The sequence below is a fragment of the Stegastes partitus genome, unplaced genomic scaffold (genome assembly GCF_000690725.1).
Source record: "Stegastes partitus isolate 25-593 unplaced genomic scaffold, Stegastes_partitus-1.0.2 Scaffold2031, whole genome shotgun sequence".
NCBI classification, from domain to species: Eukaryota; Metazoa; Chordata; class Actinopteri; family Pomacentridae; genus Stegastes; species Stegastes partitus.
In genome coordinates, this window is record NW_007579762.1 from 5,320 (window position 1) to 75,937 (window position 70,618).

The 70,618-nt window shown below is 40.3% G+C and overlaps 5 protein-coding genes across 5 annotated transcripts in view; 4 read left to right on the top strand and 1 right to left on the bottom strand.

Annotated features, from left to right (window-relative positions):
- LOC103373623 (BRCA1-associated protein-like) overlaps window positions 1-3,367 on the top strand; it is a gene marked incomplete at its 5' end in the record, with an annotated part of 7,104 nt that extends 3,737 nt beyond the window's left edge. Inside the window, one exon of the mRNA XM_008303546.1 lies at window positions 2,606-3,367. Within this exon, the coding sequence (XP_008301768.1) occupies window positions 2,606-2,835 (230 nt within the window). The remainder of the gene's footprint in view (window positions 1-2,605) is intronic.
- A 5,796-nt stretch (window positions 3,368-9,163) lies between these two features.
- tor4aa (torsin family 4, member Aa) lies at window positions 9,164-20,807 on the top strand. Its single transcript, XM_008303543.1, has 3 exons — window positions 9,164-9,290; window positions 13,041-13,472; window positions 16,085-20,807. The coding sequence occupies exons 2-3, from the start codon at window positions 13,041-13,043 to the stop codon at window positions 16,940-16,942; spliced, it is 1,290 nt and encodes a 429-aa protein (XP_008301765.1). The 5' UTR covers window positions 9,164-9,290; the 3' UTR covers window positions 16,943-20,807.
- A 1,781-nt stretch (window positions 20,808-22,588) lies between these two features.
- On the bottom strand, window positions 22,589-35,340 carry LOC103373621 (voltage-dependent anion-selective channel protein 2-like). Its single transcript, XM_008303544.1, has 9 exons — window positions 35,215-35,340; window positions 33,646-33,716; window positions 32,606-32,655; window positions 29,706-29,858; window positions 29,569-29,621; window positions 27,703-27,924; window positions 25,195-25,345; window positions 25,045-25,102; window positions 22,589-23,724 (listed from the first exon to the last, which is right to left on the bottom strand). Exons 2-9 carry the CDS (start codon window positions 33,710-33,712, stop codon window positions 23,633-23,635), a joined length of 846 nt encoding a protein of 281 aa, XP_008301766.1. The 5' UTR covers window positions 33,713-33,716; window positions 35,215-35,340; the 3' UTR covers window positions 22,589-23,632.
- Window positions 35,341-39,622: 4,282 nt separating this feature from the next.
- LOC103373622 (tricarboxylate transport protein, mitochondrial-like) lies at window positions 39,623-52,564 on the top strand. Its single transcript, XM_008303545.1, has 9 exons — window positions 39,623-39,972; window positions 46,706-46,813; window positions 46,956-47,055; window positions 48,525-48,663; window positions 49,075-49,159; window positions 49,273-49,377; window positions 49,472-49,587; window positions 49,669-49,742; window positions 51,064-52,564. Exons 1-9 carry the CDS (start codon window positions 39,861-39,863, stop codon window positions 51,176-51,178), a joined length of 954 nt encoding a protein of 317 aa, XP_008301767.1. The 5' UTR covers window positions 39,623-39,860; the 3' UTR covers window positions 51,179-52,564.
- A 2,390-nt stretch (window positions 52,565-54,954) lies between these two features.
- Window positions 54,955-70,618, top strand: part of LOC103373624 (phosphatidylinositol 4-kinase alpha-like) — a 34,863-nt gene continuing 19,199 nt past the window's right edge. The window contains exons 1-29 of the mRNA XM_008303547.1: window positions 54,955-55,053; window positions 58,422-58,538; window positions 58,644-58,737; window positions 58,854-58,942; window positions 59,097-59,169; window positions 59,260-59,522; window positions 59,622-59,688; window positions 59,870-60,018; window positions 60,113-60,178; window positions 60,268-60,364; window positions 60,449-60,640; window positions 60,725-60,825; window positions 61,426-61,555; window positions 61,647-61,776; window positions 63,132-63,227; window positions 63,308-63,491; window positions 64,881-64,981; window positions 66,075-66,243; window positions 67,081-67,131; window positions 67,372-67,480; window positions 68,206-68,342; window positions 68,429-68,562; window positions 68,656-68,738; window positions 68,836-68,906; window positions 69,112-69,236; window positions 69,343-69,424; window positions 69,529-69,612; window positions 69,715-69,804; window positions 69,920-70,039. Coding sequence (XP_008301769.1) covers window positions 54,955-55,053; window positions 58,422-58,538; window positions 58,644-58,737; window positions 58,854-58,942; window positions 59,097-59,169; window positions 59,260-59,522; window positions 59,622-59,688; window positions 59,870-60,018; window positions 60,113-60,178; window positions 60,268-60,364; window positions 60,449-60,640; window positions 60,725-60,825; window positions 61,426-61,555; window positions 61,647-61,776; window positions 63,132-63,227; window positions 63,308-63,491; window positions 64,881-64,981; window positions 66,075-66,243; window positions 67,081-67,131; window positions 67,372-67,480; window positions 68,206-68,342; window positions 68,429-68,562; window positions 68,656-68,738; window positions 68,836-68,906; window positions 69,112-69,236; window positions 69,343-69,424; window positions 69,529-69,612; window positions 69,715-69,804; window positions 69,920-70,039 — 3,303 coding nt within the window. The remainder of the gene's footprint in view (window positions 55,054-58,421; window positions 58,539-58,643; window positions 58,738-58,853; window positions 58,943-59,096; window positions 59,170-59,259; window positions 59,523-59,621; window positions 59,689-59,869; window positions 60,019-60,112; window positions 60,179-60,267; window positions 60,365-60,448; window positions 60,641-60,724; window positions 60,826-61,425; window positions 61,556-61,646; window positions 61,777-63,131; window positions 63,228-63,307; window positions 63,492-64,880; window positions 64,982-66,074; window positions 66,244-67,080; window positions 67,132-67,371; window positions 67,481-68,205; window positions 68,343-68,428; window positions 68,563-68,655; window positions 68,739-68,835; window positions 68,907-69,111; window positions 69,237-69,342; window positions 69,425-69,528; window positions 69,613-69,714; window positions 69,805-69,919; window positions 70,040-70,618) is intronic.

The following is a 70,618-nucleotide window of genomic DNA, read 5'->3' on the forward strand; positions in this document are numbered from 1 at the left end:
CACTGAGTTCACCGTTTGCCCTGTGTACAGAGTGACATTCAGCATAGGAAGGATTTCATCACTGCTTTACCTGAGGGCAACGTAAATGTCAGGTTAGAGGTTTGAATGGAAATTTTAGGACCACAGCTTAGACATACCTGTATTTTCACTTCCGCATTTAGCTCCGAGGATGAGGAATGTTCAAACAAATGTCCCACAGTCCTCTTTGTTTATGTGAAAGGAACACACACTTTGTGCCATTTCACTTGTTTTGATGAGTTTCAAACACAGTCTTCACGTTACATTTGCTATCCTGCTGGAGTCAAAAGGAATCCACATACAACAACCGCAGTTTTCCTGTTGATGTGTAGTAACATGACTGTAGTCAGAGTTTCGTAAGAGGATGTTAGGTGACACTCATACATTAGACTCTTGCTAGCTCCCTCATTACGTGACTCAGGCTAAACGAACACTTGTAAATGTATTCATGATGTTTCTGGTGTGTTGCACTGTAAACATAATATATATAATATAACCCATATATCTAAGATAAGCTACAGTTTACTAACAGCATCTGGACTGCAGTGACATGAATGGAAGTTGACATGACTGGTACAGGGCTATGGCTTGCTTTAGGAGCCTCCGTTTTTTTGTGCTATGATGCATTTCCCTCCAAGATCTGAAAATGTATACCACTTGTTGTCTCATCTTGAGTGTTGCTGATTAGCACAATGCACAATAAATAAGAACACAGCCTTCTTAAGCTGAATCACACACATATTACTTTGTTTTACTGCCTAGTTATACCAAGTGGCCCTCTGTAACTGGTACACTAGCTCATCTAGATCTATATATTATGTTTAGCTCTCTGTATTTAGGTTTCCACACTCTTTGAGCAGCTTTTCTAATGTTTGTGGGTTGAAATGTTTATCGGGAAGCTGACACAGCTGTGAGGCGACGTTGACCTTCAGGGCCAGCAGTGAGGGTTGTGTATATTACATACATATAAGTTTAAACGTGTGTCAGGTGAAGGATTTGTGCTAATATATTATGTTTACAACTTTACTGAACTCTACACTTATCAGTAGCTGAATAATTCTTCTTTACAATACTCTAAAGTGTCTATAATTAATGTTTTTATCATGACAATGTGTCAAATGAAATTGTTAAAACTGTCGCAATGTGAGATGTGTTGCAGTTGAACATGCAGCTCTCAGGTTTACAGAGCCTCACAGTGAGCTATTGTTAGTTCCCTGTGCAGCCCACAATTTTCCTGAGAAAATGAAAAATGACCCGCTAAGCAATGAACGACACACAGACGCTGTTAGCTGGTGAACAAAGTGGTGTATTTAGCAGCCTAAGAGAAAGATATACGTTTTGCACAAACTCCACTCCAAATGAATCACCATGCTGCTCTGGTACTGGTGGGTTAATAAGAAATGTCTAATCACATTTAATTATACGACTGGCATTTAAAACATCTGTGTGTTTCCATTACAAGAAGTAAACAGCACATTTTGCTTTTGGCTCTCTCACAGCTCATAGTTCATGGGTAATAAACAGTAGTGTTGTTCATATAAAAAAAAAAAAGCAGAGTGTTGGACAGAGAGCAGTGATGGGAACTTTTCTGATTAAATGCTCACCTTCAGAAGAGCTAAATGAGAGGAAATGCTGGACTCACATCTGACTTTAGATGAATGATTATGTGGCACTGTAAATGCCGGATGTGTTAATAAGTAACTGTTTGCTCACATATCAACTTAAGAGGTGGTAATATGTGATGCTGTGTTCAGAGCTGCTGCTCCTACAGGCCAGTTTGTTCTTACTGTTTGTACATGCTTTAGATCTACACTGCTCAAACACAAGAAATTCTCCAGAAATCCTGGTTCCACCCTCTGTTCTCTGCACACCTCACGAATAATGACATTGACAAGGTCTTATATCAATAAAAGGCAGAGGAAAGCCTGATTACTCTTTGCTGGGGATCACAAGGATTGGACTGTTGATGATTGGGCTAAGGTTCTCTTCAGTGATGAATCCAATTTTCAGTTGATGCTCACTCCAGCCAACTTACAGGTTAGAAGGAAGCCTTGAGAAGCCTACAAACCAGACTGTCTTGCCCCTACAGTAAAACATGGGGGTAGATCAGTGACCATCTGGGGTTGTTTCAGTATGGCTGGAACAGGGCAAATGCAATTGTGTGAAGGGCGAATGAACCAGATCATGTACGGGGCTACTCTTGAAAACAGTCTTCTTCCATCAGCTGGAAAAGTCTTTCCTGCCTCAAATGACTGGATTTTGCAGATTTTGGGTATCAAGAAAAACATACAAAATGGCTGGACATCAGCTCTTAAATTAAACTCTCATGAGCTATTTTTGTTGTTATCATTGTATTTGTCCAAACACATATACCTTTACTTGTACCAAGCATTAAAATGAAAAAGAAATTGAAGAAAACAAGGGCGACTAATTTTTTTTTCCATGACTGTAGGATGCAGAAACTATGAATTGCCTTCGATCTGAAAAATAAATTGTTATATCCTCTTTAACTTGTAGTAAACTGACTGTGCTTTTTCTTCTGCAATGTATTGAACATCTGTTTTATTGTCTGGTGTTTTTTCTGTAGGAGATCGTAAAGACGTGGCGATAACAGAGCTGCAGGAGCAGCTCAGAGACGTGATGTTTTACTTGGAGACCCAGCAGCAGATCGAACACCTGCCTCCCGAGGCTCGCAGTGAAATCCAGGAGGGACAGATCAACATCCCGGCTGGCCCGTCAGACGGTGCCCTGGGCTCGGCCGGGGCGGGCCCATCCTCCAGCAGGGGCAGGAGAGGCCGGGGCAGGAAGAGGAAGTAGGGCAGAAACTGTACAGCAGCCTCTCGGTGTGGACACGTTTCCGGCTGTACTTTTGTTAACGTGTCTGCATCGTTGTGGCTCCACAGAAAGCACTCAGAGAGGACGACTTCATGAAGAAAGAGTAAATAGTGATGATATTTACCTGCACAATTTCCCACTTATGTAGCTTCTGCAAGAAGAAGAGTGGAGCATGTGGGAGGATCGCTCAGTCAAGACATCAGTGATGTGATGTACATAACGTCTGCTGTTTTCAAATCCTAAGAGTATCTATTTTGGTCATAAGTAGTATTTATTTGATCAAAACTATGTTTCTTTGTGCCCAGTTTAGTACCATGTGTTCTTATCAAAGTCTGTCTGGCTTTTTTATATTTCTTTAAAATATAAAGGTGACAGCTGAGCAAAGAGAACCTCTAGATGAATGTTTGTTTTGTGCAAAGGAAAATAATGACCACATTTTGTCATTGTTAGACTTTTTTTTTTTTTTGTTCTGGACTAAGATTGAACAGTAGTTTATAAAGACAGACAGAAGAGAGAGAGATTCTGACCTGCTGCTGTGTCTTTTCTCAGCAGTTCATTGGTGTTGAAAAGTCCAGTGACAGCAGTCAGTGCATGTCCAGCTTTGTGTGAAGAGCACGAGGCCTGTTTTCACTGTGTAGGTCAGTGATTCCCAACCACAAGTGTGAGCACTGCAAGACCAGGAAGAAACAGAGGAGCTTAGGTAAAGTGAAAAATATACTATATCATTGTTATTTCTCATAGTATCCAGTAAACCCTGGGCTCTTACTGGCTGATTGCAAAGGAAGCACCTCCAACCAACCCCAGTACTGTACTTGTACAATTTTGAGATACTTGTACTTCTTTTTTTTTTTCTTCTACTCCATCACATTTCCAGTAGAAATATTGTACATGTCACTGCACAACAATAGTTTATTTTTACAGGTCTAATACTTCCCAGCTAATTTCATGGAAACTTTCTCAATAAATCAAAAACTTGCTGTATATTTCCAAGAAAGTCATGTGCACGTTGGTATTAATTAGAAACCTCACCTCACCTACCTTTATGGACTATAATGACTGGCTACTTAGGGTTTTTCTTGCAAAGAGCAATTGTTGGAGCTTTGCAAAGAGATTTTAGCCAGTGCCAAAATGATAAGAATTGTTTGTTTTGTCCAGTTTAATTAATTGGAGCTGCTTTACCCAAGCATAATGCACTTTTTTTTGTAATCAGATGTTCAGAAATACAGAAAGTTTGATAGATTTCTGTCACATAAGGTGACACAGACCTGTACTGATTGTGCTTGCTGCTGTGCATTGTTGCCTCTCAAAGGTGCATTCTGAGCAGAAAAACCCTGAATGCTGTACAAACACTGAGATCTTTCCCCTTATGTTTACTACAAAACCATTCCAAGCTGAACACCAGTTTTTACTGGGAAAATTTCCATGAAATAGTTGGGGGAAAAAAACCTGTGAAACTGAGAGTTACACACTCCACCACTTTTTTTTGGCAGCTGTAGTTTCTTTACATACGAAACATATCTTCATCTTCTCAAATATGATGGACTGCTGTAGCAGTTACCTAATTAATTGGTTAGTGGACTGAGAAAGGTTAAGCCTTTAGATTTCAAAACGCAAATACTATTGTTTAAGCTTCACCGAATGCATCTGGCTGCAGTAGTTTTAATTTACCTGCAGTTATATGTAATGAATGACATGCGCATTGGGAGCAGGCCTTTAGGTTTTAAGAACTTAAGATAAGCACTTCTCCCTGTGCAGCGTGGGCTCTCACCATGTTTGCCGGCTTCCGCCTGCAGTCCAAAAAAAATGCTGACATCAATTGGTGATTCTAAATTGTCCATAGGTGTGAATGTGAGTGTGCTTGGTTGTTTGTCGGTTGTTTGATGGACGGGCGACCTGTCCAGGGTGTCCCCTGTCTTCACCTTGAGTCAGCTTAAATAGACTCCTGTTCCCCTATGACCCTACAGAGAATAAAGTGGTGTATGTATAGATAATAAACGAATGGATGAAAAGCAGCTTTAATATGCCAAAGTATTAGCAAGCCCTCTGAACCTCCAACACTCCTGCTCCTGTGGGATCATTTTTCATGACACTATAAAGTCCTGCACCTTAATGGAAACAGCACAACCATGGCTAGAAGGAGAGAGATGAGGAACTCCAAAATGTGTATTGTTGATTATAAAAAACTGTTGTGCCGCTAATCACAAACAAGAAATGTTACGTTTCTTTGATTACTAATTTTACAATCATGATAAATCAGGAATCAACATATTCAACATTTTTAAGGCTCCACTGGTGCTGCCAACACTGGAACACCTCGATACACTCAGCATTTGTCACACAACTTTGCACATCAACTCCAGAAAGATGTTTCACCGTGCTTTATGTATCTTACAACAGCTTGCTCCTCTGTATACCTTTTTTGAGCCATGCTTCCTTTATTTTCCTTCTTTAAAAAAACAAAAAAAGATGACATGCCTTACAAACCTTGGAGGGTTAATCCAAGGAAAATCTACAGCTGAAACAGTTAAAAAACAACCATTAGTTGCAGTGTGATTATTGTGATTAACTCCACTTAACCAGCTGTGACATTAAAATGCTTCCTACATGCTAACATGTTAATTAAAATATACTATGATGACCTGGAGGGTGCCATTATGTCGTGCTAAAGTCCTTTTTTGTTCTCTCTGTTGTCACATTTGAGTAACATTTGCATACTTCTATCATCACTATTAGCGAGTCAGCTGAACGGTTGGGAACCACTGATCTGTCTTTTCTGACATGTGATGTTTAAGATGTGACTCTGTCCTGCTTACAAAGCTCTGATCAGAGCATATTCTGAAAACATTAGCGGGCTCTGTTTTCTTTAAGTTACGACCCTGAATAAGGTGTCTAAATAAAGCAAGAAATGAGGCGATAAAGTGGTTTATTTTTGTTAGATTCAGTGCTTCTTTTAAACAGTGTAGAATGTTCATGTTCAAGCTTTAGATTGATCCAAAAGGCCTTAATTAGGAACAGTGATGTAGAAAGCACACACTTGTGTTTTTCCTCATATATGTATACTTGTATTAACAGCATGAGATCATTTATACTCAAGTGGACAGAGATCATTTCTAATTAATAAATGATTTTCCCCCCAACATGAGAGCCTGTAAGGGAATAGTTCAGCATGAATAATACCACGCAAATATCTGGTAAATGCAAAATACGAGGTGCGATCAAAGAGTTCAGAGTCTCATGTGAATTTGAATTTGACTGCCATCCTTAACAAAGTTGAACAGTGATACTCTGCTCCCAGTGCTCCTGCAGCACTATTAACACTCCGGGGAAGTGCCATTATCTTAACATGGTCAGCACTATCTACAGTGAGAAGTGAATCTCCTAAATTGAGTCAAAACAGTGACCCTCTAACTTCAGTTTTCTTTTGGGAAAGAGGAAGAAGTCACAGGGAGACCACAAAGACCAATGGTTCATTTAGGAAGTAACTATTGTGAAATGTGTTGGTAGAACCCCTGATGTAATCACTCCTTCCAGTCTCTCCGGACATTACAGTAGAACTGTGGCTTTACAGTCCAGTGTACAAACATGTAAATGTTGAAGAAACCAACATTTGAGTGGATGTTCCTTCTTCTGACTTGAAAACTGCAATTTTTCCACTGTGAAAGCTTCTCTTTTTTTTAACTTGGTGTAGCCCCAGACCCTCTCTCTTGACCTGTGATGATCTACTACTGGCTCTAGCTTCATATTTACTATACAGACAGAAGGTTATTCATCTTCTCTGCTCACCCTCAGCAAGAAATTCATTCCCTAAGTTAATTCATGCAGATGGAAAACAGAGCTGGAGTTTATATATGTTTTCAGAGAGAAAGAACTGATTTGTGTTGGGTTTTTTGGGGTTTTTTTCTTGGTTTTTGTTATTTTTTAGCCTTGTCTGAGTTGTTAAACCAACTAAACAGGATGAGACTTTTGATAAACATCTTAACTTGTCAGCTTAGTTTCAGTTCAAGACAACTTTTCTCTGAATGCATCTTTTACCATAAAAAAAAAAACACATTTTCATTTTGTGGTTGTTGCCTCTGAAGTTGTGCACCGATGTTCAATAAAATGTTCTCAAAAGTTGCACTGAATCACTAATGGCTTCTCACTGCTTTGAGATAAGGCGGTGAAGTGAAACACATGCGTGTCAGATGGGAAGCAACACGAACACACGTGCTAAAAATAAACTTTGTCACTCATCTGCAGACGTAAAATCTGTAGCAGCAAACTGCAACATCTGCCCCGAGAAAAATGCTGTCGTGTATGACTAATCCCCCTCACGTCTTACTACAACATTAACAGTTTACTCACACCAGCTTGTAGAAAGTAAACTGTGTACAGAGCCTGGATGTAGCTGCGCACAGAAATACAGACTTCCTGAGATGGTAACTCCATCTTCACAGTAATTCTGAAAGTCTCTTTGTGAAGCATTCACCACTATCGCCTACCAACAGTCAGGTTTTATGAATGTGCCATCTACCTACTCACACAGTATGTTGGCAAGCTGGTTACACATCAGTTAAGTTTAGTGTTTGTGCAGCGCAGCATGTTGCAAAATGTATTTTTACACCTGTAGTCGTAGGCAAATGTTTCCGTATGCAAATAATCACCACATCTCCTGTTCTGTTTTTATCCAGGCCTACTGCCCCTGTATAACTACAGGCCTGCAACTACAAAACTGGCTTCTGAAGTTAGTGATTAATCTTTCGTTGACAAAATGCTGAACAGAGAAACTGTGACGGGCCAAAATGGTCCCCACAAATATTGAAGTTACTACCGTGTGAGCAGAAAAAATACATTTGAGGAGCGACAACCACAGAAAGTAAATTAAAAAAAAAAAAAAAAAGTTGACTGACTGATCTTCACTAAGTTTGTCACCGTAGTTTCACTGAACCATACAGCTGCTGGAGGGTCTATTTCAGCACCCGTGCAACTTTGTAAAAAGGCTTCATTTCATATAGCAGTAAGTGTAAGTAACACCCTTTGATATGTAGTAGAGCTGATTGTTTTCTGAAATAATTAGTTGTTCGGTCTTCACAATGTTGGTAAAATTTTGATCAGTGTTTCCTAAAGCCCAAGAAGACAAAGGTCTTTTGTCCACAACCCAGAGATTTTCAGGTTTCCATCATAGAGGACGAAACTAACCAGAAAACATTAACACTTAGGAGGCCACAGTCTCTGAATCTAGAATTTCTTGTCTTAAAGATGGCTTCACTTCACATATATGTCTCTGGAAGCAAGCCCACTTTCCACACAGTTCCTTTACGTTCGGTATGTGAGACATTTTCACATTTCCTTTGCAGCTCAATAGTGATGCTTGAGACACAACCACAACGAAAGCAAAACTGAACAAAAACATTCAATCAACACATTACAAGTGAAATTCCTTAAAGTTGGATCTGAGATAACGACAATATTCTTCTTTGCTAATGTCACTTCCACCTGTTAACCATGTGAAACCCAGCCTGTCTGTAGGTCTGAAAGACATGTTATCTTTTAAAAAATTGCCTAAACAACATGATTCAGCAGAACTAGAAACTGTAAAACCAGAAAGAATCATCAGATGTTCAACTTTCCGATGGTTCTTGAACTAATCACATATGGCACGCCGTTGCTTCAGGAAACTTAACCAATGCTAAGTTTAAATTCTTGAAACTTCATCAAAAAAACTTGCCAAAAGTAGACCTTTTGCAGTAACCAGATTATGTAAAAAACAGGAAATTCTACACTCCTTGCCACATCTGAGAAGCCCTTAGTAAGTCAGCTGTCACGAGCAGTTATGCAACAAAAATTCAGGTACTTTGCGACTGAACTGCAGGTTGTGTTTGCAAAGAACAGAAAGGAGACAAGTGTGGAAACAAATTAAAAATGTAACTCGTAAAATATCTATAACATGTAGTCACCATTTTTTCCTGTATTAGTAACACTTGTGAGCTCTTGAAAAAAACTATAAATGTGAATTCCTTTTTTTTCGTTTTGTTTTTGTAAAATAAGATTCCAAGAAATTCAATATATTATTCAAAGAAATTCAGTGGGACACAAGCGAAAACATCCAGATACTGCTTGGAGTGCAGAGGGTTAACATGACAGGAAAAAAAGGTGAGAAAGAAAGCACTGTGCTTAAGTGAAAGCTGATGGCTGTTGAATGAAGCCAGTTTGGTGTAATATTTCCAACCTCTTGAGAGAGAAAAAAATGATTCAGAGAATAAAAGAGGAAGAAAGGAAGAAAGAGGAGGAGCCAGCAGATGGTTGAGAGCAGGGTTTAGAGGTACGACAGGCACATAGGAGGGCTCTTCCTGAGTCGAGCTGTAGGCTGTGTGGAGGTTTTTCTCTGCCTTCTGTACTCTAACAAACTATGGACTAGCCTTTATTTCTCTTTTTACAGTTTGGAGCCGCATTATAAGGTAAAAAGAAACCTTTTTTTTTTTCATTCCTCTTCTTCATTGCAACATTTTTTCTCTCTTCTTTGCTTGCACACCTTTGCAGACTGAAGTTTGGTTAGTCTATTAACTGTTTTCAATGCAAAAACACACATTATCATAAAAGCTACTAGCACTCAACCTGTGCATTTGTGTACATGCTATCTCAGCTTTAGGTAATTGCGTGTTTTTGCAGGCAAAACTCACACAGCAGGCAACACAGAAAGTCTAATATTTTGACACAGGTAACTTTTTGTGCTGAAAAGCTTTGAAATCTCTGGTATGCAGTCTGGCCTTTCAGGTCTCTGCATGTGAAAAGACAAGAGAGGGGCAGATAGAGCAATGATATTGTCTTTCCTCTGGGCTTTGCTGAAATTCTTTTGTGCTGATGTCAAAAGAGTCTTGGATGCCTGACGTCGATCACTTTAGCAGAAACATTTCTGCTTCTGTGCCAATAATATCAGACTACTGATTACAGTCAGTGTGACTGTGGAACAAAAACTCAACTTCCCAAACGTCAAATGTATTTTATGATTGTGTGACTTCTAGCTGTTGACTTGACCTCCTCTGGGTGTAACTGATAGTTCCCCCCCTTCCTGTGAGGCTAAAAAAAATACAGAACTCATGCTATGTTATGTTAAACACCAAGATAACAGCGTCTTATAGCCCTGCAGACAGATTGCACCCTAAAGTGACGATTTTTGCAGGTTCAGATGAGGAATGTGAATTATTTGTGGGTTGTCTGCTTTGAATCATCAAAAACAAAGGCATTTTTGCTGCCACAACCTGCTTTAAAATGTCACGTACAGAAGCTTAGAACCCTATTTTAGGTGCATAATACATGTAAAACCTGTCACGCAGCTTAGATGTTTGCATTTTTATCCTGCAGGCCAGAAAGTTCCTGAATGGATTGCACTTCCTTCTTTGTGTGGGAGCATTTGCAAGCTGATTAAAAAAAACTAACAAAAAAAAAAACATGTTTGAAGACAAAAAAAAGATCATATAAAAGTACATATAAACAACTGAAAAAGCTGCGCAATGTGAAATCAGATAAAGGCATCGATTACTTCACCTGATGAACAGATAAATGCAGCCGTATAGACACTATCAAAAGATATCTAGTGGTTGTCTGTTTTGAAACTGGCTTCATCTGTGGTTATTTATCGATTCTGCCATTTTCACACGAGGAAATAAGTGAGGGCAGCACTGTAGTTATGACTACTTCACAAACTCACTGTCAGACATCCTGCCATCATCAGTAATCATTTTGAGACATTTTCTGCAGCTATGACCAGTAACTGATGTCAGTTTACTGTAATTTAGTTTGTACTATCAGTGTGTGGTTACAGATACCAGCCTTGTTGAGCAACACGCTTACGTTGGGTAATGGATGGGAGGGCTGACTAACTGTTTTTCAGAGCCAAACTCTACTTCTTAGTAATAAAGGTCTCATAGTGTGCCCTTTTTCACCAAATGAATGCAGGTGTCACAGATCCCCACACTCTGTCTTTCAGTTGTTCAGCTCAAAACATTGCAAAGCTGTTTCATTTCACCAAGACAGTACAACCTCTGGTTTTAGGGCTGTTTTGCTCTGAAAACCAATGAGCTCCTGCCCCCTTCAGGAACAACACACTGTCTGTGTCTGACAGCTTGAGCTGGACGACTATTGGCTCTTTAGATGTGAGGCAGCCCATGGGGCAAATACTTATGAAGCTTATAAAGCTGAGAGTCTTCTGCCTCGCTGTGGGGGGGCTTTAGGAATGGCAGAAGTAAAGGTCTTCATTTCTTACCAGCTTTTACGTTACACCTCCGAGTTTGTAACAACCACAAAACACAATAAACTATTAAATATCTGTATAAAAAACATACATATATGATTGATTTATAACAATATTTCGGAGAGTCATTTAACATTTTAGGATGGATGCTTTCTTTACAAGACTTATATCAAAAGATCAGTAACAGTCATTTCTGTACGCTACATGTGAAGCTAGATTCAGAAGACTAAAACAGAGAGTAAAACAAGTACAAAAGCATGCAAAACAACTAGAACAGCACACAAAACGACTACAACGACATTCAAAACATTTCTACAATCCTACAATTTCATTCAGCAGACGCTTTTATCCAAAGCGACGCACATCTGAGAGCAGATACAACACAAGGAAGGATCTAGTCAGGAGAAAACAATCTAGATAAGTGCCATGGAACAAATCCAAGTGTGATAGGGTGTTGATGCCAACAGCAGGCTGTGTGGGAGGCAGTAGGATTATTTAGTTCTGTTGTTTTTGCTCGTTTGTTTGTTTTCGGGCTATCAATTGAAAAGGTGTTCAGTAAAGAGCTGGGCCTTTAGTCTTTTCTTAAAGACTGAGAGGGAGTCAGCAGATTGAACAGAGTTTGATAACTCGTTCCACCAGCGCGGAACCACAGAGGAAAAGAGTCTAGCTATCGACCTCAGGCCCTGTTGCAGTGGTTGTATCAGGCGGTTTTGGTTGGTTGAGAGTGTAGATCTCAATGAGAGAGTTCAGGTAGGAGGGAGCTGTTCTCGTTGTGGTTTTGTTTGCAAGTGTCTGGGTTCTGAATTTGATGTGGGCAGCAACTGGAAGACAGTGAAGCGATCTGAACAGCGTGGTGACATGTGCTGTTTTTGACTGGTTGAAAACCAGACGTGCTCCTGCATTCTGGATCACCTGCAGAGGTTTGACTGTGAATGCGGGGAGACCTGCCAGTAAGGAGTTGCAGTAGTCAATGCATGATATTATTAGAGCTTGTGCTGCATGTTCAGACAGGAAAGGTCTGATCTTCCTGATGTTGTACAGGGTGAATCGACACGACCGAGCAACAGAGGCCACATGAACGTTGGAGGTTAGTTGGTCATCAATCATGACACCCAAGTTTCTGGCAGATTTTGTGGGTTTGAGTTGGGTTGAATCAAGCTGGATGATGATTTCTTGATGTAGAGAGGGACTGGCTGGGATGACAAGGAACTCAGTCTTGGAGAGGTTGAGTTGAAGGTGGCGTTTTTTCATCCATGCCGAGATGTCTGCAAGGCATGATGAGATCTGGCCAGAGACTGTGTGGTCGTTCGGGGGGAGAGACAGGAAGAGCTGGGTATCATCAGCATAGCAATGGCATGATAAACCATGGGCCTGGATTATTGCATCGAGTGAGGTTGTGTAAATTGAGAAGAGAAGGGGACCAAGCACTGACCCTTGAGGAACCCCTGTGGATAGGTTGTGGTGTTCAGACACTTCTCCCCTCCAGGATACTCTGAAATATCTTCCTGAGAGGTAGGACACAAACCAAAGGAGGGCAGATCCTGAGATGCCAAGCTCAGTGAGTGTGGAGAGGAGGATGTGGTGGTTAACCGTGTCAAAGGCAGCTGACAGATCTAGCAGCAACAGAGCTGAAGACTGTCCCGCAGCTCCAGCAGAATGCAGGGATTCTGTTACAGATAGGATTACAGTCTCGGTAGAGTGACCCTGTTTAAAACCAGACTGATAGGGTCATACAGATTGTCACAGAGGAAAGTAGAGACTTGGTTGAAGCCAGTTCGCTCAAGTATTTTAGACAGGAAGGGCAGTAGTGAAACCGGTTGTTGAAAATGATTACAAAAACATGCGCAAAGATACTGACATACTAAACAACAAGCAATATCTTTCACACACAGTTGTGCTGTCAGTTGTTTACATTAAAACGCTGATTGTAGATACTTTAAAACCTTCTTGTCTGCAGATGAGCGACCAGGACAGCAGCACCTCTGCCTCCCAGACGGAGGGAGAGTTTGATGAAGACCTGGAGGGCAAAGAGGAGAAACCGAGGAGCAGCCCGGTCCCCAGTCTGTCCAGCTTCTCCTCCTCTCTGCGGGCAGTCATACGCATAAAACTCAAGTATCAGGCCATGAAGAAGCGACGGCAAGAGATGGCCCTGGCCCTGGGAGGAGCCGGGGCCCTCACTGGAGCCCCATCACGCACCAGCCCCAAAATCTTCACCTTCGATGGACTCACCCCCAACTCACTCCCCACCTCTGTCCCTTCGAGGAAGAAGAGAAGGAGGAAGAAGCGGGTGTTGTTTCCCAGCAGAGGGCGTCCCAGGGCCCCACCGAGGCAGGAGCACAGCCGAGCCCAGTACTGCCTTTACTTGCTCTTTGGAATCGTCTTTGTCCAGGTACATTGATCACAACACCTATTGACACCAAGCTGCTTCTTCAAGTGGTGGTTCACTACAAATGTAGGCATTCTCCCAGGTAGATTTTGCTCATATGATGTTTTAAAATACTTGTGGGAAGACGAAGCACTGGGCCAAGGGCCTAACATATCTGTGGCAGCCTGAGCCAGAGCTTCTGTGTGAAGCGACTGTTAACATTTCATGTTGGACGTCAATCTAACAATTTCAAAGAGAAACTAAATGATGCAAACCAGATGCAAATTTACAACAAAAAGACTACAGATGTAGCCAAAACAAACACAAAGAGACAGAAAATGTCATCAAGAAATGCAAAATGACCACAAAGTGATAAAAAGACTACAAAATGACACAACATGACATCACGGCACTATTATTTATATCGCACATTTAAAACCACAACTGTTTCACCAAAGTGCCTCCTGGCATAAAGGAAAATAACTGATGTTACAAATGAACTGAGTCCTCTAGTCAAGACCCTGTAGTGTAATTTATGATGTGAAAGGAACACAAAGGACTACAAAGAAACACAAAACAACCACAGAGAGAGACAAAATGTTGCTTATCGACAGCAAAGACACAAAAGACAGAAAAATGATGCAAAATGACCATAAGGACTTAAACAAGACGACAGAGAGACACAAACGACTGCAAAGCAACCGATAACTTTATCCTCCTTTAAAACTCTTTTAAAAACACATTTATACAGATGTGCTTTTACAGGAGTTGTTTTATGAGTGGACTTTTACTCCGTTTGATGGCAGCATCAAGGGCAGTACATTTTATCTTCTAACTGTTTTATTCCTTCCTTTATTGTCTTTTAATTGTCTTCTTTTACTGGGTTTTATTATTCTTATATATTTTTATATTGTTTCATTGTCTTTCATGCTTTATGTGTTTCACCTTCACCATTTTTTATTTATGTATTTTTTGCTTTTTACTTCTTTTAATGTTGTTTAATGTTGTTTTCCATATGCTTCTCTTTGAATCTGTACAGCACTTTGTAACCCTGTTTTGAAAAGTGCTATATGAATAAAGTTTATTATTATTATTATAATTATCACAAAGACAGAAAGCAGCTAACAACATGATGACAAAGTGATGCAAAACGACCGCAGAAAGAAACAAAAGACTGCAACAAGACTGAAAATAACAAAACTAAACACTTTGTGCTTCGTGGTAACAGGAAAATGTTAGCATGCTGCGATGCTAAACCAAGACAAGTAAACATTACTTTCTAACTACAAGAGTGTTAGCATGCTAATGTTGGCATTTAGCTCAAAGAACCAACATGGCCGTCTTGTAAATATATACCCAGACCGCTCTGCATGGCTGCATTCTAAGTGAACGATAAATCTGATTATTGATTATCTTCGTATTTAAGTTCAGTATCATCGCTCTTCTCTGTTAGCCTGCCTCCTCTGTCTCCAGCTCCACTGTTGATAGTGAGAGTGAGGAATTATGTAGGATTAGCATCAGCTCCTGTGTTTGTACCTGAGGTTTAAATATAGACTCAACTTTTCTTGTTTGGACATGTCAGTATTTATTCAGCCTAGAATCAGTATGTTGTTATTCAGGCCTAGGGTGGGTCCTGCATCTATTAATAATCTTGAAGCAGAGTCCTGTAGCAGCATGTCCAAACTGGAAAATTAAGAAACCAGAAAGCACTTAATTGAGTTTACTGTCAATGTGCAGTTGGTCAGTAAATACCAATTAAAAATATGGAAAAATAATAACTAAAATATTTCTGATGGAATTTTTAGTATGCAATTATGCTGTTAGCTTGTGGTTTGTTTGAAGTCTAGTTAGCGTCTGATAGTTCATGTGAGCTCCTGTTAGCTATGTTAGCTAAATAAAGCTCCCTTTAGTCTAGTTAGTGCCGGTTGGCTCTGGTTAGCACCTGATAGTGCATTTTAGCTCTACATGACGCTTTTTTTAGCTCCTGCTAGGTCTAAATAACTTATTTTACTTTCAATTAATAAAAAAATAAATATACGTTCGGCTCTTGTTTATGTATATACAATGTAATTATATTACTACCATTTGGGTTATTGCACATTATCAAGAAGTCCAAAAGTCAAAGGTAAACCTATTCACTCAGAGTGAAGAGTTGTACAAGCTGATGGCCACAGGCAGGAATGACTTCCTGTGGCGCTCTGTGGTCCATTTTGGTGAAATCGGTCTTGTATTGAAAGTACTCCTGTAGCTGACCAGCACGTCGTGGAGTGGGTGTGACACATTGACAGATTCCGTCAGAGAGTCCAGCTTCACTCCCACAAAGTCACTGGCCTTGTGAATCAGTCTATTCAGTCTGTTGGTGTCAGCTACCCTCAGCCTGCTGCCCCAGCACACCACAGCGTACAGGATGTTAAAGGACCTCAGCTGCCTCAGAAAATAGAGGCGACTCTGGCCTTTCCTGTAGAGTGCGTCAGTGTTCTTTGCCCAGTCCAGTTTATTATCAATGTGGACCCCCAGATCTTGTAATAAGAAAACAATTTCTTCTAACAAACTCTGAACATACTGCTCATCTTACTGCTCATATCCAGTCAGTATGGAGTATGAAAACGCTTTTAAACTTTATGGTTTTTTTGCAGGTGTACAACGCCATAGAGAACCTGGACGACCATGTTCTCCGATACGACCTGGAGGGGCTGGAGAAAACGCTAAGGCGGGAGGTGTTTGGGCAGCAGGGGGCGGTGGAGGATCTTCTGTGTCACCTGAAGGACTACCTGTCCACTTACGTCCACAACAAGCCCCTGGTGGTGTCCTTGCATGGCCCCAGCGGCGTAGGCAAGAGCCACCTGGGGCGCCTGCTGGCTGGACACTTCCGCTCGGTGGTAGGCGAGCCACTGGTGCTGCAGTACTACGTCCTCCATCACTGCCCACAGGAGGCCGACGCCCTGCAGTGTGGCCGTGACCTCTCCACCCTCATCTCTGCAATGGTGGAGCGAGCCGAGGAGGAGGAGAAGATCCCGCTCTTGATCTTCGACGAGGCTGAGCACATGCACAACGAGATCCTGGACGCGCTGTGGCAGCTCGTCACCTCGAAGCGGTCCAACGAGCACCTGAATGCCATCTACCTGTTCCTGAGCAATCTGGGACACGCACACATCACCAAACACATGCTGCACAACTCCTCAAGTATCTCTATGGCAATGACAGCATCCGGTCGCCATAGCAACCTAATAAAAGAGCTGACTCCGATTTTACGCAGCACTCTGAAGAAGCTTCACCCGCTATGGGCAGAGGTAGACATCTTACCCCTGGGCCTTCTGGAGAAAGGTCACGTGATGGAGTGCTTCCTGGACGAGATGACCCGGGAGGGGTTCTACCCGGATCATACCAACATCGAGCGCCTCGCGGGTGAGATAGAGTATTACCCTGCAGTAGGGGGGCATGAATATTCCCAAACAGGCTGCAAGCAGGTGGTGGCGAAGGTGAACCTGCTCTGAATTGTTTCGGATGCTTTTTTTTTTACCATGAAGAAGACATGCATGAGAAGGGATGAAGGTGACGAAACTTGAATGACACAACTCGGAGCCGAAGCTTTTATAAGAGGGGAATAAAAGAAGTAGTTTATTCACAGAAAAATGACAGTGAGGACGTTGTAAGAAACCTGTGAAGAAGTTGGAAAATGCCACTAACACTCATCGAAGGGTCAGTTCACCCAGAAATGAAACCTTCTAACGAACCTTTAGTCGTATCTCTCCATGCAGAAGCTTTGTCCATGTATGTTCACCTGAAGTCATACCCCAATACCACTGAAAGGAATTTAATTTATAATGTTCACTAAAAGAAATCACTGTTTTTCTTAACTGGGCTATTGTTTCTTTAATGGTAAAGGTTAAACAGTCCACACTTCCATAGCATCTTTTCAGCTTGAGCGAGGTGCTTTACAACATGTCTCTCATTCACCCACTCACCGAAAGTGGCAGAGCTGCTGTGCAGGGTGCTGCCTACCACTGGTGGTAACTTCAGTTCAGTGTCTTGCCCAAAGGCACATGAAGGGGCAATGGATCGACTACCAGTTCTTCTGCCTGAGCCATAGTTGTAGATTTTGGAGGGGAAAGGAACACTGGGGATAGATTACCTTTGTCTCTCTTCTTTCTCAAAGAAGAGAGACAAAACAGTACAGATGAGTAAATCATGCTTCTATCTGTGTTCAGTCAGCTGGGATCAAATTAAAGTTGAACTGCAGGAAAAAAAACATGATTTTTTGTGTGTTTTCCTTTACACAAAGTCAATTTCAATATAAATTGATGCAGTCCCGTTTAATACGTGTCCCTAACAAAATCTGTGGGGTGTCACAATATATGTACACGATAGCTGTGATCTTAAAAAATGTATCTAGAAACAACATACAGCAGAGTTACGGTTACAAACTCTCTCTCTTTACCTCCTTACATTAATTAATTTGCCAACAAAGAGACAAAACATGTTATCTGAAGATATCTACTCAGTAGTCACCATAATGTCGTAATCGTGAATTCTTTTGGTCGTAACATTCATGTAGCAAAAATGTGACATCAGGAGGTTCAGACTGCAATACAGCAGCAACACTTGTAGTGAGTCTCCTCAAAGTTTGTACAGACAGTCCTGATCCTCAGAGGATGAATCTTGACTTTAGTGACCACCCGATTTCTTCATGTAGCAGCACCAGCAATCCAACTGAGCTATTGTCTAGTGAAACAAATCTACTAAAAAGTTGTACTCAGGAATTCCTGGTTACCACAGGATGACTGCTACACTGTTTCAGAGTACAAATAAAAGTAACTATTAGACTAATTGCAATAAGATTTGGTGCAAACATCCTCCGAGAATAACTCTTTTTCTTCTAGTGTCGGCATGAGGTTAACCTTTGTGAATCTGAGTGAAATACGTCAACAATGGTTGGACTGATTGCCATCAAACTGAGTAGACTATGAGAAAATAATGGTAGTGCTTTGATGTCTTTTTATCTGGCGCCATCGTCAAACACAATCTGTTTTATTTTCACTTTTGCTCAGAACAGGCCTTTGAGTGGTGACTGCACATGACAGTGAGCATAACTGGTCTGTGTACAGTAAATCCTGCCTTTTTATACAAACATCTACACACTGTCCTGCTACTTCTGACCATTTGATAAACAATTATGAAATATTTATTTAGCTTTATTCAATGAACCAGTGAGCTGTTCAGTTGTTCATTTATTCAACTGTTATGCCCGAATAGATGACACTCATTTAACAGTTTAACAGTTTAACAGAGTTTAGTGCTAAATATCAAATGCTAGCATGCTGACAACTTCAGTGTTAAACATAGAAAACTTTATTCCTGTTCAACATCATCATGTTTTAAAGGTCATTTTGATCATGCTAACATCCTGACCTCAGCATGTATTAACTCCCCACTGTACCTGCCTACAGTTCTGCCATGCTGCTAGCATAGCTTAGCCTTTGTTTTACAGTCGTTTGCTCTTTTTTTTTTTTGCTGCCACCGTAATAGAGTAGAGGTAAAGAAAATTTCCTGGACAAATAAAAAATCTGCATGATTAAAAACCACTTGAGATAAATGGCAATATGTTTTTTTTTTTCTGTGATTTGGGTGAACTGATCCTTTAACACCTCTCAAACAAAACATATTTTACAACAACTTTATGAGGCAGCTCAACCAGACATGAATACTGATGAGGAAGAAAGACTGAAGGATTTTTACTGTTCATTTTGTGGTGTCAGAGAGGAAAAGAAGAACCTCCTGGACAAGATAAGACACAGCAGACGAGTAAAACCAACATTTGTTCTATTATAAGGATAAGCTCACATATTTATAAAGCATCGGTTACTAACACCCCGTTGAGGATGTTCACCAGACATCCTTCTGAGTTATGACAGCATGACCTTTATTATCGCTGGTGCAAGTCAGAAGAAGTTAGTCACAGCAGTTAGCCTATTGTCTTTTTTCTCCTCCCTGACGAGTTTATTTATTACAAATATTTTTGATGAAGAGGTGATTCAAATCCTTTACTTAAGTAAAAACAGCAAAAACACTGAAAATACTCCATTACAGGTAAAAGTCTAGCAAAATCTGTGTTAAGTATCCAAAGTGAGAGTACTTATTCTGTAATCAACTTTTTCCTGTCTGTGTGAAGTTTTTGGATTATCTTTTACTGTCACATGTTGCATTCTACTGCCGTAGATGTTTAAGGTTGAGCCCATTTGACCTGCTTCATGTACTGTTGACAGTTGAATCTGTTTGTACACATGCACACATGCAAACAAGTTTTTACAAGCATAGAACTCAGTCCTGCTCTTAGCTTTGAGCATTTTCCAGCTATTCCAAGCTGGTTATAAAGATATATTTTTTTAATATGTTAGGAAGTAGGGGACTGTTCTTAACACTTTAAATCATGAAGTGTATCAGAAAAAAAATGACATTCAAAATCACCGCATTTGGAGAAACATGGTTTTCACTGGACAGGAACATTTAACAATCACTTACAGACAAATGAAGTGGAGTAAAAAGTACAATATTTGCCTCAGAGATGTTGGAGAGTGGACGTATAAAGTTATACAAAATAAGAAAAAAATCAAATACCTCACATATATACATAAGTACAGTACTTATGTTACATTCTACCACTGTTGTATAAAGATTCTGTCTTTTCACATCCACAGAAACAAACAGAGTCAGCACAGACTCAGCCAATAGCCATGAGGTTTAATTTCTTATCGATCTTAAGAGATTTGATGAGTCACTTACTCAGATTGTACGTAAAAGACAGGCGTAATCTCTGTGTCTGAAAAGTGAAGTCAATACTGAAGTGTCTCAAATCTGCATTCTGTCAAACAGCCAACAGGAGGCGCTCTGCTGGTTGCAAAAAAATATCTAAAGGAAAATGACCCTACTTCTCATTTGATCTGTTACCTCAAAAAACATTTCACTTATGAGGTTATGGTCTCAGTCGCTATTTTCAAGTCTCCTTCAATTCAGCATTGTGCTCATTTTGTAAATTATGGTCCCATTCCGAGAAAAATAGACAATACAGCATGGTTCTTTTTACAACAGTATGGGAATGCAAAATGTCCTCCAGTTCTGCGTCAGCTCCACCTCTCACTTGTCACGTCGAGTTTCAAAAGATGAAGATGGTGACGGCAAATTCCAGACTTGAGGCTTCAAATAGTAGTCCACTGACCAACGGGTGGCGTCACAGTGGCCACGTCCATCTTTTATATGCGAGTATGTTTATGTCTGGTGTTCAGATATCTTTCTGGCAAAACACTTCTCATTTAAACTTTACGTGTATTAACTTTCCAGAGATTAAAGATGCCATTTAAACATCGATGTTGTGAGATTCTTTGCATCGAGCTTCTTCCACCAAGTCTTTACATTGTTAAAGGAACTGTTCATTTTTTAAAGAATGTCTATACAGCTTCTTAGTCGTCCAGGTCATGGTGATACTGATGTTTGGGAAGCAGGTTCCCTTGCCTCTAGCCAAGAGTTAGATGAGAACATCGATGCTGCTCTGAGCTTGTGTGGTGAACATGAACGGCAGCTGATTACCCTAGCTTAGTATTAGGAGTGGAAACAGAGGAACGTGTAGCCCAGATCTGTGTAAAGGCAGCAGTTCTACATGTAATTACCCCGATTAAACCACAAATTATCCTTTGTACACTTCAGTTTGTGTACACATTAAAAACAAATCAACTCTGTACATCTTTTTCTTGAGGCAGGTGTGTGTTTGTCAGGATCCCCACCTCAGCCCCTGCCTGGCTCTCTCTCCCTCTCATTCAGCCTGGCTCTCCCTCTCCTGTCACTCTGGTCCTATGTGCCTGATTACAGGTATTGGAGACAGCTGCGGCACAGATCGGCACACCTGCTCATCCATCCATCCATTATCTATACACCGCTAAATCCTCACTGGAGTCGATCCCAGCTGACTCAGGGTGAAGGCAGGAAACACCCTGGACAGGTCACCAGTCTATCACAGGGCTACACTTAGAGACAGACAACCATTCATACTCACATTCACACCTACGGACAATTTAGAATCACCAATTAACCTCAACATGTTTTTGGACCTTTTGGGAGGAAGCTGGAGAACCCGGAGAGAACCCACGCTGCACAGGGAGAACATGCAAACTCCACGCAGAAAGATCCCGGGAGTCCTCACAAACCGGAGACCTTCTTGCTGCGATGCAATAGTGCTAACCACCAAGCCACCTGGCAGCCACCACACCTGCTCAATTCAATTCAACTTAATTCAGTTTGTACAGCGCAGTTTACAACATATGCCATCTCACGGCGCTTAACATAGCAAAGTACAGCCTTCTCCTGCCAGTGGTCCTCAACCTGTTTCCAGCCTGCATTCCCTGAACCAGCCTTCCCCTCTGGTTTGGTCCACGGCCCTGTGAGTATCCCTGTTTTGTTGATCTAGCTTTAGTTTATTCACATTACTTTCCTTAGGTTCCCCCCTTGGTGTTAATTTCGAGTTCTTGTTTTTTCTAATTTTGTCCATTTTCTGATTAAAGACTGGTTTCCCAATTCTGTTTCCCTCCCCTCAGTTTAGTTTCCATACTTCATATTGGTTTCTGTTTTATCCTATAATTAACAAATTGCCTTGAACACCTCACCTGCCTGTCTACCTGTGTCTGCACATGGAATCCCAGACCCACCATGACAGTATTAAAGGGCCATGCTGTGCAAAAGTTTCTGTCTCTTGCACACTATTTAACTTGTGTGATTACATTTACTCACAATGTTTTAGCAGTAGACCTTCATTAGTGAGCTTTACGAGTGTTAATAGGTGGATTTTACTATCTCTAGACAGAGCCAGGTTCCCTGTTTCTCTGATTCTAAGCTAACTAGCTGCTAGCTTCACATGTAGCACACAAGCGTGAGAATGGCATCTATCTTCTTTAATACTCTGCAAGAAAGCAAAGAAATCGACATTTCCTAAAACGTCACACAGAGGTTTCTTTGCAGATGGGAGTTTATTGCAGAAGTTCACGACAACCAAGCAAACTTCAGAGGAAGACCTTTGAGGGCGGCTAAAACGCCAGAAAGCTGTAAGTAACACTTCACACTAACATTCTGACACCACATTCACAGAGGAAAGACACTGTTTTTCCAAATTTTTTTTATTATATTAGAATTCCTTTAGTTTACATTGGAAAAAATGAGGTACTGTGTCTAAGTGACAGAAACATAAGCCTTATGATTATGATGACATAATCAGATTGGAAAACAAAACACATTTACCAAAGTCAGAGACAGGAGAGTCGCGGTGGGGAACACATCACCCTCGTATTATCCTATCTGTTGTTTGGACTGGAATCACTCAGATGACAAGTATTTTTATACGCAGATCTGATAGGTTGGTTTTTGAGAAGCTTTCGCTGACAGCAGACCTCAAACAACGTGAGGAAACAGCTGCTGAGATCCCTACGAGCAGATGTAGAATATCCTCTCGGTGACAGACAGATAGATGAAAACAACATTGTAGAAATGCAAACTAACTACATGACCTACCAGAAGATTCCACAACATTGATTTCACCTACCAAGTGAGACGTCACAAAGGATTCAAACATCATCTAGGAGCATCTGCGCTGACTTTTAATGTTCCCGTATCGCTAAAAGCTAAATGCACCAATCAGCCTGTGCCTCGCGACTTTAACCAGTAATTCAGTCATGAAATGTGTCGTGTCAAAACACTGACACAATTAAATAGTCCACGGATTGCAGCTAAACGTGTTTAGACTGACACAGAAAATGAGAAAACAGACACTCAGCGAATAAGCTTTAAGCTTTGCATCCACGTTTTTCATTCTTACATGCTTTTAGGAGCAACTGAAGCTGTAACGAGCTACACATTTACACCAACGACTAGTTCATCCTACAGGGAAATAAATAGTGTCACTTCAATAGCCAAAAAATGTATCCATGACGGCACACCTCCAGTTTCAAAATCATGACTCCTCTCGGGGGTGTTTGAGCTGAGGCTCTATTTCTGTCAGAAATGCTTGTTGGAGGTGTGAACAGGGGGGAGTGTGAGGGAGAGTCCAGAGAGGAGGAGCTACATGAAGGTGGTGGGAGTGATGGAGGGGTGGGGGCAGAAGAGTGAGTGCTGATTTGGGCTTTTTTCTTCGTTGGGGGCTCTCCTGTTTATGCCTCAAGCTCGAAGCCCATGCCCACTTTGTGTCCGCCAGCATTGAAGTTCTTCCCGTCGATGAGGGCTGAGAGGGTGACTTTAACACCTGCAGAGACACAAAGCATGTAGTGATGGTTATACTATTTACTATTTGTAATTCCAAGCAGTTTATGGGCGTTGTTTGTCCTGTCACATTTTTCCTCACTGTGGCTCATTTTTCACTGGAATATATAATCCTGCACCTCTATGGAAACAGAACAACCATGAATAGAAGGAGGAAGAAGTCAGAATTGTGTTTCACATATATATGAAGAGTTTGTTTGCAAAAACAGATAACTCCAGCTTCACAAACCTTCTGAAAAAACACTTTTCCATCGTCTAACTGAGACAACATCAATCAAACTTACGTTATATCAATTAGAATTATAAGATTGATTTCACCTAGACCAAATTAAAATCATTCATATATACATATAGTATTTGTACCAGCCTTGTGTGACTGTTAAACATGACAAAAGCTGTATCACACCTCTTCATATGTATTTGAATGAAAATGCTGGTGTGACTCTTTGATGGTTACAGCATTAAAGAATGTGAGGTTCACACCATGGTGAAGTGTGGAGATTATAACACCGTGCAATTAGCCACATCTCACACCATATAGTCATCACAGTCCAAATTCAAATTTGCCCAGGCAGGATTACAATCTCATTATGATATAAGAAGGATTTTAATTTGGTCTAGGTGAAATCAAAATTTAGTTCTGCCTAGCAGATTTAAAATCTGACTAGACCAAATCAATATTTGAATCTCGCCTAGGTGATATATATATAAAACTCAGGTGATTGGTTATCAAAATAGCTGGCGATTAACTTAATAGTTGACAACTAATTAATGCATTGTTGTATACATGTATTTGTCATCTTGGACTTGATAACTGATCATCAATTTTCACTACATTTTACTGACCAAACAACTTAAGGATTCAGAAAAATGATCCAACAGGTTCATCAACAAGAAGAATAACAGTTAGTGAACTACTTTTAAGATGGATGCGGTAATAAGAATCTAATTAGCTCACCAGTGAGCATGAGCTCCACTATGTGGACAGAAAGTGGAGCAGTTTGCAGAGCGAACTTTATATTTTATACCTGCTGATTAAACAATCACCAACGACAATGACAGAAAAAGCCGATTCTATGGCCACTTCTGGATAAAACAGGTTCTACATGTAGAATTATGTTAACAAAAGGGGGAAAAAATGTTGATGTGCTACGTTTAGACATTCTCTCAGCAGCTTTGTAAACATTCGGCCCAACCGGTAAGACAAGATATCTGCAGTTTTTAATTACCCAGATGTGGTTATGTGATTATAAACGAAATATTTGCGTGGGTGACAACAGTGCCACTTTGGATGAGAGCCTACCTGGCCGAAGGCTCTGGGTGTAGCCGACTCCAATCAGACTGGCATTGTTCACTTTGGCCTGTGGGGTGAAACAAGATAAGACGTGAAACACAACGACACAACAGTTTGTGAGAAGCTGCTTCGACAGCAGTGCTGCAAATGAGAACTCACAGACAGAGAGGCGTCTTTGTCCAGCTTGTATTTGGCGGCGATGCCGAAGCGAGTGTTGTTGCTGCCGGCGGTCCACGCCAGAGTGACCGCCGTCTCCAGCTCATCGTTCACCTTCTGGTAGATGGAGCCACCGAACTCTGTGCCGTCATTACTGAGACAGAAAAAACACTGGTTAACTTACACGCACAGAGTAGACATGCTTTCATCCTACAGACTCATCTCCTCTGGGGCCTCATTTATCATCAGTGAGTCTAAAAGGTTCTAAATTCTGTCGTACGAATGAAATTTAGAATGTGGGCAAGTCCAAAGAAATCTGTATTTATCAAATGTGCGTGCAGGGGTCGTACACACGTCAGTAAGTCATCAGTGTTGATAAATTCCACTTGTTCGTAACCTCCGTGCTCGTGCGCGTTGCCCTCATAAACGCCTCCAAATCACCTTATAGGGCAACAACACGCCTCTTTATAAAGCAAGTGAACATTTATTTTTTCCTCACCTGTCGTCATCATCGTGACAAAAAGGGTGAAAAAGAGGAACTTTTCTGAAACTGAAATCAAGGTATTTGTCAGCGAGGTTGAAGCAAACCAGAAACTAATGTTTGGTGTGTGAAATGTTGGAATAAGCAGCGAAAGAAATGGGACAAGATAACCACTGTAGTTATTTCTGTCGGGTCAGAGGAGAGATCGCCGGCAACATTTTTTTAAAAGTGGTTTGACGTTAAGCTCAGTGCCAAAAAACCTGTCACAGCTCATAAAAGAGAAATGGCTGCAACTGGAGGACGACGAATTAATACCGAACATCCACCCAGTGGATAACCCTGATCACTACAGATGCCATGTTGTAATAACCAAACAAAGTCCAGCAAAAATATTTACACATTTTGTAACACTCACTACTAAGCCAGCCGTCTTCAGCAGCTCTCGATTGGAGACGTACACCCACAGAGCTGTTCCGCTCAATAAATTAGTCGTGGGTTCTTCCAGGCCACGGGGCAACAATGTTTGATAGCCACAAATGTGCATCGCAAGTGATTTGTACATTGACTGAATGAAACCATTGTCTATTAACATCATTAAATTCATTTAGTGATGCTGCTTTGATTGCGATGTGGGTGCAGTCTATGGCTCCACTTATGTTTGGGAATCAAGTGATGCCGTGAAGTCGCTGTTTGATTTGGGCTGGTTGGTGATGGCTATAAGGGAACTGGGTGTAGGCTGGGACCAGGGGAGTTGTGGCATCCAGCACTGCCGACATGATCCTGCTCAGTGGCGGCTGGGAAACGCTGGAATGTGCCGGTGGTCAAAATCCCTTATGGCTTTCTATTTGTAGTTTCACTGTTCTACCGCTAGATCGTGTGCGTACGCATGGTCAGAGTTGTTCTTATATTTACGCACATTCCTAAGTATAAGTACAAGTTGATAAATTCCATACTTTGCGTAGGAATGTTCGTACGCACACTCTACGCACATATCTGTGCGTACGCACTGATGATAAATGAGGCCCCTGGACTGACAAGTTTGTGCTTAAAATACCACTTTATATTAGAAAATCATCCCTGTAAACTGCACCTGTGGCACAGAGTGATGTTTTAACTGAGCTGTGATATTTGGCCATAAATATAGAGATACGAGAATTCACTAAAGATAGAACGTTTGAAACGAAAAGATCTCAGAGCTAAAAAACTACTTCAGACTGTATGGACAGGCAATGGAACAACCAGAAGTTGCCTGAAAAATGATCAGGTTTTCATAATTTCTTCAGTATCAAAGTAAATCACTGATATTTTTCAGTATATCCAATCGGACACAACAAAAGGAACTGTCAAAAGATAAGTTGGCAGACTTCATTTTCTCAAAAGTAAACAAATACGGGCTAAAACGTTGGGCCCACATTGCAGCCAAAGTGTGATTCATTGTATTAATGGCAACATTGCACTTTGTGTTTCTTGTTTAAGTTTACATGTGTTCCCACTAGCAGACACATGTAAAACACATGTATTGATATTCAAGCTAGTTATGAGATAAGTCATAATATTGACATAAGATCTCTCAATTTTTTTTTACCTATAGTGAATGTGCAGGGTGTTTTTTTCTAATCATACTTATCATTTTTCTTGCTCTCTTGCAGTCCTTTTAAGAATTAATAAATGTTTTCGAAACCTCTAAATAAATATTGGACAAACGTCTGTCGTGGAGCCACAGGGGGGCTGAACAATCTCTTGATTTCAGATTGAAATCATGATTTGGAATAATGCAATTAGTAAATCAGAAAAGCTGGAACGTGCGACATAAACACTAAGTAGAATGTTTGACCCATGTTTGAAGCCACTTAACATTTTGTTTTCTGATTTGACATGTGATTCTGTATATTCAATTCAAATTACAGTTGTGGTTCTCTCCCCAGTCATTTAGAGCGGAGCCTAGACTTGTTAGCCTGAAATAACTGCTCAGGAGTGACTTGTCTAGACTACCAAGGCTCGTCTCTAAGGACTTTGGTAGAATCACTCACACGTTGGTGTGCAGCTGGAAGTCTCCGGCCCTGTATCCAAGGGCAAAGTTGTTCTGGGCCAGTTTGGACTTGGCTGTGTCGAAGGCCATCTGGTAGCCGGCCAGCCAGCCTTCGTAGCCCAACACAGCGGTAGCGTGGATGATGGGACCCTCGAAGTCCACGTCACAGCCCAGGTTCACGTAGTCACGCTTGTAGCCGGTCTTCAGCTTCCCGCTCTTCTTCCTGGAAAACAGGTTCGATTGGCTTTAATTCTGTGATGTTACAGGATGAGTGGTGATGCTTCGTATTTCTGTTATTTCCAACAAATCAATGAAAGGACCAAAACCAAACACGGGTGTATCCAGTGAACAAGTACAGTGAGTGTATATCTGATTTCTCTGTGGCCTAAAGATGAACTGCTGTTTATTGAACACACATGAATGAGGTGACACCGACTCGACCCCATAAACACCTTCCTGCTGCTGTAAATACTCACTAGACAACAACAAATGTGAATTAATGAGCTGCTGAAATCAGTCCCTTACAAATGTCCTCCTACATGTACTTGTGAGCAGCTGTTTTCAGAAATGATTGAGTTCCCTTTAAATGTTTTACACCTTCAGTAGAATCAACCGTCTGAGGCCACAGACAGAGCAGGTAAACACCGAGACACAGAACAAATGGTTTGCTGTGGAATTGGCAAGAAAAGTAGAGCAAGTTTAAAAGAAACGTATGATAGGGAGAGACTGGCTTGTTGCCTAAAACTCTGTACTGATAAATTTACAGTATATTGTATTGGATAAAAATGATTATTGCACATGAATACAGATATTGTACAATAAGGAAGAACAATAGCCACAATCTACAGTTATTTCCTGATTCTACAGAGTAAATAACACATGTGGCATGTAAAAACTGGATTTATTTTGGCAGCGGCAAGAAACTTATTAACTTATTACTCTTTTTTTCTTTTTAATTGTGTATATTTAATTGTGGGCAGCAAGGTAGCTCAGTGGTTAGCACAACTGCCTCGCAGCAAGAGGTTGCCAGTTCGCGTTTCAGTGAAGACACCTGGGCTCTTTCTGCGTGGAGGTTACATGTTCTCCCCATGCAGAGTGGGTTCTCTCCGGGTTCTCCGGCTTCCTCCCACACAGTCCAGAAACATGTTGAGGTTAATTGGTGGTTCTAAATTGTCCGTAGGTGTGAATGTGAGTGTGCTTGGTTGTCTGTCTCTAAGTGTAGCCCTGTGATAGACTGGTGACCTGTCCAGGGTGTCCCCTGCCTTCACCCTGAGTCAGCTGGGATAGACTCCAGCCCCCCACGACCCTAGTGAGGATTAAGTGGTGTATAGATAATGGATGGATGGATGGATAAACTAATCAGAAAAAAAAGCATATTTGGGACCGCCTAAACTGTATAACCTTTTTCTGGTACCTTTGTTAATTTTTTTATTCTGTGTCTTTTACAGTTTTTGTTGTACTACATCAAAAACAATTCCAAAAATTGAGAAACAAACCCACCTCTAGATGGTTTTGGTCTTTTCCAAGATATTTCACAGTAAGAAAAATGTAGTATATTGCCAGACTATTTTCTAAAATGGGTAGTGAAATACAGGGATAAGGTTCTGGTGCTAGCTAAAGGTTTACCATAGATTAATCCAGTGTATTTTTTTTAAAAAAAGAAATGTGATTAAAATGGAGAAAATTTAAGTTTAAACCTCCTCAGGCTGTAAGAGGAAGTGGCAGCGAATTATTAACTAAGAGAACAAAAAGACAGTGAAAACTCCATTCATCCAGGCCTGACCCAAAGTTTAACTTATTACATAACATTTCTTGTAACCCCACAGTTCACACTATCAGACATTAAAACAAATAACCGGAGTCTCACCCTGTGTTTGGTACAAAAGAGGTATCCAGAGCCACCTTCAGCCCTTGAGTCAGCTGGAAAGAGAGTAAAACTTAGTGAAACAGTTTCACAGACACACACACTGAAATGTGATCAGGTCTAAAAGCACGAACACACACCTGGTCCTCCACAGTGACTTCAGTGGCCAGCGTGTTGTCTGTGTTCCACTTCTGGTTGACGCTCAGGCCCAGCTCCTTCATCTTGTACTTGGTCTCCAGGCTCCCCGAGGCCTTCCCCGTGTCTGTGTTGCTGGAGCCAGATGTGTTGAACTCCTGGAAGCAGGTGAGAGAATCAGTGCAGAGCCCGGAACGCGCAAAAATAATGAATAAAAGCATAGAAAAATCATTAGTAATAAAGGACAGAGAAGAAAAGAAGAACTTGACAAGCGTTACGAGCGAACTTAGCTATCCATTACAAAAAGAAACGCATTACAGTTACATTGAAATAAGCAGACAGCCCCCAACAGGAACCCATGCAGGATACCAGCAGCACGAGACATCGACAAAATGGACAGAAAAATACAATGATAAACCGAAAAAATAAAGTTCAAAAAAATACACACACAAACACTGAGTATCTGAGAATTAAACTATGAATCTTCAATTTTCTAAACAGCAGCTGAAGTCCCATCACTGGCATTATTATATCCACAACAAAGTGACTGAAAACCTGACAGTACAAGGAACAGAACCCCATAAAATCATTTTGTGGGCCTTCCTTCCTTTATAATGTTTACCTTGTTTGCTATAGCAGTTTAGCATTAGCATGCTAATATTTGCTATTTAGCTCTAAAAGCAAAGTGCAGCTGAGCCTGATGGGAACGTCATTAGCTTTGTGGTTACTTGTTGCAACACAAAGTACTGGACAGATTTGACCTGATGATGCAGCTGGATGAAGAATAGTGGAAAAGGAGTGGGAGATGCAAGGTCTTACAATTCATCCTCTGGGGACAGAAAATGTGTTTTAAAAATTTCACAGCAACCCTTTCAATAGCTGCTGAAATATTTCAATAACATAAGTTAACAAATCTCATAGTGGCGTTGAAGAAAAAGTCAGAGGACCAAAGTCAATCGTAAATACAGTCAGGGCACCAGGTTCTGAGCCAATCCGTCAACAAAATTTTAAAGTATTTCCTGAATAATATTAGTCGGATTCATCCTCTGAACATGAATGTTTGTTCAAAATTTCATCCATCATCTATTTCCCATCTTGCAGGTACTGAGATATTTGTTGAAGGAGTATATAAATATCCCATCCATCCATCCACCGCTTAAGGCTGGAGTCTACCCCAGTTGACTTAGGGTGAAGGCAGGGGACACCCTGGACAGGTCACCAGTCTATCACAGGGCTACAATTTAGAATCACAAATTAACATGTTTTTGGACTGTGTGGGAGGAAGCCGGAGAACCCGGAGAGAACCCACGCTGCACGAGGAGAACATGCAAACTCCATGCAGAAAGATCCCAGGTGTCCTCACCGGGATGCAAACCAGCGACCTTCTTACTGTGAGGCAACGGTGCTAACCACCGAGCCACCTTGCAGCTCTACTATATGATGATGTCATCAATTTATCAATTTGAAGAGCTTTTTAAATGTGAATATTTTCTGGTTTCTTTTCTGTCATTTCTGTTCTTTATCTTTTATTCTTTCTTCAAAATATTCTGACATTTTATAGACCAATCATGTAACAGATTAATCAAGAAAGTACTAGACTGAGTCACTGATAATGAAAATAATTGTTTGCAGGCCTAATGTGAAGATAACAGAACCAGGGTTCGTGGCTTAAAATGAGGAACATTTATCATTTCTAAATTTTTTTTGGGGGGGGGGATGCATGAATTCAGGTAACTGTTATTGTCCACATGATGAAATAGTATTAATTGGAAAACAACAGACGCATTTAAAAATATCTAATTTCACATATTAGTAGTGATAAGTTGCTACTTAGAGAACTGTGTTTCTACGATATGAGGCTTAGTTTTTAGTTAATAACTAGTTTTGCCTGTAGATAAATTGCCCACACACCAGGTTTAAAATCTGAATTTTAGATATCTAAAGACATTGCTTTAGAATTTAAAAAACAGTGACAGGAATATTTCTCTATTTTCTAACATATTATCAAATGAATGATGAATTGATTAGTCAAACAAAAGGGTGGAATGATTGATTACAAAAATGTGACCGAAAGCCAATGAGTTAGACCAATTCAAAGACCACAAGGAAGTGAAAATCACAAGGAAACGTGAGAGGGAAGTGACTGCACAGATTTTCATGCTGTAAGAATGAATACCATGAAAATGAAAAAGGATTCAACTATAATAATAAACATGTGCAACTAAGTGGAGGATGAGGTGATTAAACAGGACAGAAACCCATGGAGTATCATCTCTTTGCTCTGACACTGATCTTACCATCTACATGAGAGCAGTCCAGGGCAGCAGCATGGAGACAGAGCAGGGTTAGGAAAGGCAGAAGAGACACTGACAGGCCACACAGACACCTGGAGGCCTGTCGCGTTTCTCCAAGCAGGTCGGCACCTAGAAACCTTCAAGCTCCGAGTTACAGCAGAAGCGTAACAAGTGTGATTATTCTGCTGCCTGTAGCCCTTTTCAGACATGGGATCTGTGACACTGTTGGCTTCATCAAACTGTTTGAGTGACAGCCTTCTGTCATTCAGACACAGACCTCTTCTACATCACTGTTTCCATTTATATCTGTTGAAAAAACTTTGAACAGTTTAGACTTGTTCCATGTTGAAAGTGAAACGCAACAAGGCCTGACCTAGAAAGACTGCCAGTGCAACGTGTACAGAGAAGTGAGCAGTGTGCTAATTCAGACGTGAAGCTGACACATTCAGGTAGCAACAGAACAAGGGAACGGAGCACATGTCTGAAAGGGGCTTTAGTTTGAGTGGGGTATCTGCAGTATGATTTGGGGGTTTAGAGAGTAGCAGGATAATGCAAGGCGGGATAGATGGACTTATAGGGGCAGCAGGTAAAAAAGAAAAGGGTGGTCTCACCACTCCGCTTTGTGACTTGGTCTTGAGATCCAGCTTCACAACACCAAAGCCTGCAGGATTTCAGAATGTAGGTTAAATGTTAAGAGTGGGGCTGCACAGTGAAACAAAAACTTAGCTTCTTACAATAAAGTTAACATGATCGACTGTAGTTTTGATGTTGAAAGTGCTAGGCTTCTCTGTGCACAGCTTGCTTCAGCTTGCATATGAGGCATTTAGGGAACATGGGTAAAATGTAGTTTCTATTGACAAGCACATGTCAGCAACTGAAGACTATTTTCAGTCTTGTTTTGAAGCAGATTCGTACATTTGCCTTCATGCTAAGCTAAGCTAGCTGGCTGAAGCTTTGCATGAGAGTGGGAACAATCACGAGCAATAAGTTAATTTTCTTTAATTCAAAAGATCTGCATCTCATCAGTTATTCATGACAAACAAAAAGAAGAGCCATAGACTCACACTATTTAGAAGATAGAACAAAGTAGTATTTTAGCATTAATGCTTAAACAAAAATCTTAATATTTTTATTATTTGATCAATATAGCTGCCAATTAATTGTTAAACAACCAATCATTTAGTCAACTAATCAATGTAGTTCTCCTGCAAATTAATGAGCAGAATGGACTGACAACATTATTTGATTTTTACATATTTTTTCCATCTATGTGTTGATGAAGTAACTTGATTCGTCTGATTTTTCCACTGATTTTTTCCCCCCAAAATTGTATATATCGCAATACATGTACTGTACATAGACATTGCATTATTTCATATATTCTGAATTGCTCACATATTGCATCTTCAAAACATCCCAAAAAGTAACACCTGCCTTTCTGGATGCCATTTCAGACATTACATACATACTTAAAAAACAAAAAAACAGCTAGCTCCTGAATGCCCTATTTGTTGAATTGTTCATCAGTCAATTTCTACCATTTGCACAGTGGATAACAGTCTCCCACTGAATCAGCAGATTTGAACAGGCTGTGAGTTTCAGGAATTCCTAACAGTTAATAATTTACTCATGAGGCTAAAATAGTACTCACCGTAGCCCTTGCTGAATATATCCTTGGCAGCCTTGCCCAGGTCTGAGTATGATGGAGGGACAGCCATTGTGCTGCGGAAGATAAAGATTAACTTCAATATTTGAGCCATAGATTTCCCGCGTAACACAACCTCACTTTTTTTTTTTTTTTTTTACTGTTCTACACAGGATTTAACAGTCATCCTCATAATGGGTGAAGAGTTTCCCATTTGCATCCTCCATGATGGTGCACCAGCAGCAGAATAAACTATGAATGAGCAGTTAACAAAAGTCACGGCGGTTTTGTCCAAACGATGCAAGCATCCTTCACAAGATTCAACTGCAACACACACTTTACTTTAACAAACAAAAACTCAAATAGATTCTTGAGTGTCCTGAGCAGCTCCATCACTGTGAGGTATGATACCTGCACACTTTTGTAGGCCTACCTGTGAAATATTCTGCAATCCAATACAACAGCTCTGCCATGAATTCTACATTTTCAGTAAGTAAAAATGTAATAGCAGTCAAAAAACACCCAGAAACTGCTTGACATAGAAGGTTAAAACCCATCAATTTGGAAACAACAGCTGTAGAAAAACACCTCTACAAAAAAGCCAGAACAATTCTAGTTACTGGATGTAACTCCAGCTCTATGTGTGTGGCCCTCTAACAGGCTGCATGAACGGTTGCGTGGGGGGCCACACTTTAGTCTGGGGAGGTCATGGCCACCCTGGGACCCCCCTTAGCTCCGTCCCTGTCAGTGAGGTCCAGCAGAAGAGAACAAGCTGTTCCTGAAGAGGATGCAGGGAAGCTAACAACAAATAAGCTCTGTATCATCACCAAATCTACAAAATCTAAAGTTCTAGTAAGAAGTGCCACTAATACAAATACATGTCACTGTGTATATTAGCACAAGTGATGCAGCAGCTAAGGTAGCAGGTGCACCAGCAGCAGAACAAAAGGCCCTCTTGCTTTGTGGGTAATAAATCTGAGCTCATGGCTGCAACGATAAAGGGGCTCCACGCATCGTCTTTGGGGATACTGCTGCTAAATCCGCATTCTTCACGTATGAAAAGCTGTTTTAGATAAATTCCCAAGAGAACAATGGTTAAACAATGCTAGTTTTTGCAGCTGTTAACAAAGGGCTGGTGCTGCATCTCCTCTCTGGGACAAAGGACAACAGATGGGCCACTGAAAGAGGTGTGGGGGGTTTGACAGCTAGCTGGCTAACTAGCAGCAAAACGATACGACTGAGAGACTAGTTAGTTAAAGCTTATAGATGTGAGACTGCCCCCAAACGTGCACACACCCCCCTCACACTCAGATACACTGAACCCTGCTCCGAAAGTTGCATTACAGCTCCGTAGCTCTGTCCTGTATCCCAGAAAACCTATCGTCCAGGGATTAAACTGTGCATTACAAGGCTAAACATCATTACATAACACACACCGTTAGCTCAATCGCTAAAACACGCTAGCAAGGAATCCAGCTAACCTTGGAGAGGAAAGTAACGTAGCTGGATAATTACACAGGTATTACACAGTTCAGCAGTAACATCTTAAAGAGGAACAAATAAAAGCCTCCTTACCAAAGCAGCTAAGGTGTTTGCAAAGGGAGTCTGCAAAGCCCGGAGCGTCCCTGGAGCGTGATGCTGGGGAGCAGATTGACAGTTAGCCTAGCTTAGAGCTGAATATAACGGGCACAGGGCACGATGAAGGAGACTACTACGGAGCATGCGCGGTGTCTCAGCGAGGAGCGCGAGCAGAGAGTCGATGTGAGAATAAGAGATTACTCCCACCTGGAATTACATCCGCAAAGGTTTCATGGAGAGCGTTCAGATACAGATGAGTCGACAACGTTTTAAGGGTTGTATTTACTCAAAAAAAATAAAAATAAAAATAAAAAAATAATCGCGTTTACACAACAGAAAAAGATTTTTGTCATTTTTATTCAGACTATGAACTCTGTGATTATTCATGTAAACACCTGAATAAACAATATATAGTAGTCAGGAGGGAAATTATGCAGGGAGCTGAAAAACAACCAAAATAAAACACAACAACATAGAAATAGTTTTAAAAAGTTGTGATTAACATGTCTAACATGATTTATTCTCATTATTTATCACTCGTTTGTGTAATTTTCATCTAGAACACACCTACTGGTCAAATAAAAGTTAATTAAAGCCCCTTTTCATCCACGTTGCTGCATCATCAGTCTATTAAAGTGATGTCATTCATTGACATCATGTGGCTTCATTCAGACAAACTCACTGCAGTGACTGACAGAGCTGCTCTACTCATGCAAAATGTATTGTTCATATGACATTAGATGACACACCAAGTGATGCATTACACATAATTGCATGAAAACACAAAAACAGACCCGTTTATTTCTAAACAGTCAAAACTGAGGATAGCCACGATGCAACAAAATATTTACCTGCAGCTGATAAACTGTGGCTCTGTGTGACAGCTCACCTGTGTGAGATGAAGAAAAGTACACAGTGTGACCTGCTGATAGATGGTCACTATAACTGATTAATGGAGTTACTGCTGTAGGTCCATCTCTCTCTCTCTCTCTCTTTGGAGACACTTGTGGAACCTGCTGCTGTTATTTCATAAACTCACAGGAAAAACTCTTTCAAGAAACTTCAGCTCATGTTAATATCTTGTGCAGGAAAACAAAAAATCTAAGGTGTTAGTGTTTGATTTTATTGCAGTCAAGTTTTTTTTTTTATTATAGACGTTTAATTTTGTAGCATATTAGATTTGAAATTGTAGAGCAAAGTGAATGAGAAAGGTGTGCTGTTATTTTGGCACACAAACTGTGTCTTTTGCTCTCTGGGATGTTTGTGGACCACTATTGGTGCTGTAATGTGGAAAACTTATTCAATTAATAAGTTAGTTATTTGTTCGCCCCTCTTAGTTCACATGATGTTACAGTTCAGACTCAGGCTGTGTTGAAAGTGAAATGTAACAAGGCTCAACTCAGGACAATGTTAAAGACCTGTTATGACACCGTGGTGGCATCTGCAATCTCCTCTGCATTGATCTGCTGTGGATGCAGAAGCACCAACAGGGAAAGAAGGAGGGAGACTAAACAAACTGATGAGCAGGGTCAGCTCTGTCCTGTACCACCCTCTGGACTCCATTACGGAGGAAGTTGGTCAAACTGACATCCATCATGGACAACACCTCTACATTAGATTGTGGGGACCTGAAGCGGCTCCTTGATTTACTGCATCCCAAAAAGCAAAACAGAACTTTACCACAGGTCCTTTGTTCCTTCTGCAGTCAGACTGTTTAGTGTGTATATTGTAGAGAAAATTTATCAAATGCTCAAACGGGGTTTCAATGCTCATGCAGAATTGTTACACAATCTAATTGATAATGCAGCATATGAAGCAGCTCAAAAATTGTGGTGGAAATTATTTAAATTGAAGGTTATTTATACAAGTTAGTGACTGAGATGTGAACAACAAAACAGTGGAGGCACTGAACTTATATATAGATACATTTATTACACTTCCAACACAATAAAAACTACTATGACATAACAATAACATATATTAAGACAAACAACAACACATAACAAACAACAAGATGAGTGACAGAATATGGAAGCGAGAGAACACAATATTATGTTGAAATGTGGTATTACGAGAGGAAGGGATGAATAGACAATATCTGAAAGCAACTGCTAACTTCCTCTCGTAATACCACATTTCAGCATAATATTGTGTTCTCTCGCTTCTCTATTCTGTCACTCATCTTGTTGTTTGTTATGTGTTGTTGTTTGTCTTAATGTATGTTATTGTTATGTCATAGTAGTTTTTATTGTGTTGGAAGTGTAATAAATGTATCTATATATAAGTTCAGTGCCTCCACTGTTTTGTTGTTCACATCTCAGTCACTAACTTGTATATATAACCTTCAATTTAAATAATTTCCACCACAAGAAGGAATTAGCAATTTGGAATAATTTGCTTTTGATAGTCAACGAGAATTTGACCTGGAGGGCTAATGTCCAGATGTCCTTCACAGAGTTACACTTTTCAAAAACCAGTCCAATATTGTGACCCATCATTTATATATTTGTACTCGTGGTAAACAGATGATAAAAACAGGAATGAACCCTCACATACTACATCCAACGTGTTATAGTTTGTCACGTGAGCTTACACATAAAGCAACAGATTTAGGTGTAATGGTGGTCATGATGAGGTTATTGAAATAAATGTCTGGCAGTTATTTTAAATAACTACACATAAAGAATGGTGAAATCCAGGATGGTGGGATAAATGTCTTTCTTTGTCTTAAGCTGACTCTGTTGTTCCCTGTGGCATTGTCAGTAAAGTGAAATGCTTTTGATGCCGTCACCAGATTCTGACCCCTACAAGTTGGTCGGTTTGTGTCTGGCAGCCATTTGGTCCCTCGTAGGTCCTCTGAAGCTCTGTTTTCCTGTGGCCTCATCTTGACAACACAAACGTCACACCATCCTGACAGATCTGGAAGGTGTCTTCCTTTAATGTTGAACATCTGGCGGAGTGAATTGGTGTCTCTGCTCAGTTGATTATAGTGGACCTGGTCTTCAGTCTCTGGTTGTAAATGGGGGAAACTTGTTCGTTCTCTGTCTTAATGTCGGTTAAGGCTGGTAGATCCCACACCATGAAATAACGCCTCTACTCATGTGCAGCTACATGTTATAACACTGCTTTTTATAGCTTCCAAAGTGTAATACCATAATGTAACAGTTTCCCCTTACAACTTTTTTGAGTGCAATAATATAATGTAACACTTTTTTTTTTCTTCACACCCCTTCAGATGCAGCAGTTTTCATCATGTTACCCTGTTCTTTTTTATAGCTCTTCCAGCACAACAACATCTTTTCACTCTGTTTGTCTCAACAAGTGCAACAAAATCCATGTTGTCTCCATACAGCTCTCCCAGTACAACAACAAAACACATAGAGACAACCAAGCACGCTCACATTCACACCTACAGGCAATTTAGAATCATCAATTAACCTCAGCATGTTTTTGGACTGTGTGGGAGGAAGCCAGAGAACCTGGAAAGAACCTACGCTGCTTGTTCAGTTTCGGAGTGTCTGACTGACATGTTGATGTTTTCCTCGCATTCTTCTCGGCCTCCACTGTTCTTGCCAGATTTTTCAGGGTGGAGCTTCTTGTACTTTTTTATGATGTTTTGCACTGTGGCTACTTGCACTTGAACACACTTGGACAAGATTTTATAGTCTATCCCCATCCTGTAAGCAGCCACAGTGTGCAACTCTCTCTCAGTAATAAACCCTAATAACAAGCTCTCACTGATCTCTGGTTCTGATCGTGACATGCAACTGACTACAGCATCAGCTGTTCCCAGTGTTATTTAAGAACATCTTAGAACATAGCAGAAATTACCAGGAACATGTAAAATAGTGCAGAAGCTGTCATTTTTAAGCATATGAATAATTTTGGACAGGACACTTTAAGTAAAAATGTAAAAATTTATCGCTACCACCTTTAAAAGAGTGTCTTGCTGTCTTTCCAATAAAGTCAAATAACCCTGTAAGGCTTGAACCATGAAACAATTGCTAGAAAATTTAATTTAAAAAAAATGTTGTGCTTATGGAACCTTCTGACAAATTAAAAAAAAAAAAAAGAAACATCAATTTTCATGTTTGAGTTTTAATTTGTATAATTTTTGCTACATTCATGGATGATTATCTGAGCACTAAATGTGAATCTAATATCTATGCATAATATCAAAAAATAGTGTATCAGACATGTTACACCTGGTGTTACAGGTATAAAAATCCACCATAAATAACGGTCTGATAAGTGACTGAGGGGCCGATCAGCGCCCTCTACCGGCGCAGCTCCGTCCTGCACACTCTCCGGTCCTCCTTAACTGTTGGTGACAAACATGGCGTTTTTCCGTGTAGGGGGGAGAGTGTCACGTCCTGCCCCGCCCTGGCTGAGCTCTGACTCGACGTTATCAGCCTGCGTGTTCCGCGGAGGGAACTTCACTGTCAAAAGTACACAGACATTATTATCAGCTCCGGGTCCGCACCAAAAGTCCAATGGTCAGCAGCGCCCGCCTGCCTCTGCGTGTTGGCCCCGCGGCTGCTGCACAAAGCGCCCAGACTGCATGACGAGCTGAAGGCGGACTCACTGCGGCAACCGAGAGCGACAGAAAAGAAAAAAAAAAGTTAGGCCAGGGCATCGCAGTCATGTCAGGGCAGAATAGATTTGTGAGTCCGTTTCACAGACCGCAGTTTGTGGCCGCTGCAGCTCCGGCGGGGAAAGCCAAACTCACGCACCCGGGGAAAGCCATCCTGGCAGGTAAGAAAGTTTGAGAGGGACCGTGCACAGGGGCTGCGAGTTGTTCACAAGTTTCTGGAGTGAACCTTTTATCTGCAGGGGGACCAGGTCAGGGCTGGAGCAAACTCCTGCAGGGTCAGGGGCCGAGTGGGGCCCCTTTTATCAAACACTAGAACTTGTTTTCTGGTGGAGTCAGCTTAACATTTGATGAAGTTTCTTTTTTTATTAAGTCACAGGCATATTTCTGACATTTCATACACAAAGCAATCAAAGAAAATATCTATTAACCTATGTATTTACTATGAAAGTAACTGTAGGCTGCAGTCTGAGGCCGGCACCAAAGACGCTTAATTGTTGTTATTGAATAATTTTGTAATCTGTAATAGTCTGCTTCAGTCCATAAATGAGCAGCTGGTAGTGTCCACGTGTTCCACACATACACACCGCTGCTGATCAGCATCGTCTGCAAGGCCACAAACTTTAGGTTACACATGAAGGGTGCTGGGAGTGATGATAAGTTTTACGTGGACTGTAGTGGATCCTCATATTCAAAGATGCGGAAAGTAGAACTGTTCATTCGGAGGACTCTGTTGCACATGTGCAGGAGGTCGGACACAAATGTTGGGCTGAAACATGTGCAGAAAGGTATGCGTGGACTGTTGAGGACTTGGGGAAACGACAACACATTCTTCACGCATCCACAAGTATGTGAGGGTTTGCATTACTTAAATTTCATCATCTCCCCAAGTCCATACAAGTTCTCTCTTACTCTATAAGGGCAGTTAAGTCCATGCGTGGAATATGTAGATACAACCAACCCCTAAGCAGCAGACACCACTGATACGGCAGTCCACTTGGAAAACTGTGCAGACTCTTGCAGATTTACAAAGATGAGGAAATATAAATCAGGCAGACACGGAAAGTATAACGCTGGCCTTGTGGTATGTATCTACAGGATCTATCATTTTCATGCTTCCTATTGACTGTGAAGCAACCGTCCGTTGCATTCTAGTCAGAGCCTCTTTACACAGATCAGGTGCGTCCGCTGTTACCCAACATTACTGGAAATTCCTGAAAAACTTGGAAACTAACCTAAAAACAGGGCAGACTCAGCAGCTGCATGGCTTATTTCCCACCTCACATCTTTTAAGGAACACAGTTCAGTGAGCTATTTTTGTAATATAGTTTCTGAACAAGCTGCCATGTTGGTCTGGTTTGAAATGTAGGAGCACTCACATTCACACCTACGGACAAATTGGAATCACCAATTAAACCCCAACATGTTTTTGGACTGTGGGAGAGAACCCACGCTGCACGGGGAGAACATGCAAACTCCATGCAGAAAGATCCCGGGTGTCCTCACCAGGATGTGAACCGACGACCTTCTTGCTGCGAGGCAACAGTGCTAACCACTGAACCACCTTGCAGCCCCTTTAAGAAACAGTTTGTTAAATAATAATCATAAATAAGTATGAACCAGTGTGCATATTCTGTGCAACACAGCTGGTATGTGTTCAACTGGCTTAACTAGTTTCTTTATAATTCTACATTTACACAATTTGACTGTCAACACAGTGAAGCAACTGAATATCCTGTTAGCTTGTTTGTGTTTGTCACATAGTGTGGCCTCTCTGCAAAATGTACTTGAGGCAAATTTCCAACCAAAATTCTTTGTACTAAAAAAACACCTGTCCCCCACAGAATGTGTGTGCACAGGGTTTTATCAGTCTTACTTGACACACAAAAAATAAAGACATAGTTCAAACCTTAAAAAAAACAACAGCATCTTTCTTTAGACAAGAGGGAGGGTTGAAGAAGCAGTAACAGGATCACATTAATAACACATTTGCTACAAATGTAATTGTCTAAATGGAAATAGAGTAGTGTAGACTTTGAGCTTTCGGGCAGTGCATCTTTGGAGCAGAGGCCTCAGCTGCAGCATCCGTCCTACAATTACAGTCATATAAAATACATTTAAGAGGGAGTGACAGTGCAGACAGAGGACTGTGGTAGAGATGTAGACAAGCAATGGACATAAAAACGGGTTTTGCTTCCTGTTGTCTTTCACCCTGTAGCTGATCTCTAAAAAAAGGCTAGTAATAGAAATAATATAAAAGAGCGTTATAAAGACGTATTAGGCGTCAACTAATATGTTTTTTCTTTTAGAGTGGGTACTGAGACTGATTAGTTGTCCAGGAAATTGATAACTGATATTTGGATCTGATGTAAGTTTACAGCAAAAATTTAAATCTTGGTATCAAAATTCAGAATTACACTCGTCTGACTCACCGGTATAGACTTAAGGAAATTACCGTCTTACGCCTGGATTGTCATCTCCTCCCACATTCATGGTGTTACCGTTTTAAAAATCCCCTATACTACAGGAAACAAAAACCTCAGAGCAGCCACCTACATGCTAAAAATGAACCTGCATGTTTTGCCAAAGAATTGGTTCGTTTATTAAAGCAGCTGCTTGTTTTTTTTCTGGCAAATTATTCATTTCCTCACCTCCCTGCTTGCAAATATTCCACCAAAACCATCCCTGTGGCCTTCTTTTGCACAAGCAACGTTGCTACACCTTGGGCTTAATACTGCACAAGATTATGGTGACTGGTTAAAAGAAATGCAGACAAGCCAGAGCAGACTGATAAGGAGGTGCAGCAAACTATTCTACGACGCTGACACAATGCTGTGGAGATGTGTCTAGTTATGCGAGACTAGAATGACACAAGCGCCAACACAAAACTTCATTGAATGCTTTTGTTTATTTATGTGTTATTAATGGAAACTTCCAAACATTTCTAGTTTAGTGTTGATAGGTTATTACTCTTGACATGTAACCGATCAGAGGGTATTGTGTGTGGACTTTGCTCGAGGTGACTGCAGGTTGAGAGGGGCCAAAATAACACATAAAAATTCTACAAATCGCAAAATTGTTGAAGATCACATCCAATAATCAGTCAGCACCTAGAACCCATCATATTAGCTTCAGATAAACTCTGACATACATTTTAATGCAGGACTTTGTCCCCGTCCTTTACGGCATTAATGGGCAGTATGAGCAGGAGGAATGAGTACAACAAAACAAGAGCATGTGTCCACACCACTTATGAAATCCTACCAGACCTGCCTGGACAGAGCCTGCAGGAACAAAGCTGCTACTTAGCTCAGGGCTGGAAGAAGGGCAGTAGACTTTAGCATGGACCCTTTTTTTTTAAACAAAAGACACGCGGGTGAGATGTTTTTCTACCATTAGTCAATCAGTGACAGATGATCAAACTTCAGAGAGCTCAGCGTACTGCCAGACAGTCATTACTGGAACCATTGCAACATCCATAACCTGCTCAGAGATGCTGCGTTCACTGAGCTGCTGATCATGTTTGAACATTAAAAGTTCAAAAGTAAAGCTGATTTGTGTAACTTTGTGCACGTCACTGTCAGCAGTTCACTGGGGTGTTTTCTACTGACCTACTGCCCCTACGCTGTGTGCTCAGAGGCCCGTGTTCATGAGCCACGGTGACAAAGCGCCTTGCTCTGTCAGCCTGTGTCCACATTCAGCTGGATTACAACATGCTTGCTTCAAATTCAGCTCACAGACTCTTTAAACTGGAGCACACACATTCATTTCCAAGCCCCTTTCTGTTTTCTACTGAGTTCTTTGTCTTTGGCTTTACATTAATTAAACTTGTCTGTGGAAAGTTTGTTTAACGTCACTCTTGCTTCACCTTGTGGATCCTGGTAGAGGTGAGGGGTTAATGGGATGACAAGGCACCAGCCCACTGATGGACGAATCCACTGGTGAATTTTGTTCAACTATGTATTACGGTTGCCAAGACACTGCAAAATAGTTTTTAACTGTTATTTTATGTAGTTTTCCTATTTTGTCAAATTAGAGATAATACTTAGTAAAATCATAGGGATAGAGTATTCCTGTACATGATAATTGGAAAACAATAGGCTATAACTGTACATGCATAACATCCACATCTCATATCTGTATTTTTAGAAATGGTAATTTGTTCTTTTACAATGTGTGACCATAAAATTACAGTTTTACTATATTTAAATCAGCTAAAAATATGATTAGTTTAAAGATATTTGCTGCTATTTTCACAGACTTTTAAGAACGTAGCTACATTTTTTATTTTGTTGCACTTTATTAACCCTTTTTTTAAAAAAAAATTTTTTTAACGTATTGTTTCTGGCACTCTTGCTGACAGGTTCTCCTTGTTATTGTATGTAAACAGTGTATCTTTAATAGGAATTCTGATCCCTGACAAACGTTGGACTAGATAAACTGGTTCTGTGTCTCTTTCCAGCTTGAACACAGGAACGTGCTGCAGGTACTGCATGTAGATGATGAAGATGATGATGTGGACTGTGTGTGTTTTTGAATCAAGCTTAATTTATAGGTACGTCTGCGGCTTTATAGCCAGCCTCTAACCAAAGCAATGCCTGGGTGTGTCATAACCAGCACTGTTGGCGCTGGCCAAAATGCATTTGATGTTTTAGTGAAAACAGAGGTTTGTAAAGCTGTAATCTTGGGGTTGTTTATGCACAAGCAGGATGACTTGTTTGTCTGCGTGCAGCCTAGACCTGCTGCTGCTGCGCTGGATTTCTCTGCATGACACTTTGGTAGAAAGAATGCATGTAAAAGCAGCAGCAACAAAGGGCCCTTTTCGAATTGTGTGAGGAAGAATTCAGACTAAAGCTGGCAAAATGTGTCGCTTTGGAACTCTCCCTCGCCACTGAAGGCCTTCATTGAACTCAGGAATGTCTTTTTAAAAGCATGGTGTTAAAATGAGAACCTGTTTCAGCTGTCGCACTGAAAGTTTTGACTGTTTATTTTGCTGCATATGTGTCACTTCTGGGTGCATTAGAGGAATGGGACTGCTGTAGGGCTCCTAAATCTGTGTTGTTGTGCAGTAATGTGATGAACAGTTTGTGCTCTGGAGGCAACACACCCCCTTGAGCTGGAGTGGGGCCAAGGGGAGTATCAGTAGGCAGAATCACTCTGAGATCAGCCGAGCCAATCAGCGGCCGGCTGCATGTTTGCTGTTGAACGGCAGATGTGTGACAGCCGGGTATTTAAGGTGGAACTGGTCTGTACTGGAGAGCGCTGCAAAAAGCAAGCGTGCAACCAAACTTTGCAAACTTGCTTTTAGGTAGAAACGTTATTTTACCTCATCCACATCTAAGGGTAAAAAGCCAGATCTTTAGTTTTAGTTCTTTTATTATTATTTATTTATTTATTTTATTTAAAAAAATAAAAAATTGTTAGTTTGTTATTTTGCCCGTGGGACATTTTTTCTCACTTTTTTTTCTTCTCTGCAATGTGAAGTCCTGCATCTCTATGGAGGAACTCAGAAATGTCTTTAGTGCAATATGAATCTGTTAGAATACCATACATCATAAAAAAAAGATAGAAAAATACACAAGCTGACTTTCTTTATTATTTTATTTCATTTATTTTTTTGGCCTTTTTGCCTTTATTTGACAGGACAGTAGAGAGAGACAGGAAAGTGGAGAGAAGAATGGGGGAGGGACATGCAGCAAATGGCCATGGGCTGGATTCAAACCCACGACCGCTGTGTCAGGGACTATAGCTCCAGTACATGGATCACCAGCTCAACCAGTTGAGCTATAGTGATGGCCTGAAGTTCTTCATTATTTCTCATTTATTTTACAAAAACAATTAAACACATGGAGTCATCATGTAACAATATTATTTCAAGTATCCACAGGTGTTTGGAAATTGTGGCTTCATGTGCTATAGATTTTTTTCTACTTCGTATTTTGAACTTGCTTTTATGCTTCTCTCCTATAAACATAATCACAGCCTACAATTATACCCAGTTCAACCAACAAGTCCCTGTGTTCTTGACAAAAAACTGTTGGTTGCAGATGAGTCATTTATTGATACCCGGCTGAGCTGAAGAGCACAGAGTTATTTAGTTTGTTTTGTTTTTTTTCCAGACTGTGGGTAGTATAAACTACTAAAGCAGTTTTTATGAAATATCACAATTTCAAGCTGAGGTTTGATTAAAATTTTCAGATGAAACTGCACATTGCCTGACATGTTCCAAGTGCCCACAGGTGTTACCAACACTGGAACAAAAAGACTCCACATGCTATAGATCAGCTGTTTGACCAGGCCTGTGTACATTTTTCCAGCCTTTACAAAGTTAGCAGTGTTCATACGATGCTGCACATAAACATTCAAAAGATGTTTCACCATGATAAATCTATCTTCCAACAACTTGGTCCTCTGTGTACTGTTTTTGAGCCATGCTGCACTATTTTATTGATCCAGTATGCTTGACTTTCCTCTGTCACTCTTGTCGTCCCCTCTCTTCTCTGCTCTGCTCAAACACAGTCGGCAGTTCAGCCGAACATCTACAGGATTGACTCAGCTGTGACTGCTGGCCATGGCTGAGTCAGTCATGGTTTCTCAGTTGTGCCATGAAGCGCAGAAATGTTAATTTTTTGCAGCATCTATTTCCTGCACACTGTTTTTGAATGAGACATCACAATTTATAACTTTTTACCTGATGCAGTCAAGGGATCATTTTCTAACTGTGTGTTTATAATCCATAATCAAGTGTTTGTTGTGTTGATGAAGTTTAACAAATGGATCCTCCTTTCTCCCTGAAATGCACTGGGGCTTGGCAGATGAAACTTTCTCATGTGAATTTTTCTTGGCTCTGTTGTTGAAAGCAGTCTGTTTATGGAGAGTTTTTTTCTGTTATTTCAGGTGGGATTGCAGGCGGTATAGAGATCTGCATCACCTTCCCAACTGAGTACGTTAAAACACAGCTGCAGCTCGATGAGAAAGCCAATCCTCCCAAATACAAAGGCATCGGTGAGTTTCTGCCGAATGACTGTTTTTATGTAATCTGAACCGTGTTGTTAAACTTGTGAGCTAAAGAACTTTTGCTTCTTTACTCATATAACGTGAAGATAACACCTTCTGTCGCTAATCCCTGTTTCTCTTTCTGCGACAGTCGATTGTGTGAAGCAGACGGTGAACAGTCATGGGGTGAGGGGTCTGTACCGAGGTCTGAGCTCGTTGCTCTATGGATCCATACCCAAAGCAGCTGTCAGGTATTACAACACTGCAACCAAGTGCACATGTACAAGCATGTTATGGTCAATGTACTATAATAATAATAATCTTCATGGAGTCATCACCTGGAATGGTTTCCAAAAGTTAGATGGTGGAATTTCTTCCTTCTTTTTTAGTTTTTGTTTTGGGCTTTTTTTTAGCCTTTATCATAGTTACAAGTAGAGAGAGACAGGAAATATATGGAGAAGAGTGGGGGAAGGACCTGCAGCAAATGGTCAAGGGCCGAACTCGAACCCACGACCTCTGTATCAGGGATCATAGCCCCTGTTCATGGGTCGTCCGCCCAACCTGTTGAGCTATCCAGGCACCGCTTTCTTCTTAATGACACCATCATTTGTGTTGAGTCACAGTCCTGTTCAAATACTTAAGTAATCCAAAGTAAAGAGAAACATCCATCCATTATCTATACACCGCTTAACCCTCACTGGTCGCTGGACCCTGGACAGGTCACCAGTCTATCACAGGGCTACACTTAGAGACAGACGACCAAGCACACTCACATTCACACCTACGGACAATTTAGAATCACTAATTAACCTCAACATGTTTTTGGACCTTGTGGGAGGAAGCTGGAGAGAATCCACGTTGCACAGGGAGAACATGCAAACTCCACGCAGAAAGATTCTGGGTGTCCTCACTTGGATGCGAACCGGCGACCTTCTTGCTGCGAGGCAACGGTGCTAACCACCGTTACCTTGCAGCCCTAAAGAGAAACAACAGTTCATTATTACTATAAGACATGAAGGTCAGTCCAGAAGTTTCTTCAAAAACATCAAACGCTGTAAAGAATCTGACTCTGACAACAACAAAGAAGATCATTAGAAGAAGATGAACAACAGCTCAGATTAGAGGCCACATCGGTGCTTCCCAGAGCTCACGGAGCGGACACATCTCAACATCAACTGCTCAGAGGAGACTAAGTAAATCAGACCTTCATTTTCAAAGTGCTGCATAAAACCACTGCTGAGGGAGTCCCAGAAAATGAAGAGTTTAAGTTTAGTGGGAGGATCTTAGTTGTTCAGCAAGATGATGAGACAAAAAAAAACAAACACATCCATGCTCTGTAAGGACTGTTTGGTCAACAGCAGAGTGATGGAGTGCTGCTGCATCACATGACCTGGTGTCACAATCGCCCAATCTGAACTCAGCTCAGCGTGTGGAGAGTGTTTGCTATGATTGTTTATAGTGGAGTGTTTCTGCCATTGACCCACTGTTTGTGGCAGATAGTTGTTTGATGCTATATTATTGCTATATTTAAGTTCAAAATGTCACATATTGCACTGTGAACAGAACTGTTGACAACCTGACAACCCACAAGTTGTGTCTAATAATGGCTTGAAACTGGGCACTTAAAGCCACTGGCTGCAGCTCGTGAAGCCTTTATTAGGGTGCAGATTATTTTCTATTTTGAGTGATTCATCTTCTTTTTTCTCTGTCACTTCTACAGATTTGGGGTGTTTGAGTTCCTCAGTAATAAGATGCGTGATGAGACGGGGAAGCTGGACAGCAAGAGGGGATTCTTCTGCGGCCTTGGAGCTGGAGTGGCAGAAGCTGTGTTTGTAGTCTGTCCTATGGAGACAGTGAAGGTAACAAGTTAACAGTCCGGTGTGCTTCCATGTAAATAAAAAGTACATTGTTTTATGTCGCAACACAGCAGTTAGAGAACCTTCATATTGTTTCAGGGTTACAGAAGTAGATATTTTTAAGACACTTCTTTCCTGAGATTTGACAGAGAAGATACATTTTCTAATAATACTTTTGGAGACTGTAATTTTGAGATTGTTTATTAAAATCTGTCCCTTAATGAACATAAAACAGAAATAAGTCTTAAACTAAACTAAAAACCCAGGACTTCACTAGCACTTCTCAAAACATTATGCTTTTATTCTGGTTTGAACGTGACAGCATTATTCATGTTGTAGCACAAACCACGTGTTAGATTTTATTGGATGCTGCAATCAGTCAGTTCAATAATTATTGTTATGATGTCATTGTAGGTGAAATTCATCCACGATCAGACATCAGCAAATCCAAAGTACAAGGGGTTCTTCCATGGGGTGAGAGAGATTATCAGAGTTGAAGGTAAGAAGTTAGTTGGGTTTTGCTGCCACCTACTGTTCCATCTTCTCCACTTGGTTGGTTTCTTTTGAACTAAATTGGGAGACTCTGGTGTACTGATGCTGATGTGTCTGCAGGACTGAAGGGGACCTACCAGGGTTTAACAGCCACTGTACTGAAACAAGGCTCCAACCAGGCTATTCGCTTCTACGTCATGACTTCACTGAGAAACTGGTATAAAGGTATGAGAGAAAATAAACCTTCAAATCACCACATGCACACCAAAAATACAGACCAAAAAAACAAACCCAAACCCCTCTTTTGTTGTGCTTTTAGGTGATGACCCCAACAAAGCCATTAACCCTATGATAACTGGACTGTTTGGAGCTGTCGCCGGTGCTGCCAGCGTGTTTGGAAACACTCCTCTGGATGTCATTAAGACCAGAATGCAGGTGAGTTCAGCAACATGTTTCTTCTCATAATCTGACCCACAGCTTTATGGCTAACTTGTATGTTTGTATGTGATTCTACAGGGTCTTGAAGCTCACAAGTACAAAAGCACATTGGACTGTGCCGTCAAGATCATGAAACATGAAGGACCTATGGCGTAAGTTCATGTGCAGGTTGATGTTATTGATGGAGAATGACTGACGATTGAGAGATTTTGTATGTTTAGCAGTATGATGTAGAGTTTGCAGCTCAGGGTACCAGATGAAAATCTGATTATATTGACCTTGTCTTCATAACTGAAGAATATTTTGAACTGTGGTAGGTAACTAGACACCAGAAGGAAACCATGATTATTGATTCTAGTGAGTGTGAATTAAAGGAGTAGTTTCACATTTTGGGAAATAATATTTAAAAACTGTAAAAGGGCTACAACAGCATTGCAGTATGGACGTACAAAAGAAAAAGCATGGTGTGCTAATAAGGGAGCTTTGTACTAATGCGCTGATTGTACTGATTGGAATGCAGATGAACTGGTTGGACATGTTGATTAATGTTAGCTTGGGGCAAATACTTTAGTGTCAGCACTCAGAGCAGGTTCCAGGCATTTCTGTCCTCCTGCTACATCTAGAAGGAAAGAAAACAGAAATGTTTTCTGTGCAGAATGACACAGTTAAAATGACAGAAGTTATTAAAAAAAAGAAAAAAAATGTTGAATTTCTTTGATTATTTTCCAAAATTGAAAAAAACTAAAAAAATAAACAAGTGCCCACACTACTGGAAAAGAATGTTATCCCTAAACACTATAGATATTTTACCACTGAGATGTTTTAGGTTTGTTCCCATGCTCCTTTCTGCTCCGTGTAAACACAACCTGCACTTCAGCTCAGTTCAGCTAAAAAACTCCCTGAATTTTTGTCACATCACTGCACTTGAATCAATGAGGGCTTCATGTTTATGCTGATCAACACTGAATTATTGTTTTTTGTTTTTTTTCAGGGTCTAGTTAGAGCAATTTATTTATTTGGCCTTTTTGCCTTTATTATATAGGACAGTTGAGAGACAGACAGGAAAGTGGGGGAGAAGAAATTGCAGCAAAGGGCCATGAGTGGGATTCGAACCCATGACCGCTGCATTGGGGACTGTAGCCCCTGTCCATGGGTTGCCAGCTCAACCAGTAGGGCTATAGCAACAACCCAGATAATTTATTTTTGATGCATTTTTTAATGAGACATGTAGGATAAAGTGATTTTGATGAAATCACGGTCAAGATTCTTTCTGTTTTTACAGTTTCTAGCTAATAAAGGGTGTAATTTTCTCAATATTTTTTTAAAGACAACATGCCTTTTAAATCCGTTAACCAGCTTTGAGGTTCAGACGTTGCTACAATAGTGCATTTTGAATAACATTTCTAAGTGGCTAATTTAACACTTCCGATGAATGTTATTGTTTTGATGTAGCATTTTCTCTCTCCCCCTCAGGTTCTACAAAGGTACTGTGCCTCGACTGGGTCGAGTGTGTATGGACGTGGCGATAGTCTTCATCATCTATGAGGAGGTCGTGAAGGTCTTGAACATTGTTTGGAAGACGGACTGAAGCGGCCCCTCGGTGCTATTCGAGTAGGAGCGTTGGGACGGGCCATCCTCTTTGTTAACGAGGTCACGTCTGAAACCAATCTCCTTAAATCCTGCTTCTCGGTTCTAATATCTACCTCCAAGTGATTTATCAGAAAGACAGATAGGGATTGGTGTATTCTTGATTTTATTTATAGGACAGCAATTACAAGCAGAAGCATTATCTGCATGAAAAAAGCTCCGGGTTGCAGAATCGCTGCTTACTCTTGCCCTTTTTCCTTTGAAGAGAGATGGGCGAAGTTCTGTCAGTGCTCAGGGAATGGGCATTTATTTAGACCTGCTCGACAAGAGAAATGGGAGCACTGTCAGCACAAACTAATGCTGTATGTACCTAATCAAAGAGAAACCAATGCCCTAACCCAACATAATGTGATTTAGAAAGTATAGTCAAAGAAATTCTACTTGAAAAAGACAAATTATACCAGAAATCAAACATTTTAAAACTCTTCTTAAATGCAAATATTCAGAGAGATTACACACCGTTATTTCATGTGCTACCTGATGAAATAATGAACCTTCACATGCTGCAGCGGCTACAGGTAGCTTAAATGCCTTAAATTAAGATTGTCAAAATTGTACATCCATAAAAATGCAGTTGGTGTGAAAGAAGGTTCACTTTTGGTTGCAGATTGTTTTAAATTACCTTTGGAGAGTGATGTCATAAAAAGTGCCTATCTGTTGTTGTGATTCATTTTGATCTTTTGAGATTAAGAATGATTGAATGTTAGTCACTACAGGTTGTAATGATACACTCAGTTGCACACTCACTTCCAGATTTTTATTCCAGGCGGTATTTCTGAAAGACTCATATCTTCTCAGATCAACTGTAACTTTTTATTTGCTTCTAACTTTTAAACTGCCTTTGCTGCGTGGACGCACCATTTGGGGGAAACACCGTTAACAGTGCCTTCCATCTCATTCCATGGAGGTCGAGTGGATTTGCTTTTATTGCAGATTGTGTTTTTTTAATTTTAAACTGTCAGATTAATTTCCTTTACTTTTTATGTCAACTGACAACCCAATGTGCCAACTGCTGCTCTTAAATACATATAATGCCATGTCATAGACTGGAGTTTGTAGCTTGCGAAGCTGGCATGTTTACATGCAGTGCAATTAATTGTTTTGCTTAACACACAATGTTTGTGTAGGACACACGATGTTTACGGTGAGTTGCCTTTTTCAGCTTCATGTTTAACCTCACCTTGCAGACATGCCACAGCTATTTAAATGTGTTGAAGTTTTCATATTAACAGATGACAATTCCCTCAGTAGTCAAAACCATATATTGTGCCTTCAGTCTAATTAATTCCAATATGTATGCTCATAAATAAACATGGATCAGACTGTTCATGTTGTCGTGCTCATTTCAGCTGTTACTCTGATCTTTACTCCAGTAATTTGAGTATTTCCACTTTTTCTGAAACACATTTAAGAGAGAAACAGTCTTCTGTTTAACCTTATTTTTCAGACAGCTTCTCTTTTGATGAGTAAACACAAAAGCAAATGGTTACACGTGAGTAAAGGATAACCCAAAAGCTGTCGACAAATACAACAAGGAAACATCCTGGGACCACTCGAGAAGTTTTTTCCACATTACGCCCATGTGAAGAGTTTTCATATTAACAGATGAACATTTCCCAGTAATACAACTCTATATTGTGCCTTCAGTCTAAATAATTCCAATATGTATGCTTACAAAAAAACAGATCAGACTTTTAACTGTCACATTCACTTCAGCTGTCATCCTGCTCTTTACTCGAGTATTTTACTTTAATTTTCCCATTTTTTCTGTGACTGTACTACATGTCAAAGATATATTGTAGTTTTTAACGGCAGTACATTTATCTGACAGTTGTAGCAACTTTTAGTGTTTAGATTTGATTGTAAAAACTTGTGGTTAGCACTGTTGCCTCACAGCTAGAAGGTCCTGAGTTCGATTCCCGGCCTGGGATCTTTCTGTGTGGAGTTTACATGTTCTTGTCGTGCAGCGTGGGTTCTCTCTGGGTTCTCCGGCTTCCTCCCACAGTCCAAAGACATGTTGAGGTTAATTGGTGATTCTAAATTGTCTGTAGGCGTGAATGTAAGTGTGCTTGGTTGTCTGTCTCTATGTGATAGACTGGTGACCTGTCCACAGTGAACCTTGTCTTCACCCTAAGTCAGCTGGGTTATACTTCAGCCCCATTCCCATTTTTTCAGCAATTACACCAGATTTCAGATAAAAAATATTGTTCTTTTTTTTTTACTGCTCTATATTTATTCAACAGTTTTTAGATTTAACATTACAAAATGTTATAAACTAATAAAATTCAATGCAATATGCATCTTGATACAGGGTTCAGACCTCTAAGTTGTTAGCAGCTGCACCAAACACACATTTGTGTGAGAGGTGAGAGGGTTTTGTTTAGTGACTTCCCACTGTCGCTGACTGCTTGCTAATAGTGAATCTAAAGGCAACTTTGGATTGTTGGGTTATCTGTTCTTTGTTTAAAATTCTTAAGGTCTTCACCTTACTACATGAAGTGCCATGAGATGTGAACTGGCACTATATAAGTAAGACAAAATAAAATTGAATTGAATAATTTTGTTGCTATTACATAAAATGGCGAGATTATACTGCAACAATACAGACCTGACAACATATATCACACCATATGAAATTAAATAATAAAAAACCTGAGGCACTATAGATAATATTAACTTCATTATAAATCATTTTATTCTGTAAAGTGTTGAAGATAATCTAAAACTGATATACTTTAAGTGCAAGAGGTCTGCTATTCCAATTAAATACATTTAGGCCTTCTATTAAATACCTTAGGTATTTAGTAGCAGGCATAGGCAATACCGAAATATGAAAAATGAGTTATTAAAGACTAGAGCTGCAATGATTAATTGACTAGTTGTCAGTTATTAATTGCCAACTATTTTGAAAATCAAATTATCACTTTGAGCAAATTTTAAAAAAAAAAAAAAAAAAATCTGTGATTCAAGCTTCTTAATGTGAATATTTTCTTGTGTCTTTCCTCCTCTGCAATTTGTCATATTTGGCCTCTGAAAACACTCATCAATATTTTCACTTCTTTGGGGGGCAAACAATAATCGACTAATCAACAGCTGCATTGACAGTTAAAATAATTGTGAGTTGAAGCCCTGCTACAGACATGCAACAACAACAACAAAAAATGTGCCCAAAGTAAATCTACATGTTGCAACAATAAACACAAACAGCAGTCATACTGATTAGAAATACATATTTTTTAAAAAGTTCATCAATAGTAAATTTGTGCATTAGGACTTTTTTCTTCTTTCCTAATTTGACACAACTTGAAATATTATCTCATTTTAAACTAAAAATAATTCAGCTCTTAACATTTGTTTTGAAAAAAGGCTATAAGGAAGAGGATGGATGTCGCCCTTACATTTGTATTTTACTTCTATAGTGTAATTATTAAGACTATGTGAGTAGGCACACATTACACCAGTTTTAAAGTCTCTGCACCTGCTATCTGTCTGCTATAGAATTGAATTCAAGAGTTTTTATTGGTTTGTTAATCTCTTGAAGGGCTTGGTCCTCGGATTTTGCATTGATAACGCAGACAGTATGCTGGTATACAGTCATGACCTTGCTTCGCGCTTTTTAGGACCTTGCGGCTGCCGTAGTTGTCAGTGTAGCTAACAGTCGGGACGAATGAAAGAAGATGCTTGTGTTTGTGTAGCGCTGAAAAGGCGTCGGTAAACATGTCTCTCAATGGAGGAGGGAGCAGAGGGTTTTACTTCAACACCGTCTTGTCCTTGGCTCGGTCACTGGCAGCTCACCGACAGGCTCCGATAGAAAAGGTAACCGTATATCTAGCTAGCAGCGCCAAGCTAATACCTGTTAAGAGTGTTTGACAGTAAGGCCCGTCCTGTACTTCTCTACCGGTTGTTTAATGTCATGAATCAGAAAAGGCAGTAAACACGACTTCACTTTGAATGAATTGTATGACTCAGACATTTAAAGGTGTGACCCAGCAGCACCAGTAACTGACTTTAAAGCTAGCTATCGTGGGCTAACGTTAGCTGTTTTTAGCCGTTCGTTAATCTTCCCTGAAATGGAAGCAGTCTGCCATTCCTTCCCAAATTATTACGACTTCCTCTTGGAATTATTATGTTTTTTACTTTTTATTCACACACGGAGGCACAAGAAACTGAATAAACATCCTTCATTCTGTACTTATTTTGATGCCTAGTAAGGGCTCACCCAATCACAATGATTAAAAATGCTGTTATTGTACAGTAATTGAATTACTTCTAAGTTGAACAGAACAGTGTTTGTTTTGATGTAGAATTTAAAAAACAACAATTTAGATTTACTTAGATTTATTTAGTCAAAATACAGGCTGCACGGTGGAAACTGAGATTCAAATCTGTCATTTCTTCAATACTTGTAATGTCCAGCTTTATGTGTGATGACAGAATCAATCCTCCTCGTCCTGGAGGTTACCACATGTATGGAGAGATGTCATTGTTCAGAGGCGTTTTTCTTTTTTAGCTGCTCTTTGCTCGAAGGGTAGTGTTGCTCTACTTTTCTCTTTAAAACACCCCAAAGTTGTTCTATAGCAGTGTAGCAGTACACGCTGTTGTTCTGTGTAAACATTATAAAGCTGTGGTGCTGTTTGCATGACCCATGATGGGATCTTGGGGAGTTCCCTCCATAGCAGGTTAATCTGATCATGACAAGGAGGCAGTGTACATTTCACATTATCTGTATAATTCAGACAGACAAGTGAAAATGTAGAACTAAGCAGAGTTCAAGTGTTGCCTGTGTAAGACCAGCAGCATGCACAGGCAGTACTTGGTGCCAAACAAGGCCTGACTGTAACTTAAGTTGTTGGGATAATGCTACGACTCCGTGTTATTCGGCTTGTGAGGATTTGTGGCCGAGGTTTAAGCCCCAGGGCAGCTTCAGGAGGAAAACTTTAGAAAGCAGAAGTTGAACTGATTAAAAACAAGCAGTCACTGAACTTCAAAATGGGGAAATATTCAAAGGGAAGGGCATCCTATGATGAAAGAGCTGTGCTAGCAATAGTACAACGCCTTGTCAGCCCATTGTGTTTTTGTGTATAGCGATTTGTGAAACTTGTGAGATGAATGATCGTTGTAGTTTGGTGTGTTTCAGCTGTTTTCTTATTACGTTAAAACTACATGTGAGGCTGCAAGAAGTGTCCAATTGGCTGTAATTCTTAGTGTAACAGTTCAGGCACTCAAATCATGCATACTGTCAATAGAAAAAGAGCTATTTACTGACAAATTTGAAATAAACAAAATACAAATGCCCATTAAGACACCTGCAACAACTACATTAATTACAAAAATAATATACATACTAAAAATATTCACAATAATATAATGATGTATGCCGTAATTCATCACATGAACCATTAAAGGCAACAATGTGGTTTTAGAAATGGACAAAGTAACATTTTCTTTACTCACTCTGACAACACTGAGCACTCAGTGAGAGTGTTTGAATAACCTTTATTGGACTTGTCAGTGGACAAAGTGAGCATGAGTTCAGTGCTTCAGTTCAGTGTGAGCAGAGCCCTCTCAGTTTCTGGCTCAGGTAAAACATGTAGTGTGAGTTACCAAATCATACAAGATTTATAACAATCACACTGTGTTTGCAGATTTAAAGGCCATTCCTGCGAGCACACGTCAACAACTGAGGCATAGTCGAAGCGTTTCAAGTGGAACTTGCGATTATTGTAGCCATATCGGTCACAAGATTGCTCATGGCCCTTTAAAAAATATATATTTTACTAACTTGGCTTTTTAATTTTTTTATCATTTTGAATTGAAGTTTCTTATCTGTGCATCTATTCATCTTTACTTTTGCTCTGCTATATTGTATACGAGGCCTCCATCTCATCATATTTGTTTAAAGGTTGTTTGCTTATTTTACCTGATCAGGACTTAAAACCACCAAATACATATTTATACATCAAATCTGACATAGCAGCAAATTTTCACATATGAGCAGCTGGCATCAGCAAATGTGTGGTATTTTTTTTTTCTATCTCCAGGCTGTGGAAGGAATTTACTCAGATTTTTCATAATATTCTTTCACACAACCATCATGCTGGAGGATGTGTGGTGAGAAAAATGCAGATCACACTCATGTTTTCTGGGACTTTCTGAAAGTGCGAAAATATTGACTGGGATGTTGTATTGGCAGAGATAACGCTGATATTTGACTATGAATTAACTAAGACAAGGATGAAGCTATATTTAGTTTTGGTGTAGGAAAATGTACAACATAAGGGCTGAAATATTTTGTTAAAATTCAAGTGTGCTTCTACTCTGAGGTATGACATGGTAAGACTCAAATGTTCTATGAATTCCGCTATCAACATTTAATAAAAAGTGGGGAGCAAAACATTGAAATACACTTTTTAAACAATACTACACAGCTGTTTTTATCGTTGTATCAGTGTGTTTTGTAAGTCTGACAGTCGTTTTTGTGTTTGTTCAGTAACAACAATTGAAAAGAATCAACTTAAACAATAGAAACCCAGCGTTCTGCTTCAGCACACACTGTACGACAAACCTCCTTCTGTTGTACTTTGTTGGCTTCAAATCCATTAGTTTAATTCGTACAAACCTTTTCTTTAAAATGTTTCCAAAAGTCAGTTTTTAATGAGAGGATTAGATTGTGTCTTTTTGCACAGCAGGTTGATTTTTGGCATTAAATCCCAAATCCCCTCTTTTTTGCTTTTTATTGCGGTTTTGGCACAGAAAAATGTAAGAGCTGAGGTGATGTTTAGCGTTTGGAATCAAATCTTAGTATTTTTCTGGGTCATATGTGACCAGAGGACCTATGAAAATCCCCTCTGTGCTCCCTTATCCTTCAACAAGATCCTCTGCATGTAGTCATAGAAAAAACATGTAGGAACTCAGTGTTTAAATGGTTAAGCAGTTAATCCCTCTCTGAGCTTAAGTCTGGCCCTTTCCTATGAAGCTAATTAAAGCTAGAGGCAGATTTTTGGCTTGATTCCTGTAGCCCATTTTTCCTGACAAAATCATTACCACTAATGGAACTAAACAGCATCTATTTAATCCCTCTTGGCAGGGAAACTCTTTGAAAAAAGATCATCCCATCCAAATAGATTATGTAAGTCAGGAGACAGTAAAGATTATGTTTACAGCTCATCTTAATCAACCTGCAGGTCCAGAAGCTACAATGTATGTGCCCTGTGGACTTCAGAGGAGTCTTTCAGCTGGACGAGAGGAGGAGAGATGCTGTAATCGCTCTGGGTATTTTTCTAGTAGAGTCGAACCTGCAGGTAAATTAACCACTGTAACCCTCCACTTCATGGTATTTTTGTGCTAATTTAAAGTTGTTGTTTGCTAAAGCTAACCTTCTATGAAATATTTGCTTACTGTTGCAGCACAAAGATGCTATTGTCCCGTACCTTCTTGGGCTGCTTAAAGGACTTCCTAAAGTTCAATGGATTGAAGAAAGCTCAGAGCGCAAAGGAAGAGGTGTGTAGCAGTTTATCATTTTTACTCATGTAATTACTGCTTTCTGATTGCTTCAGTATTGTGCTCTTATCGTATTTAATAATCTTATTTATGGTGCTTTTTGGTACCATTTCCAGAAACCCTTCCGGTTGCAGAGAACTTCAGCTTTTGTCTTGTAACGTTACTCTCAGACGTTGCCCAGCGTGATGAGACCTCACGAGGACAGGTTTGTAGTTTTAAAAGAACTTCTGCTTGCTATAATGATGTCTGTGAAGACTGTTTCTAACGCTGGACAGTCTAATTACTCCTTACAACTGTGAGGATGCTTTAGATCAGACGATGTGTTCACATTAAATAGTTCTAATAAACTATGTTATCAGATCCTGGAGGCGATCATGGACATCATGCAGGTCCTGCAAGATATCTGCAAAAATCCGGAGGAGCATGATAAAGGTCCTAACATAACACACCTCTTGCTTCTCTGATATGTTGCTTAGTCATCCCAGTTATTAGTATTATCTTCTTTGTGTGCTTCCTATACAGACTACCTGTGCAGGTACACCGTTCCCACCCTGCTCGGCGTTGCCAGAGCATTTGGTCGATACAGCAACACTGATGAGCCGTTACTGTCCAAGCTGTTTCCGCGGCCAGTTGCTCCTGTGCCGCCTTCAAGCGACGATGGCGATGCCGCCCGCCGACGATCCTTCAATGACTTTCGCTCCATCCTGCCGAGCTCTTTGCTCACAGTGTGTCAGGGAGACACGCTGAAACGTAAAGGCTCCTCCGTGTCCAGCGTGTCACAGCAGGTAATAACAACTTGGAGGTTACGCAGGCGAAATGACAAACCCAATAACCTAGCTGAAAGTGAGGATCCCTTTATTGTCACTGCTTTTATTTGTTTTCAGGCCAGTCCAGAGAGAGCAGGTCTGACACCCAGCTCCCCTGCTGATCCATCCGCACAGTACTTTGAAGGTGAGTGCCTCAACAGATGAAGAGGGGCCAGCTGCATTTCAGAAAATATCAGTGTCTCAACAGATATTCTGTTGGCTTTTGGGAGGATTTTACACACATTCACCTCCAGTTTTGACAGTTTGACCGTAAGAAAACAGACAGAAAATGTCCAGAAGCTTCACATTGCCCGTCTGCTCCTCAGGCTCGTACCTCCCGGATGGCAGTGCAGTGGACCCGGACTACTACTTCTCCACCATCAGCTCCAGCTTCTCTGTCTCGCCTCTTTTCACTGGAAGCAGCTCTGGAGAGTTTCACGTTCCTCTGGATATGCTCAGACAGCTCCTTCACATGGTCGGCATAGCCACACTAATACACACATGCAGTTGTCTTTGCAGTTGTACAAAAAGTGAACATTGTATGACTTCTTTTTTCCTCTCTTGAACAGGTCGAGCAGCTTGTTTCTGAGTCGTTTTTGAAATCGCTTGATGACACCCTGGCAGAACTTGTAGAGGTATGACTTTCAAATCCATATAGAGGTTTGTTTTCTTTTTTTTCTTGCACCTCAGATTCATTGTTCCACTTCTGTTGCTTTCTCCACAGATGAATCCTGGTCTTCACCTCTACTACAAAACCTTCAGTGATCCTCTATATGTCGCCATATTTAAAATGCTGAGAGACACACTGTACAATCTGAAGGGTAGATGAAACTCTCACCTTATTTGTTGAAACCACTTCTTCTTCCTTGATTCGCCCTAATAAATAACATTGTGTTTTCCAACAGATCTTCAGACAGACTATGTGAAGGAGGTTCATGACTTTGTCCTGGAGCAGTTTAGTAGCAGCCAGTCAGAGCTGCAGAGAATCCTCCATGATGTAGAATACCTGCAGAGTGAACTGAGTCCACTGAAACTGCGCTGTCAGGCCAACGCTGCCTGTGTGGACCTCATGGTGTGGGCTGTCACTGAGGAGCAGGGTGAGGCGTCGTTTATGAGTCCAACAGTCAGTGAGTGGTCCAAATGTTCTTCACTGTAAAGCTGTTTTTTTTTTTCTTCACCAGGAGCTGAGAACCTTTGTACCAAGCTATCAGAGAAGCTGCAGTCAAAGACGTCCAGTAAAGTCATCATCGCCCACATGCCACTCCTCATCTGTTGCTTACAGGTAACAGTTCACCAGGCAGAATACAGGAGTTTTGGGATGATTTACCCCTGTTTCATCCCTCCCTGGTGTGGGATCTTGGGCTGAACTGTTGTATGAAGTATCTGTTTATGTGCATTGTGCAACTCAATTTCACAATCTGGTAGGATGTTCAAACATAGTCTGAGCCTGGTGTAAGTTTAACTGTTAACCCTCAAGTGTAGTCCATGAGGGCCATGCAGCAGGTCTGGGGAACAGAAATGATGAGGTCCCACAAAAACCCACATCATATTAAGTGATTCCAGAGCTGGGGGGCATGTTTTCAGGCAACTGTTACGTACTGTGTAGACCTTGGGAACATAGGACTGACTTAGTAGTCTAGTCTAGTGTTTCAGTCTTATTCCACATCCATTTTAATGCTAGGAAAAATCACATCAAGTACTTCACTTTAAAAATAGACTGTTTCCATGGCTGAGGTTTCAACCTGTCAGCACCACAGAGACACAGGTTCAGAGAGCACAATGATGCTGCTGCCTTTCTCAGAGGGATCAGTTGTAAAACTTTTGAAATTCAGTCCTGACTAATTATGCGTACTCACCAGTACTCTTGTGTCTTTGTGTTCAGGGTTTGGGTCGTCTGTGTGAGCGCTTTCCCGTGGTGGCCCACTCTGTCACGATGTCACTGAGAGACTTCTTGGTGGTGCCGTCTCCTGTGCTGGTGAAGCTGTACAAATATCACAGCCAGTGCACTCCAGGTAACAGCAGCACTCTGCAGCTCCGTCACTAGTTATTCAATCAGCTTCTGTCCACGTTAATGTTTCCTTACAAAATACTAATCTTTTAAAGGAGGCGGTGAGATAAAGATCCATGTGACCAACGAACATTCTCAGTCAACCCTGAGCACACATTCAAGCAAGAAAAGTCAACCGTCCATGTATGAACAGCTGCGGGACATCTCCATCGATAACATCTGCAGGTGAATTCGTGCACAAAATACAAAAACATTAGGCCCTGAGGCTTTCAGTTTTACAGTTTATCACAGAACCATGTAGACAAAAGGCTAATGTGATGATTAAATGCTGTCCTAATGTGAAGAGAGGCAGGCACATGTTGCTAAAAAGGTGAATAATATTATCATTTATATTATTTCAGACTTATGTTAACTGCAAAACTTTAAGTAAGCCCTCAATCAACCCCTTTTTGCTAAATGCCTATTTTTGTGAGTATTTTGAGTTAATATTGTTTGTCCTTGTAGCTGCTAAATATACTCAAAAAGCCCAAATCTCAAAAATATAATGTACTAAAAATGAATTTTAAATGTTTTTAAAAGAAAAAACAATCATTTAGATAATCAACTAATTTGTAAAATAGTCAATAGCTTAAACCACCAAACCCTAAAACCTGCCAGTGGGTTTAAAAGTCATCATTTATCCTAAATGACACCATTTTTCAGCCAGAAACAGTAAAACAGAAAGAATATTGCCAGTGATCTTTGAACAAATTGTGTGAGACATGCCTTTCTGTTGAGAAAATTAACCACATCTATGCTTAATATTGTGATTTTTTTATGAAGAGAAAAGTGATTTAAAAAAAATAGCAAAGAATATACTATTTTCACCAGATTCTGTACACTGACAAGCCCTGACTGTGTCAGCTCAGACCAAAAGTCACACACACACAGTAAAAGAGGTACTTTTTGGTGGAACTGCAGCCTGTGTTTTCATATATATATATATCTGCAGCGTGGCTCAAAAAGTGAATACAGAGGAACAAGCTGTCAGCAAATTGTGGGAAGATAAATTCATGGTGAAGTATCTTTCTAGAGATGATGTGCGGGGGTTGTAAAAATATACATTACATCTGTGGGGGCTTGGAAAAATGTTATTTATGTCAATTTCATTTAAAAAAGGGTGAAATAAATATTCAAAGAAATTCAACGTTTTTTTTTTAATGATATATGTCTTTATAACGGTCAACAAGACATATTTGGGTTCTTTCTACTTCTAGCCATGTGCAGGAATTTATATTGCAGTGAAAATGGGTTAATGTTGACATACAGTAAGCTACTGTTAGCCCTCAAAGACCAGTGAAAATGATCACTTCTGCTGTCATATACAATCCTGAAGAAGTCCAAAAATAGTTGCTATTCTGACATGAATGAAGATAAATCAGAAATGGAAAACATGCAGGCCTATGTTACCAGTTGTCCTAATAAGCCCCAGCAAACAGCAGCCTGTTGATGAAGCTAATTGCTGTTTTTTTTATTGTTTATTCAGTTTATTCCAACATGTCAACACAGCTCTAACTCCCTGTCTGGCCATCTGCCCTCAGGTGCCTGAAAGCCGGCCTCACTATGGATAATGTCATTGTGGAAGCTTTTCTTGCCAGTTTGTCTAATCGTCTCTACATCTATCAGGAAAATGACAAGTAAGTCAAGCACAGAAATGGCCGTCCACTTTAAACTGGGAAAACAGGAGTGCTTAAATCTGATCTGCTCTCCTCTTCAGGGATGCTCACCTGATCCCAGACCACACCATCAGGGCTCTGGGTCACATTGCTGTGGCCTTACGTGACACTCCCAGAGTGATGGAGCCCATCCTGCAGATTCTGCAGCAGAAGTTCTGCCAGCCTCCCTCCCAGCTTGATGTCCTCATCATAGACCAGCTCGGCTGCATGGTCATCACAGGCAATGTGAGTGTTTGTATTTCAACTTTCTCAGTCTCTGTCCAGTCATAAGTGTTATACTTTGACACATTGACACTGACCTACTAGAGTTGCTAAGTTCTAATACTTTGCTGTAGTTTGGCAACATTTACACAGATGGTATGTGGAAACCTGAGGATCCATATACTGAGAATAGAGTTTTCAGAAGTAGGAAGAATTTGGTTTCAAGTATTTTTGAATAATAACAGTATTTAAATGTTCATGGATTGTGTTTTTTGTTGTTTTTTTTAATTGAGGGAGACAGAGGAGATGTTTTTGGTGGGGAAAAAAACAAAACAAAACATGTCAGACTCGAACTTTAACTCCAAACACAGAAGTGTGACTTTAAGACTTAGAGGTGAAGTCCAAGACAGTCATGTATTAACCCTGTTCAGGACTTTCATGTTCCATTGGACCCCAAGAAAGAATATGTGGAAAATGTTTGTTGGTATTCATTATAGACTTTTATACTACGTTAAAGAAATTTTCTAAGTTGACGTATTTTTGTTTCCAAATGCATGACAAATGTCCCTCTTTTTATATTTAAAAAACATCTTCAAAAATAAAAAAAACAATACCTGTCACCTAAACCAAATGGCCTGGGGTCCAAAAGTCCAGAATAGGGTTAATGTACATTTGCTAGAGGCAAGCCAAATGAGTTTACGTTGCTGATTAGGTCCATCAGCTCCAAAGTAAGTCTCGTTATATTTCAAAGTATACCACAATTGAAAATCTGGCTTTTAAGCACTGCAGTGACAGAGATACACAGATCATTTACACAAGCAAACGGTACCAATACAGCAAATAAAAACACTCCATTACAAGTTCAAATCTGGCTTCAACATCATACTCAAGTTAATACGTGTGTAAAATGTAATGAAAGTATTGCAGTAGGGTTACACCCTAACCCTGACTGATATATAGTTATATGTACGATCATTAGATTATTAGTCTGAGGGCTCTAAACATTATTAATGATAGAGGACAAAGGACCAGGTCTGCTACACAAATCTGTTTTCAGTTTTTTTTCTAAAATCTTAGATTTTTTTCCATTGCACTGACAACATTTCAGGGCTCCAGACTAATATTTCACTGTTTGCACTAATGTTGCCAAGTTTTCCAACCTTTGGGTAGCCCCAGCACATGATTTGATCGCCCAAAAAGTTTCTGCTCCAGATTAAAAAGAACTCTACTTTGAGAAGAAGAATTACAAACTTCAAAAGAAAGCAATTAACAATAAGGTACTAAAGGCGTGCACTGACCATGTTTGTTGTAATTGAAGGGCAGAAGAAAGAAGAAAGACAGAAGTTCTGCACTGCAGGTTTAAAACATGTTTAAAGCGGATCTTTAAAAGCTTCTCTTTTTCCTCCTCTTTAGCAATACATCTACCAGGAGGTGTGGAATTTGTTCCAGCAGATCAGCGTCAAGGCGAGCTCCATGGTTTACTCCACCAAAGACTACAAAGACCATGGATACAGGTGGGCACCACTTCAAAAGAGCAGATTCATAGTTTGTAAGACACTGTTCAGGTGCCTGTATAAATACTGAGCGGTTTTTGGCTGCTGTTAATGTTTTCCCTGTTCCCATTAGCCATATAGTTCTGTTTGAAAAAATCTACAGTTCTTGTGAAGTGCAAGTTTTCAGAAGTTTATTTTAAACTACTGTGAAGCTCCAGCCATCTGAGTGAGACAGATCAACAGATATTATCTCTTTCCTCCTTTTGTTTTCGTGTACAATTTTTCCTTTTGAGCTGCAGCAAGCAAAAACTGCTTCACTGTTTTTACGGAAACCTGATTGTGAGCATTTCAGTTTCAACTGTTAAACCTTCCGAACCCCAAGCAGATTTTGGATGTTTATTGCTCCGGTCACATCTTTCCTCACTGTTGGACTCATTTTTCACATATAAAGTCCTTCATCTCTATGGAAGCAGTACAACCCTGGCAAGAAGTAGAGAGAACTCAAATATGACTTCTGTGTAATAAGACAGTTATAATGCCATAAATTACACATTTACATTTCTTTCATTATTTATTGGACAAGAAAGGACAAAAACTTGAAATAAACATGTATTTTTCCAAATGCCCACAGATGTCAGTTGCTCTGAGTAGAGCACAGATTTATGTTGTTACTTAACGTGATCTGTTTTGTAAAAAAATGTTTATTTTTGGTGCATTTTGAAGTTAGGCATGCAAAATTAATGAATTCAGTAACTCCGATGAATGGTGTCAGATATGAATTATGAAGGTGTGGATGACAGCAGATCCCCTTGCACACCTCAAGACAGTCATCCAGCTTGTTTTCCCAGCACAGACAGCATATACATACATCTAGCCCCAAGTCAAGTCAGTTTTATTTGTATAGCGCAGTTTACAACATGTGCCATCTCACAGCGCTTAACATGATAATGTACAGACCTTACACATTCAGTGGTCCCAAATTTTGGGCTCCACATGGATATCAGCAGAAGGGTCCACACAGATGCTTGTAGACTTGTGGCCTCTAGTTAATGCATAAAGCGTGAATTGCTCTTTACTTAGTGTTTTTATGAGAATCTCCCTCCTCTTTGTGCAGACACTGTTCCCTGGCTGTGATAAATGCCCTGGGTAATATAGCAGCAAACCTTCAGGCTGAGCAGATGGTCGATGAGCTGCTGGTCAACCTGCTGGAGCTTTTTGTCCAGCTGGGCTTAGAAGGGAAGAGAGCCAGTGAGAGGGCCTCAGACAAAGGCCCAGCTTTAAAGGTATGGTACACACACACGCACAGTGCACGTAAATGCTAATAGGCCAGCAGTAAAGCCACAGGGAGGTGATGCAAAAAGTAGTCCTGCAAGAAGATGATCCTGGCTTAAAGTTCATGTGGAAATGCACTGTGTGAACGCACAGAAATAACTTCCACTTTATCAATGTTTTCAGCGATGCAACTACACGTGTGGTCTCCCACATTTTGGTTCATTTTTCTGAGGATTAAAATCAACATACCATCATCTTACATGACCTCTGAAAGCCTGCCTTTACATGGCAACAGGCAGGAGGAATTTGCTGAGGAATGTTGGGTAATGCTTCTGTTATTGGATAGCTTTAGTTCCACTTTTTCATATGCTTGACTGAGATTGAGGAAGCTGATTACAAACACAAACAATCAGACTCAGGTTGGGCTTTTGGGGGGATATAGTGCATGACAGTAATCATGACTGGTCTGCCCACAGTATAAGCAATGAGTCTATGTTACCGTTTTCGACAGAACTCTATGCATTTTCCTGTAACTTCTGATCATTTGATTAATGAAAATGTCTGTTATGCTGAATAAATGAAACAGGAATTAACAAAAATGGTCATTTTTATTCTTAATTCTTAACACTTTAGCTCTGGAGAGTTTCCTCTGGCTCTGTTTAAATCTCTTTGAGAGATGCCAAAAATTCCTCTTTGTCTAGATACCCCCTTTGCCTTTTCTTAGCTGGAGGATTTTATGTCTTTACTGCTTTTGGAAGAAATTAAATACATTTGAGAGGTTCAATTGTTCGCCAAATGACATTATTACAGAGCTGCTTCAGTTGTGCTTCACTCCTCTGTTTCTCCAGGCGTCTAGCAGTGCTGGAAACCTCGGTGTCCTAATTCCAGTCATTGCAGTGGTAAGTGATTTGAATATTTTCAGTTTTCATCACTGGCAGTTTATTTGCCTTTTAAATTAACTTGACTTAGTCATTGAAAATGCCTCCTAGTCTTAATCAGTGGAGGTCTTGCACACGTAGATCTTCCACAGGTTCACATCCACAGCATCTGAAACACATGATATCCTTTTTTAACTACAGTTAGCTACGTCGCTCAATAACCTCAGGGGTTTATTCTCTCTGCTCTTCATGTGCTGTTAGCTGACTAAGAGGTTGCCACCAATTAAAGAAGCAAAGCCACGTCTGCAGAAGCTCTTCAGGGACTTCTGGCTCTACTCCGTGGTCATGGGATTTGCTGTGGAGGGTTCAGGTAGGAAGAGTTTGCTCACTGATGTTTTGCACGACGTATTCATCTCTCAGTTTAAGCTTTTCTTTCACCTAAATCTTATTGAAAAGTCACTATAACACAATGAAAAGTTGAAAAAAACATTTGGGAACTTCTTTGAGTTGATTAGTGAATTTTCTCACCATCTCACTTTCCAGTCCTAGAAAATTTCAATTTTGTCAATTTGTCTCCCATCATGCTACTTACATTGTCAACACGTGTCAGGTTTTCCTGAGGAAGATTTCCAGCTGCTGCTTCTTTGTTTGCTATCTTCCCCTAATTTTTTGTAAAATCCTATTTCCCTTATTATTATTTATTCTGAAATCTCTGCAGCTTCCCTCTATACTATCTTTACAGCAATTACACAAAAACTGTGCCATACACCTCACACTGACCTTGTATCCTTGTATTTGTTATAGGAGTTTGTTTATGATTTACCAAAATACAGTTTTCAGACATTTCCAAGAATGTCTATGTAACTGTGAGTGAATTTTTTTTCTAGGAGGATGTATGTGAATCAGTGGATCTGTGGTTTATGGTCCACATGTAAAACCTGTTACATACTTTAATGCTTGAGAATGTTGGTGCTGAGGAAGTTCCCTTGTTTCTTATTTTCCTGTAAGAGTTTAGAAACTCTCAGGCATTCCTCCTTATCCCAAACGCCCCCATTTTTAAACATCTGACATCTTTGTTGCTGTCGAATTTTTCAGGTCTGTGGCCAGAAGAGTGGTACGAAGGAGTTTGTGAGATTGCGACCAAATCGCCGCTGCTCACATTTCCCAGCGGAGAACCTTTACGTTCAGAGCTGCAGTACAACTCTGCCCTGAAGAACGACACCGTCACCCCGGTATGAGAGCACACACATGCACAAACACATACATGCTGAACAGTAAACGTCCTGGCACTAGTTTATTATTCGTTCTTGAATTCCAGGCGGAGCTGAATGATCTGCGTAGCACCATCATCAACCTGCTTGATCCTCCTCCTGAGGTGGCTGCTCTCATCAACAAGCTGGACTTTGCCATGTCCACTTACTTGCTGTCTGTTTACAGACTGGAGTACATGAGGTATACCAACATGATATCTACCTAGTTTACACCAGCTTGATGTAGTTATTGTAAGTGTACAGTTAAATATTTCTGGTTTTCTATGTCTGTTAGGATGCTGCACTCTCTGGACTCTGACCGCTTTCAGGTCATGTTTCGATACTTTGAAGACAGAGCAATACAGAAGGATAAATCTGGTAAACACAACCAAAAAGAAAACATCACATTTTGTAAGAAAACAACATGTACTGTCGCTCAGTTATTACATGCATTAATATTTCATATATTTGGCAGGTATGATGCAGTGTGTAATTGCAGTTAGCGACAAGGTTTTTGAAGTCTTCCTGCAAATGATGGCAGAAAAAGTAAGTGAGATGCTTTAACATAAAGGTCCAATATGGTGTGAAATGATTTTTATTGTGTTAGTACAGGAAGATACTGAATACTGATATTCGCCATTATCAGCTTAGACTTTTGGAAGTTGTGTAGGCATTCTGCAATACTCTTGCACATGAATTGAAAATAATAATCTTTTGATTAAACATAAATGAAAACAACAAATATTTTCAGCCTAAAACCAAAGCCCACGAGGAGGAGCTGGAACGTCACGCTCAGTTCCTGCTGGTCAACTTCAACCACATCCACAAGAGGATCCGCAGAGTGGCTGACAAATATCTGTCTGGCTTGGCTGAGACGTGAGATCCATGTTCATTTACTCAGAACATATTCACAACACCTCACTGACTCTTTTGTGAAGTATTTAAAATGCAGCAGTGTCAACAGCTTCATCTGTTTCCTCAGTTTCCCCCACTTGCTGTGGAGCGGCCGTGTGCTGAAGACCATGTTGGACATCCTGCAGACGCTGTCACTCTCACTCAGTGCAGTAAGTGATCATCATGTGACATCGCTCTGTCAGTCTGTCTTCATAGCGATTACAATGGGCTTTGTATACATGACTTTTATAGTAATGTTTACGTTTTATTGCAGGACATTCATAAAGACCAGCCCTATTACGACATCCCAGATACACCATACAGAATCACTGTCCCTGATACGTATGAAGCCAGAGAGGTAAGGTTATTTATTCAAAAGTCATCATTTCTGTGTCATTAATTGCTCTCAATTTGCATGAGTAATCTATGAAATACATTGAAAAAATACATCTGATTACAGAGCATAGTAAAAGATTTTGCTGCACGATGTGGAGAGATCCTTAAAGAGGCAATGAAGTGGGCTCCATCTGTGACCAAATCCCACCTACAGGTAACATTTATTCAGCACAAAGCCTCAGCATGTTGAGCACATAAAGAGAAACATGTTTGTATTGTGGCATTGAACTTGATTTTAACCAGTGCACTTCATATATGGTCTTTTTCAGGAGTATCTGAACAAACATCAGAACTGGGTGTCGGGTCTCTCCCAGCACACAGGCTTGGCTATGGCCACAGAAAGCATCCTGCACTTCGCTGGTTACAACAGACAGAGCACCACGCTGGGGGTACGTTATATACATATGCTTCAGTGTTCAGTGTCTTGCCCAAGGACACTTTGACTGTGGAGGGGCGGGAGATCGAACCGCCAACCTTGCAACTGGAGGACAACCTGCTCTACCACCTGAGCCGCCATTCTAGCAATAAATTACAGTTAATATTCTGCTGTTTGGGTTCTTTGTTTTCCTTTAGTGTATCATATAACTAGACAGCGGCATTGTTAATATTTTAACTTAAATTTCCTCTTTTTCACTCTTTACTTTTCAATAAAAATACTTGTTGACAGTACTTTTACTGTGCAATATGAATACTAGTTAATTAAGAAAACAGGTACAGTAGTTCTTCTGCCACTGAGAGCGAGATCTCTGTTCTGGATTAGGAATAGGGAAAAATGCCATAGGCAAATTCGCAATGGAGTTGGTGAAACAAAATGTGCAGTATACCATTTATGTAGCAGTAGTAGATAGAAAATGTATTTTCTTAATTTTTCCAGTGCTGTAATAATGTATCCCCAGGGCCTGTTTAATACCTGGTTTCATTATTCACCCCTATATATCACTATCTTTTTGTGCGTCCAAAATGTCCTC

What these genes read in the sequence shown, in the direction of transcription:
- tor4aa (XM_008303543.1), top strand. Translation starts at nt 13,041, where the DNA reads ATGAGCGACCAGGACAGCAGCACCTCTGCCTCCCAGACGGAGGGAGAG. An exon ending in TTGGAATCGTCTTTGTCCAG is followed by an intron (nt 13,473 to 16,084) that starts GTACATTGATCA and finishes GTTTTTTTGCAG; the next exon opens with GTGTACAACGCCATAGAGAA.
- LOC103373621 (XM_008303544.1), bottom strand. Translation starts at nt 33,712, where the DNA reads ATGGCTGTCCCTCCATCATACTCAGACCTGGGCAAGGCTGCCAAGGAT. An exon ending in CCAAGTCACAAAGCGGAGTG is followed by an intron (nt 29,859 to 32,605) that starts GTGAGACCACCC and finishes ACCTGCTTCCAG; the next exon opens with GAGTTCAACACATCTGGCTC. An exon ending in CACCCAGAGCCTTCGGCCAG is followed by an intron (nt 23,725 to 25,044) that starts GTAGGCTCTCAT and finishes GTGTCTCTGCAG; the next exon opens with GTGTTAAAGTCACCCTCTCA.
- LOC103373622 (XM_008303545.1), top strand. Translation starts at nt 39,861, where the DNA reads ATGTCAGGGCAGAATAGATTTGTGAGTCCGTTTCACAGACCGCAGTTT. An exon ending in GGGGAAAGCCATCCTGGCAG is followed by an intron (nt 39,973 to 46,705) that starts GTAAGAAAGTTT and finishes CTGTTATTTCAG; the next exon opens with GTGGGATTGCAGGCGGTATA. An exon ending in ACTGAGAAACTGGTATAAAG is followed by an intron (nt 49,378 to 49,471) that starts GTATGAGAGAAA and finishes TTGTGCTTTTAG; the next exon opens with GTGATGACCCCAACAAAGCC.